Raw genomic sequence first — 71815 nt, 5'->3', positions numbered from 1 at the left:
TTCTATTCTATTCTATTCTATTCTATTCTATTCTATTCTATTCTATTCTATTCTATTCTTATTCTATTCCTATTCCTTTTTGTACTGTTCTGTTCTGTTCTGTTCTACTCTACTCTACTGTACTCTGTTCTGTTTTTATCTATTCTGTTCTGTTCTGTTCTGTTCTGTTCTATTATTCTATTCTATTCTATTCTATTCTATTCTATTCTATTCTATTCTATTCTTATTCCTATTCTACTCTACTCTACTCTACTCTACTCTACTCTACTCTACTCTACTCTATATTCTATTCTATTCCTATTCCTATTCCATTCTGAAACTTTCTAAGAAAAAGAGCTCATTGAATGTGAAATACATTGCTGCCTGCCCAGGTTGGGCTCTTCTGTACTATGTACGAGTGGTCCTCAACTTACAGAAGTTCATTTACTGACCGTTCAAAGTTATAGCGGCACTGAAAAAAGTGACTTATGTCCAATTTTCACACTTACGACCGTTGCAGCACCCCCAGGGTCACATGATCAAAAATCGGCAACTGGTTCATGTTTATGACGATTGCAGTGTCCCCGCGTCACGTCATCCCCTTTGGTGAGTAGCGAAGCCAATGGGAAAATCAGATTCCCTTAACAACCACGTTACTAACTTAACTACTGCCGAGATTCCCTTAACAACCGTGGCAAGAAAAGGCGTAAAATGGGACAAAGTTCACGTAACACTGTCTCGCTTAGCAACATAAATTTTGAGCTTAGAAAAACCAGCCGGTGATTTTGGGTCAGCCACTCTCTCTCTCTCTCTCTCTCAAAATCCAACCTACTTTACAGCAGTGGTGGGTTGCTACCGGTTCTCCCTGCTTCTTGCAAACCGGTAGTGGAAATTTTGAGTAGTTTGGAGAACCGGTAAATACCATCTCTGCCTGGCCCCGCCCCCATCTATTCACTGCCTCCCGAGTCCCAGCTGATCGGCTGGAAGGAAAAAATCAGGGCTCACTTGACAGTGAGAGAGAGAGAGAAAAAACAAGACACTGTAGCTTTAAATTGAGAAGCCAAGAAGCCTCCCAACTGATCGGCTAGAACCGATCCGCTCCTTGTAAACCGCTCAATGGTGGTAGATTGGCAATTGAGGCCAAGCTGCCTGAAAGCGGTTTCCGATGCTCTTGGTGGTGGCAGAGTGGCAAAAAACTGTTTAAACTCTTGCCGCGGCACTTCAAAGGGCCACCCTACAGCTGATCAGCGGTAAAAGGCAGTGTGGTGGTAGACCAGTGCGCTCCAAAAACAAGTGGGTAGATCGGTACGGCTCTGCAAGCAGTACAGCCGTACAGTTAAAAGCCTGATAGACCAGTACCTCTGCTAAATCCTAAAGAATTGTTTGTCACATGACCATCAAACCACGCCCACAAAATAAGCCATGCCCACAGAACCAGTAGTAAAAAAATTTAGAACCCACCCCTGCTTTACGGGGTTGTTTTGTGAGAAAAAGAGGAGACGGGAACTTTATGTATGTTTTCTTGAGTTGTACGACGATGGAATATAAATATAACAGAATAAATATGTTAGACAACCATCTCTCAGATAATCGCTTATTACAGGACAAAGGGGAGCCAAAGGGTCTCCAATTGTTATTATTTTCCAACAATGAAGTGTGGATAAAGTGGCATTTCTTTGTACAGCTGCCACGGGGACAATTAAGTTAATTAATCAGATGATTAAACTAACAAGCACAAGGACTGCCACGGCAGATGAGATTAATGAATCGGCTCAAAAGCCGGTTGCAATTTAATAGGTTCAGAAAATGGGATTCTCTTGAAAGAGAGAACTGGGTGGTCTAATTAAAAGCAAGCATTTCATCGGAGATATTAAGTCAAATGCTGGGGTTTTTTTTATTCCAAAGGCATTTAAAGTCACGATGCTGATGCCGCCCTCAGAAACAAGAAATACAGGACTCCTTTCTAAACCGTAGCACACATGGGGTGTTACGTACCCGCATTTTTGCAGTTAAAAAACAAAACAATTAAGTTCTTAATGGGAAGTTTCTATAGAGAGCCCAGCTGGAGTACCCAGCATTTAATCGTAGAAGGCTCCAATGTCTTTAGCAATAGCCTGGCTGCCCTCCACCCTCAAAAAATAGTACCTTAAGCTTTTTCATTATCAGCAGCTTATTTTCACCAGTACAATCCTACAAAGAAGGCACAAGGCAGCAGTCATAAAAGTTCTCAAGGCCAGCATTTGTACTCTCCCAGTTACTGTACTTTTTAGCAGCCATCCAGTATTTTCCGAATTCCTTCTGCTTTCTTCTTGCTGGGGGATCCTGGTGAGATCCAGCAGCCGGAAAATAGAGACTATTTAGCCGTGACAAGGTCGCGTTGCCTGGGGTGTCCCATGAGGAGGCCAGTCTACATGGCACCCGCTACACGACACAGGCTTAGCCACCCCATGAGTAACTGCTCATACATAATTTAATTTTATGCGCAATTGTATCCGTCACCCATGCTGTGCGTTTCTTTTAAAAAAACCAATTCAACTGCTCTGATGTTTTATATTTTGATAGACATTTTATATGCGGGGTTTTTTTTTTGTGAATCTATGCTGTGTTGTGACGCCATACAAAATAAATAATAAATAAATAATACGTGATCCAACCGGTCAGTCCTAGAGGAGATCAACCCTGACTGCTCTTTAGAAGGCCAGATCCTGAAGAGGAAACTCAAATACTTTGGCCACCTAATGAGAAGGAAGGACTCCCTGGAGAAGAACCGAATGCTGGGAACGATAGAGGGCAAAAGAAGAAGGAGACGGCAGAGAAGGAAGTGGCTGGATGGAGTTACTGAAGCAGTCGTCGTGAGCTTAAATGGACTCCAGGGGATGGTGGAGGACAAGAAGGCCTGGAGGAATGTTGTTTGTGGGGTCGCAATGGGTCGGACACGAATTCGCAACTAACAACAACAACAAAATAAGCAAGCAGCAATCCAACACCAGCGCGCTTAACAAATGACACTGGTCCCATCACTTACCTCCCTTCTAACAAAAGATTTGTCTTTTAGGTTCCTGCATCAGAAGAACAAGGAGAGAGAAGAAGTTTAAAAAAACAAAAGCTAGCGATTTTGCCTGTGGCATGTAGGAGGTTTTACAAAGGACTGCAGGATCTCCTAGGTGGAAGGCACAAAAGAGGGATAAGTATCACCTTATCTGAATTTTCTGTCCCAATCAATCACTCTGTTTTCACTCTAAAATCCAAGGTGACATCAAAACACGTGACCTTGGAATGGACGAATTCTTATCTTTTTAAATAACTTAAATATCAAAACATAAACATTACAGTCCATAAGATCAGTTTACAGTATCCAGTCGTTTGCTGTCCTTCAGCACCATTCCAAGGTTGTCATGCAGGGGGGAAAAAAAAACCCACCAACCTTTAGGCTGTTTTTATAGGTGCAATCAGCATAATGGAAATGTTGGTTTTTACAGCAGGTAGATTGGAAGTCATATATGCAGAAAAGGAAGTTGTTGCCGACTTCCTTTCTGTTAAAATAAAAGTACAGCTGATCTCTGACATTTTGCCCTGGAAAAGGGACAATTCATTTGCCTTGAAAATGCCTTGACTTATCCAGGGGGGAAAAAAAGAAATATCAGCCTGTCAAATGGTGTCGCAGGAGGCAGTGTCTGTTTATGGATGAATTCCCAGTCTCTTGAGGCAGAAAAGAGGTGTCTGGTTGATACATGGTCTTTACCATGTATGTGGAGTTTATAAGAAGAGAAGGACTACAGTTTCTGGGAAGGGGCTATTTCCTCTTCAGCCCCATTCACTTAGGAATGTGGGGCAGCTGTCAGTGTGGGTAAATATTGGAGAGTCAATTGATCTCCAGACTCAGGAGGAAGGAACTGGAATAAGAGTCACAGTGCGGTAACACTCCCACCAGCAAATTTTAGGAGTAGCAAGCATTGAAAACACCTTAGACATACCATTGCTTAGCTGAAGAGATCAACTGCCAGGAAAATAAGACATTGGAGGGGGGGGGGAATAAATATTAGACAATTTTACAGATGAGACCAAGCTGGCAGGAATAGCCAACACTCCAGAAGATAGGCTTAAGATACAGAAGGATCTTGACAGACTTGAACATTGGGCACTATCAAACAAAATGAAATTCAATGGTGAAAAAAGTAAGGTTCTACATTTAGGCAAGAAAAACAAAATGCACAGATACAGTATATGTGGTACCTTGCTCAATAGTAGTAACTTTGAGAGGGAGTCCTAGTGGACAACCATTTAAATATGAGCCAGCCATGTGCAGCAGCTGCCAAAAAAGCCAACACAGTTCTAGGGTGCATAAACAGAGGGATAGAATCAAGATCACGTGAAGTGTTAATACCACTTCATAAGGCCTTGGTAAGGCCACACTTGGAATCCTGCATCCAGTTTTGGTTGTCACGATATAAAAAAGATGTTGAGACTCTAGAAAGAGTGCAGAGAAGAACAACAAAGAGGATTAGGGGACTGGAGGCTAAAACATAGGAAGAACGGTTGCAGGAACTGGCTATGTCTAGTTTAATGAAAAGAAGGACTATGGGACACATGAGGGCAGTGTTCCCATATCTCAGGAGCTGCCACAAAGAAGATGGAGTCAAGCTATTCTCCAAAGCACCTGAGGGCAGGACAAGAAGCAATGGGTGGAAACTAATCAAGGAGAGAAGCAACCTCGAACTAAGGAGAAATTTCCTGACAGTGAGAACAATTAATCAGTGGAACAACTTGCCTCCAGAAGTTGTGAATGCTTCAACACTGGGAGTTTTTAAGAAGATGTTGGATAACCATTTGTCTGAAGTGGTGTAGGGTTTCCTGCCTAAGCAGGAGGTTGGACTAGAAGACCTCCAAGGTCCCTTCCAACTCTGTTTATTCTATTCTATTCTATTCTATTCTATTCTATTCTATTCTATTCTATTCTATTCTATTCTATTCTATTCTATTTTCTATTCTATTCTATTCTATTCTATTCTATTCTATTCTTATTCTATTCTATTCTATTAATTTGTGCTTTGCAAAATTGATTCCTGCCAAGTATGCAACAGGGCTATTTTCCTGTAAAATATTGGTACTTAAAGCATGTGAGCACTAATACTCGTGCTTCATTTTACTCAAGCCTACCCTGTATATATTACAACCGAATCCCCTAGTCTGCTTTTTTCACAGCCACAACGTATTTGCCAGGGAAAACCTTGCACGACGAAAGTGAGCGTCGGAAAATGTAGAAATCACACTGTAGGTAAAAAGTCTTACTGTAGAAATGCTTCTATTATGCCTTATTAGGAAAACCTGGCTATGCTGGCTGGAGAATTCTGGGAGTTCAAGTCCACAAGTCTTAAAGCTGCCAAGTTTGAAGACCTCTGTTTAACACCATCAAACAACAACATTTGCCTTTTTCAGGTCTTTGAGAAAGACTCAATAGGTGGATAAAAATACTAAATCTAGTCTAAACATCTGGCTGAACCATAATAAGTGAAGTTTTTAAAAGTTAAAGGGATTTTTTTTTTAAAAAAAAGGGACGTTCAGCAGTTCTAAAGGGTAACATTTTACTTAATAGTTGAAGAACGAACATTTGTTAAGAGTCCATTTGCCCAAGCTTCATAGAGGGAAGGCATTAATAAATAAAAATCTCACTGTTGGATCAGGGTGCTTGGAGGACTTCAAGGAGTGGTAGATGTTGGTGGGACATGTGGTTTATTGAATTTGCCACCTTGCTTTTCTTTTCCAGATTCTATTTATTGTAACACAAACCACCCAGGGTGTCGCCTAATTAAAAAAAAAAAAAGCAAATATCTGAAAAGTCTCCTGAGCCTTAAAAAACAAAAAACAAAAACCAAACAAACCCTGAATTGCATCATAAGCTGTCATAGACTTTAATGCCTCCATTTCAGCCTGGGTTTATTACCTTCCCTTTAAGCAAGTGACTAAGCCCTTAACTGGGCAGGTGCATATAACTCCCTGTGTCATCATTCATGTTCAGGCTTCCTTGCAAGAGCTGGTCTCCCCCTAAAGACCCCACCCCATACAACTTACCCCAAAGATCCCATTTCATACATCAAACCAGCCCAAAGATCCTTTTCTAAAGACTCCAATATTTAAAGACTCTAAAGACTCTAAAATATCTTTTCCAAAGACTCCAACCCAAAGATCCTCCTCAAAAACTCTATGCCAAGTACTTGCTCCTGAAGAGCCCACCCCAAACATCTCTCCCCAAAGATCCTCCCCCCAAAAAAACCAGTTCAAAGATCCACCCCAAAGATTCCCCACAAACATTGTCTTTCAAGGTCCTAGACCTAGGGCAAAAATCCCACCCCAAATATATTTTCCAAAGACTCCAACCAAAAGATCCTCCCCAAAGACTCCATGCCAAGGACTGTCTCCTCAAGAGCTCACTCCAAACATCTCCCAGTATTCTTCCCCCAGGAGTGGAGAGGGAATGGGGATTTTGCAGTATCCTTCCCCTGGAGTGGGATGGGATGGGAATGGAGATTCTGCAGTATCCTTCCCCAGAAGTGGGGTGGGAATGGAGATTTTGCAGTATGCTTCCCCTGGAGTGGGTTGGGAATGGAGATTTTGCAGTATCTTTCCCCTGGAGTGGGTTGGGAATGGAGATTTTGGAGTATCCTTCCCCCTGGAGTGGGGTGGGAATGGAGATTTTGGAGTATCTTTCCCCTGGAGTGGGGTGGGAATGGAGATTTTGCAGTATCCTTCCCCTGGAGTGGGGAGGGAATGGAGATTTTGCAGTATCCTTTCCCTGCCCCTCCCACCAAGCCACGCCCACAGAACCGATAGTAACAAAATTTGAATTTCACCACTGTCCCCAGCCAGCTGGCTGGCGAATTCTGGGAGTTGAAGTCCACCAGGCTTAAAGTTGCCAAGGTTGGAGACCCCTGAACTAGGGAACCCTTAGTGGCCCAATTCACACAGCCCACCCACCACCATCCCTGGGTTTGATTCTTGCATCAGGCGACCCCATCACCCACACCCACGGGGATTCTACGCCGGTGAAAAGCCCAGCATCCCAAGAGAGAGACCCACCCATCCCCATGGTGGTTTATTCAACAAACTCAGTTTAAGCGTGCCTATGCTTCGACAGGTACTGCAGTGATCCAAGGCCCCAAAAAAGGGGGGGCTACCGCTATTTCCCCTTTTTCAGTGGAGAGCCCCCCATTTGTCCCCCAAACTTACCCCCCCTCGCTTTTGCTGCCCCCCAAAACGCGGAAGAGGGAGAAAAGAACTGTCGCCGCTTGACATTCAACCCACTTCCGGGTGCTTCTGGATGGTTTCTAGGAGACGCGGTCCGTCGCTCAAAAACGTCCGTCCGGGCGGTCCTTGCCTAATAGACTTCCGGCGACCTCCTGCGTCCGCCTATATTGAGTTCCGCCTCATCGAGCTTCCCTTTTGCGGAAAGAAAGGAGGCGTTCCCCATGGCCCTGTTTTTTTTTTAAATTGATCCAGCTGTTTATTTTAGATTTTTTTTACTACTCCTTTCTTCGCCCTCACCAGCAGTTCGACCCATTTTTATGGCAAAAATTAAAAAAAAGCTGCTCTTTTAGTTTTGCTCCTTGAGGGTTTTTTTTTCCACCCACCGTTATTGTTACTGATGGACAATATCAATAATAATAAAGTTAATAACCAATAATAAAATGTTAAACATTAACAATAAAGGCGGATCGCTATCCTGATAATGCTGAGCTTTCCACACATTGCCGCTCAGAAACACATCTACTGAAAGCAAACGAAGAAGTGGAAGTTTGTCCCTTTTGGAGACATTCAAATGCAGTGTTTCTCAAATTTGGCGGATGTGTGGGCTACAACCCGGTGAAATCCAGCAGGTTCTGACAGGTTCTGGCGAACTGGTAGCGGAAATTTTGAGTAGTTCAGAGAACCGGCAAATACTACCTCTACCTGGCCCCAAAGTGGGGAGGAAATGGGTATTTTGCAGTATCCTTTCCCTGGAGTGGGGTGGGAACGGAGATTTTGCAATATCCTTCCCCTGCCACGCCTACCAAGCCACTCCCACCAAGCCACGCACACAGAACCAGTAGTAAAAAAATTTGGATTTCACCACTGACTACAACTTCCCAAATTCCCCAGCCAGCTGGCCTGGGAATTCTGGGAGTTCAAGACCAAATGTCAAGTTTCAGAAAGACTGAAATAAAAAAAGAATATAAAAGTCACACTACATTAGTCAAATTAGTTAAAAAAATCTTTCTGAAAGTTCTCAAAAGATGTTTTCTTCCATCCTACAAATACAGAACCACCTGAACTGTTAAAATGTTTACTTTACATTTCTTACCATAGTGAAAATAAGGAAACAAACTACAGTATGACTTTATTTTTAAGCAACTTGGTTTTGGCTTGAATGACCTTTTGTAGCTTATAGCAATATAGCAATAGCAGTAGACTTATATACCTCTTTACAGTGCTTTACAGCCCTATCTAAGCAATTTACAGAGTCAGCATAATTACCCCCAACAATATTAAATTCATATGCAGATTAATTACACCCATGCGTACAACCATAGAACAGAACTTGCACATTTACCCCGGTGCAGCATATAATTTGATGCCACAATACAGACACTACAGCCACGAAAGCTCACTAACAATCTACACACGTATGAAACGTGATTTCCTTACATCAGGCATGAATTTGGCTTTTGTTTAGAATTTAGAACTCTTTATCATTTAGAATAACAGTGTTGGAAGGGATCTTGGAGGTCTTCTAGTCCAACCCCACTGCTTCGGCAAGAAACCCTACACCACTTCAGACAAATGGTTATCCAACATCTTCTTAAAAACTTCCAGTGTTGGAGCATTCACAACTTCTGGAGGCAAGTTGTTCCATTGATTTCTTTGTTCTCACTGTCAGGAAATTCCTCCTTAGTTCTAAGTTGCTTCTCTCCTTGATGAGTTTCCACCCATTGTTTCTTGCCCTGCCTCAGGTGCTTTGGAGAATAGTTTGACTCCCTCTTCTTTGTGGCAGCCCCTGAGATATTGGAACACTGCTATCATATCTCTCCTAGTCCTTCTTTTCATTAAACTAGACATACCCAATTCCAGCAACCATGTTTTAGCCTCCAGTCCCCTAATCATCTTTGTTACTTTTCCCTGCACTCTTTCTAGAGTTTCATCTACATCTTTTTTTTACATCGTGGCGACCAAAATTGGATGCAGGCTTCCAAATGTGGCCTTATAAAGTGATATTAACACTTCACGTGATCTTGATTCTATCCCTCTGTTTATGCAGCCCAAAACTGTGTTGGCTTTTTTGGCAGCTGCAGCACAGGGCTAGCTCATATCTAAATGGTTGTCCACTAGGACTCCCAAGATCCCTCTCACAGTTACAGCTACTGAGCGAGGTACCACATACACTGTACCTGTGCATTTTGGTTTTTCTTGCCTAAATGTAGAATCTTATATAGTTTCATACTGACCTGATTAAATGTGCAGTAATGAAGGAAGTGGAAGCTCTGGTAGCGGCCTTTCAGATTGCCAAATGCTCTCTCCTTACTGCCCTAAGAGCCTTTACTCTGCAAAGCGAAATTAACCGTTGCTGTCCACACCCTGGGCAGAACACATAGCTTCCTTTCAAAGCCAGGTCTGCATCTTCCAATTTCCTGATAAGCTTCATGCCATCTCAACTGTTATCTCTTTGAGGATTAGCCTTGTCTGCCTCCAAAACGTTTTGTTGGAAGCTGATAACTCTACAGAATGGCTCAGAATCTCCCCCCTACACAATTTCCCTCTTTAATATCTGTCTTTGGTACCATGACAGTGTGTCTTTTATTATAAAAGGCAGTCTTTTATTACAGAAAGTTATCCTTTAGATTTATTTATTTATTTATTTTTATTTTCAGAAACTCACTTTTGTCCTTTCTTATGATGATCATTTTACTCGACTAATGGTACAGTCTGGGCTGTAGAAATCCTTTTTAATCCTTGCTCCTTATAACTTCATAGCTTTTAAAGCTTTTTGGATATTAGAATACACATTTTTATAAAGGTTTTGCTCTTGAATTTTTCTTTGTTAAGCAAAGTTATAAACAAACATTGCTTTTATGTTTATTAAGGTGACCAATCGTCCTCGTTTAGGGAGGACAGTCCTTCTTTTGTAAATTCTGTCCTCTCTCGAAAAGTGTCCTCCTACATGTCCTCCTTTTCGATATTTGAAGACTAATCTGTAAATCTCCTTATTTGATCAATGCTGATCTGATCCGATCCGTTGCATGTGATGTGACATATTTGTATTTGACATGACGATTTGTCAAGGTTCGGTACAGTGTGGCGAGACGCAATTATGAGATGCATGCGCTCTTCACAGGAGAATTGTTTTGAGAGTGCGCCGTGCACAAGTGGCTTTGTTTACTTCTTACCGAAACACAACACGGCACACATGTACACGTTTTTCTTCAATTTATTTGTGTCCTCCTTCTCATTGTAAAAAAGTTGGTCACCTTATATTTATGTACCTCTTTCAGATTTGCTCTTTCATCAGGTCTGCCCTTACTTTTCTTTGCAAGAAAATATGCTCACTATACTTTTGGGAGAAAACAAAATGTTAACAGTGTATTTTTTTATCAAAATGTTGCTGGGGATAAGCATTAAATCTTTGGGATGAAAGGGAAAAAAACATTTTCTCTATATTGGCTAGTTTCATATGATATCAACTGTTGTTTGTGTGTTTAAGTTGAAATTTATACAGCTGCCATCTCATTTGTGAGACTCTAGGCAGTTTACAAGTTGAAAACAGCAAAAAATAAACTGGCATGAATAAAATGAAAAACAATTAAAAACAACAGATCAGCAGATAATAACACAGAAGAGTAATCTTACAAATTTACAAATAATACAGCCACTTTCAGGCTTACTATATTTATTTATGCTTCGATGCTGGCTTAGTCAAACAAGTGGCTTACAAATACAACTCTACAATATTTGTTTTAAACAACAAAATACAGGTATGATGCAAATCAGATTCATGGCTGGCTGAGGAATTCTGGGGGTTGAAGTCCACTCATCTGAAAACTGTCAAGGCTGAGAAACATTGTCCTAGGATTGCTATCCTGATCTGGGGGGTGATGGCTGAAAGGCTCATTTCAAAGAGGGGAACTCATCATCCTTGCCCAGCCAGGTTTCAAATAATACCTGGAGATTGGGATTCTCTTCTGGTCAGAAGAAGGGATGCCTTAAATTTTCAACTGCCTGTTCTATAATCTGCCAGTTCCTCCCATCATACTAGTTTACATGTCTAGTTTAATGAAAAGAAAGAGTAGGGGAGACATGATAGCAGTGTTCCAATATCTCAGGGGCTGCCCCAAAGAAGAGGGAGTCAAACTATTCTCCAAAGCACCTGAAGGCAGGACAAGAAGCAATGGGTGGAAACTCATCAAAGAGAGAAGCAATTTAGAACTAAGGGGAAATTTCCTGACAATTAGAACAATTGATCAGCGGAACAACTTGCCTGCAGAAGTTGTGAATGCTCCAAACACTGGAAGTTTTTAAGAAGAGGTTGGATAACCATTTGTCTGAAGTGTTGTAAGGTTTCCTGCCTAAGCAGGGGGTTGGACTAGAAGACCCCCAAGGTCCCTTCCAACTCTGTTATTCTATTCTATACCTCCCTTTGCCCATCACTCTCTCTTTCTAAAAATCCTCTATATACTACCATTCAGAGTACTCCCAGAGACCAAGTGCCAACATGCTGGCTGGGGACTTCTGGGAGTTGAAATCCACAGGTCTTAAGGTCTTAAGGTTGGACACCGCTGCCATAAACCTTGCTTGTTTTGTCCACATTCTCTGCAGATGCCCTGGTAGGGACACAGTCCTCAATTAGATTCACTCTTTAACCTTCTCTTGTCTCTACCTTTAAAATCAGTCTCCTTTCTCTTCCATTCCATGCTTCCTAATCACCACCTTAGAGCCATATCACCAATCACCATCATCTTCCATTCCCAGTAAGCTCCTCCTGACCAAAACCACCCTAAAAGCTAAAAATTGGGCATCGTCTCTCTTTCCAGATCAAAATACTTTCATCGGTGCCATGTTAAAAAAATAGGAAGTAAAAAAAGTCCGCTTGTCATCCAACCTCCTTCTCCCACGGTCCCAACTGACATTTTTCTCCCTACAAAAAAAGGCCATTAAGGAAGAAAAAGTTAATTATTGGACAAGCTGTCCATTTAGCACCAGTTTTAGGTTCTCTCCTTTCGGGTGTCATTTGTTGAGGTTCTTTTTTTTTCTTTGGGGTAGGTCTTCTCCATGAATCACTGAAAAATTATAGCTCCTCCCCAGAATAGGTTGACCTACTGTTGATTGAACAAGTGAATGCAGATTTGATGAGATAAAGTGGCAAAGAAATGGATGCATTTGTAAAAGTAATACAAGTACTTCTCGAACTTATAACTGTTTGTTGGTTCAAAGTTACGACGGCACTGACAAAAAGTGACACGTGGCCATTTTTCACACTTATGCCGTTTGCCACATCCCCAGGGTCACGAGATCAAAATTCGGGTGCATGTCAACTGCTTCATATTTATGACGGTTGCAGTGTCCCAGGGTCACGTAATCCCCTTTTGCGACCTTCGGACAAGCAAAGTCAGTTGGGGGAGCCAGATTCACTTCAACAACCGTGTGGCTAACTGAACGGCTGCAGTGATTCACTTAACAACGGCGGCAAGAAAGGTCGCAAAATAGGGTATAAAGCTCACTTAACAGCTCTCTTGCTTAACAACAGATATTTCGGGCTTGGTTGCGGTCGTAAGTCGAGGACTACCCCTAGAAGACGGTAGAGGATCCTACCCTGCTTTCCCTCGAGGTGAATAACTTGGATTGTCACCAGGTATAACGTCGGGATGGTAATGGGGCCTCACGCGATATTTGAAGACTTTGACATCGTTGTCCCCACTGTCGGTGACAAAAAGGGAGCCGTCAGTGGCACAGGCGACGCCGGTTGGTCTCAGGAGACCTTTAGAAACTAGACAGATTGGAGATCCGTTCCTAGGAAACAGGTGCACTTTCTGTCGCTGTTCGTCCGCCACTATAATATTGTCTTCCTTATCGGCGCAGATGCCAGTAGGGTTGCCAAAACGGTGGCCGTATTTGCTGCTGACGGAAGAGACCAGCTTGTGGCTGCTGTCGAAGAGTTTGACGTCCCCACATTCTTCGCTCACCGCAAACCCCCCATCGGGGATGTTGCAGACGTAGCGTGGGCCGCTTAAGTTGGAGACGGAATGAGCATTCTGCATCTTGAAAGCGTGGTCCAGGGCAAAGATGTGGACTTTTCCTTCGGTGTAGTCAGCCACCAGTATCCTTCCTGATGCTTCGACGGCAATCCCTCTGGGGGAGCGGAACTTCCCAATTCTGAGCCATTCCCCCTTGGAGAATTTGGAGCGGTCGTTGAAGACATGGACGGTTCCGTTCAGCATGTCTGTGACAGCCACCATCCCAGTTCTGGTGATGGCCACGTCCTCGGGTAAAAAAACCTCCTTCTTCCATTCCACGCAGGGGATGGACCGAAACACCTGGCCAGAGCGATTAAGAATGTCCACTCTGGGCGCGTTCTCCGTAGTGATGTACACCACCCCATCTGGGGAGCAGTGAATTCCACCCACTGCTCCGTAGTGGTTCCGGTTGGGATTTGAGATCCTCCGGACGAGATCATCTTGCCGATAGTAAAGGTGGTTTTTGATATTGTCGAGGTCATGGCAGATGACCCTGGCTTTCTCCATCAGTTGGTGAACTTGGTGGTCAGTCACCATGCCCATGCCTGGATGGTTGGTCAGGAGAGGGCTAGCCTTCTGAAAAGTGGAGTCTGATTTGACCTGCAGGGTATAAACCGTCTTTAAAAGCTTCTCCTTGCGTTGCGTGTCTTCCAAGGTATAATCCATCCTTTCAAAAAAAAACAACAACAGCCCATCAACATAGTGCTTATAAATCATCATACAATCTGGGAAAGGTTTCGGGGAGGTGGGGAGATAGTTCTGAAGACTACATTGGGAGTGGGTAAAGGCCACAGTTTTAGATGCAGAAGATTCCAAGTGAAATGAAATTTTCCACTCAGATGGAATGTACTTAAAACTGAGGGGTCAGAGTAGAGGAGAAAGAGTAGAAGAGAAAGAGAGGAGGAGGAGGTGGTGGAGGAGAAGGAAATGTTGGTGCTCTCTGAGCTTGGTTGTTTCCTTGCAGATCTTTCATTACCCAACTAGTTAACATCAGTGGTGGGTTCCTCCCAGTTTGGCCCGGTTCGGCCGAGCTGGTAGCAGTGATGATATGACGCCACCAAACCGGTTCCCTCCCACGCCCCCCGCGTTATTCTTACCTTTTATTTGGCCCCACCCCCAATCTATTGCTGCCTCCTGAGTCCCAGCTGATGGACTATAAGGAAAAAAACTGTTTAAACTTTTGCCGCGGGGCTTCAAAGGGCCGCCCTACAGCTGATCAGTGGTAAAAGGCAGTTTGGTGGTAGACCGGTGCCTCCAAAAACAAATGAGTAGACGGGTGCCTGCAAAAATAAATGGATAGACCAGTGCCTGCAAAAATACATGAATAGACTGGTGCCTGCAAAAATAAATGAGTAGACCAGTGCCCGCAAAAATACATGAGTAGACCAGTGCCTGCAAAAATAAATGGGTAGACCAGTGCTTGCAAAAATAAATGGGTAGACTGGTACAGCTCTGCAAGCAGTTAAAAGCCTGGTAGACCAGTACCTCTGCTAAATCCTAAAGAATTGTCACATGACCATCAAGCCACGCCCACAAAATAAGCCACGCCCACAGAACCAGTAGTAAAAAAATGTAGAACCCACCCCTGGGTAACATCATCAGTGTTAGAAAAGGGAAGGGTTTACAGAGTAGAGAAAGAGAAGAGGAGGGGGGAAATGTTGGTGCTCTCTGACCCTGATTGTGTCAGCTTTGGAAGCCATATTAACACCGGAAGCTTCCACGCTGCCAACTTCTTGCGCTTGGGAAAGTAGGAGGGGTTGATTTAGTAAAGGGATTGTAGTTAGACATAATAGCATTCTTCTTTTCAGTCAAGATCATGGTGTTCCTGCATCTGGAGGAGGAATGGTTGAAGTGGCGGCTCAAGTTGGGACGGATGGTGATTGGGCCATGTGATGGACTGATGGGTGCAATGGGCTGGATTTGGAATTTTGATTTTTCTGAGAAAAAACCTGGAACTCTCAGATTCGGGTTTTCCCACATGTGCTGGTATACTCTAATAAATGGGAACTTTGAGAAGATGCCTGTCTCGGAGTTTTTAATTGGAGTTGAGGGTTTTCTGGAACGCTGACAATCAGTGCTAGAAATTTGCTCCCTGTTTATATGCTCCCTGTTAAGGCAAGTCACTTGTATATAGAAAGAGAGCAAACCCCACTCACTTCTAGCACTTATGACATTACCTAGTTAGGTAAGAAATTTCTACAAGAAAACAACCAAGCTCAGAGACAACAGTTCAACCCTGAGCTACAAACATGGCTTAGGACCTGGTTATCTACGGGACCACCTGCTACCACCAATAGCCTCCCACCGGCCAGTACGCTTCCATAGAGAGGGGCTCCTCCGGGTGCCGTCGGCCAAACAATGTCGACTGGCGGCCCCTAGGGGGAGAGCCTTCTCTGTAGAGGCACCTACGATCTGGAACGAGCTCCCCCCGGAGATACGGAGGATCCTGGATCTGCGCACCTTCCGTCGTGCGCTTAAGACTTTTTTATTTCATCAAGCTGGCCTGGCCTAAATCTTCTCCCCTTTTTTTTAAATGTAAATTTTAATTTGTTTTTAAATTATGGGGTATTTTAAATTCAGCCAAATTATTTAATTCATTTTTATTCTATTTTAATTTTTTGTATTTATGTGTTTTATCCTCTGGCTGTTCACTGCCCTGAGTCCTTCGGGAGGAGGGCGGTATAGAAATTTAAATAAATAAAATAAAATAAAATAATTCCCCTCTATTATTACTTAAAACCAGTGGTGAAATCCTCTGCGGATCGCCACCGGTTCGTTGCCTGTCCATGCGCAGCATGTGCCAAAAGGATGCTATGCACACATGCGTAGTGCACACCAAATGCACGCTTCACGCAGAAAAAGAAGACTTCACTAGGTAAATTGAACAGTGAGGGGCAGGAACAGCTGTGCTGCACGATTTAGCTTCATTAGAAAGCAGGATTTCTTGCTTTCTAGCTAATACAAACCATGCGGCACAGCTGATCGTCAGAAATACCGGTTTTAGATGAACCGGTACTTTTTTTTAACTACTGGTTTTTTATCACTACCAATTTTCCCGAACCAGATAGAACCGGTAGCATTCCACTCCTAATTAAAATGAAACCATCATTTCCCCACCACCACCTTCCCATCCTTGATCTTTCCTTGCTAGATAGAATCTGAAGAAACCTATATTAGCATAGAGGTAGTCCTTTGACTTACAATTCTCTGTATAGCGACTGTTCAAAGTTACTATGATGCTGGGTGGGGGGGAATGACTTAAAAATGGTCTTTGCACTTATGACTGTCACACGGTCACAATTTAGGTGTTTGGCAACACTTTTACGAAAGTTGCCGCATGCAGCAATCACACGATCCCCCTTTCGGATCTACTCAGGAGACATCTGACATGCAAAACTCCGTGGGGAAGCCGGCGGGGAGGGTCACAAGTCATGATCGTGTGATGATGCTTCGCTTAATGACTGCACCACTTAACAACAAAATTCCCAGTGCTTATCTCAGTCATAAAGGCAAGGATTACCTGCCTTAAAATCTAAATGATTCTCACACTGGCAAACAGCCTTTTTTCACCACCCCTTCACCACCTGCAAAACACCTGTTTCAGGATGATTTTACACAAACGGGCTTCACACCAAACACTACAGTTGTGTATGTGATCAACCCAGCTGCCCACCTCTTCCAGCAAGAATTTCACAAAGCAAATGGCCCAATTTTAACCAAGCGAGCATTCCCGGTTTTATGTACCTGTGGTCCAAGTTGAATAAATAATGTTCTGCTCTTTACCTGAACACAACAGCAGGTTAGAAGGATCTGTTTCTTGTGATACATTGCTGAAATTAGTCACCTAGGACTTTGTTGTTAGTGACAGGAATTTCCTTTGCAAACCAATACTTGTGTCAATAGGATAGTTTCACCCTGTAAACACAAAGACACTCGTATTAAATACACGACAGAAGGATCCTTTATTGCATTGAGGCCGCGGAAAGCGAAAATTGTAAATGAAACAACATTAGCAATCGAATATCAATCTAATATTCTGTGCCAGTTCTTTGAAACTGGGTTCACACTTTATGTTTGGTCTTTTAAGCGTATTGGGTGAGCTCAGCTTTTGGGGCTCATAAATCAAGTCTTTTGCCTTAGTGTGATATAAGATCATATAGAGATGATAGACAGACAGACAGACAGACAGACGGAAGGATGGATGGATGATAGGTAGGTAGGTAGGTAGATAGATATAAGATAGAAAGATAGAAAGATAGATAGATAGATAGATAGATAGATAGATAGATAGATAGATGATAGATAGATATAGATGATAGAGATAGAGATAGAGATAGATAGATAAATAGATAGATAGATAGATAGATAGATAGATAGATAGATAATAGATAAATATAGATGATAGAGATAGAGATAGAGATAGAGATAGATAGATAGATAGATAGATAGATAGATAGATAGATAGATAGATAGATAGATAGATAGATAGATAGATAGATGATAGGTAGGTAGGTAGGTAGATAGATATAAGATAGATAGATAGATAGATAGATAGATAGATAGATAGATGATAGATAGATAGATAGATAGATAGATAGATGATAGATAGATAGATAGATAGGCAGATAGATAATAGAAAGATAGAAATAGCTGATAGATATAGAGATAGATGGATAGATAGATAGATAGATAGATAGATAGATAGATAGATATAAGATAGATAGATAGATAGATGATAGATAGATAGATAGATAGGCAGATAGATAATAGAAAGATAGAAATAGCTGATAGATATAGAGATAGATGGATAGATAGATAGATAGATAGATAGATAGATAGATATAAGATAGATAGATAGATATAAGATAGATAGATAGATAGATAAATAGATAGATAGATAGATAGATAGAAAGAAAGAAAGATAGATAGATAGGTAAGTAGGTAGATAGATAGATATAAGATAGATAGATAGATAGATAGATAGATAGAAAGATAGATAGATAGATAGATAGATAGGTAAGTAGGTAGATAGATAGATATAAGATAGATAGATGATAGATAGATAGATAGATAGATAGATGATAGATAGATAGATAGATAGGCAGATAGATAATAGAAAGATAGAAATAGCTGATAGATATAGAGATAGATGGATAGATAGATAGATAGATAGATAGATAGATAGATAGATAGATAGATAGAAAGATAGATAGATAGATAGATAGATGATAGATAGGTAATAGATATAGATGTTAGATAGAGAGATAGAGATATAGCAATCTAGAGATCTAGATCTAAATCAGGGGTGGGATTCAGACGGTTCAGATTGGTTCAGGTGAACCGGTAGTTGTGACCTGGGGTTGGGCCTGCCCACCTGACCCGGCACTATGCCATCCTATTTAGCCGCATTTTTTAGCTGCATGCATGCGTGCAAGCTGCGTGCCTGAGAGCAAAGCGCATGCGCAGAAGGCCACACCCATGCGCACAAATTCACATTTTCAGTGCTGGGCGAACCGGTTGTTAAATTATGTGAAGCCCACTTCTGATATAGATATAGCCACCCCACTCCTGGGGGAAGGATACTGCAAAATCCCCATTCCCTCCCCACTCCTGGGGGAAGGATACTGCAAAATCCCCATTCCCTCCCCACTCCAGGGGAAGGATACTGCAAAATCCCCATTCCCTCCCCACTCCAGGGGAAGGATACTGCAAAATCCCCATTCCCTCCCCACTCCAGGGGAAGGATACTGCAAAATCCCCATTCCCTCCCCACTCCAGGGGAAGGATACTGCAAAATCCCCATTCCCTCCCCACTCTGGGGCCAGCCAGAGGTGGTATTTGCCAGTTCTCCAAACTGCTCAAAATTTCCACTACCGGTTCTCCAGAACCTGTCAGAACCTGCTGGATTTCACCCCTGCCCCTTCTTCTTCGTGACAGTTTCTCAAGTTACTGGAAGACTGCTATCATATCACCTCTAGTCCTTCTCTTCATTAGACTAGACCTACCTAGTAGCTTGATGGGATCCAAGAAACTTTGATTCAAGTTCTTTCCATTATTATAAACTTCAGTAGCTGCCTTGGGCCACCTTCTCCCTTAACGTAGCTTGGCAGCAAGGGCCACGCGGTCAAGAAAAACCAGGATTGTGGTCCAGATGGATGGATGGAAACTTTAACTATGAGAAAGTGAATTAATAAGTGATAATTTGATCTCTGCTGCCTGGTAGGTCATAACTCAGGAACTGGCCGAAAGCCAAATTGGGACCTTTTGGACATTCAGAAAGAAACGGGCTTTAGAGGGGCCATTAGTGACTTTTGGTGGCTTCTAAACAGGCTGTGACAAGTCTTCATCTTTGGAAAGGTGAAGGAATGCCTGAGGCCTCCTTGATATGTTTACCTCCGTGATTAAAGCCACAACAGCTCCACAAAAGGTCGGAGTTGGTTGCCGAGTGCCATTGTTTTCATAAAACAAGGAGGAAGCAAACATAGAAACACAGCTCTCCATCTGCTTCCTGGCTCTCCAGCTGAGACTACTCAGCTTACCTGTTGGGTCGAGTTTTTGAATTCTCACAATAAAACTAGTTTCGGATGGAAGCATTCAGCTCTGTGTCCAGCGGTGAAAATCCAGTTCTGAGATAGAACTTCACACATCACTTTAAGCCATCATAATATGGTTTTGGTTGCACTGCATGAGCCCACTTTTTTTGCATCTTGCAAATCCTGGTTGATGGACTAGCGGGTATGAGAAATGAGGCTAGGAATGTTTATTAATATTAATTTATGAATATGAATGGTTCAACCAGCCATGCGTTGGCACCATGCCATCTTTTAAAGTCAGCGTCTCTCAACCTGGGCTTTCCTGTTGCCTTCGGACAGCATCTTCAATAATTTTCTGCAATTTTGGCCATGCTTGATGGGAATTCTTGGTATTGTACCCTGTTTCCCCCAAAATAAGACATCCCCTGATAATAAGCACAAATGGACTTTTGAGTGCATGCCAATAAGGCCAAGCGCTTATTTCAGGGTTCAAAAAAAATATAAGACAGGGTCTTATTTTCAGGAAAACACGGTATCTATCTATCTATCTATCAATCTATAGTTTCTATCTATCTATCTATCTATCTATCTATCTATCTATCTATCTATCTATCTATCATCTATCTATCTATCTATCTATCCATCCATCTATCATCTATCTATCTATCAATCTACAGTATCTATCTATCTATCTATCTATCTATCTATCTATCTATCTATCTATCTATCTATCTATCTATCTATCTATCTATCTATCTATCCATCCATCCATCCATCCATCCATCCATCCTGTTTTCCCCTAAAATAATACATCCCCTGATAATAAGCCCAATCGGGCTTTTGAGCACATGCCAATAAGGCCAAGCACTTATTTCAGGGTTCAAAAAAAATATAAGGCAGGATCTTATTTTTGGGGAAACACGTTAGTCCAAAACTATGTGGAAGATGCCTTTTTGAAATGTATTTATTTATTTTCAAGAATTATTTCTAATGTGTAACTGGGTGCCTTAGAGGACCTGGTTCAACAAGGCTTCAGGTGATTCATAATGCTTTACAAACTATCTGGACTGTAGCTAGACCAAACCACAAATAAACAAATCATGTTTTGGGCAAAACATACTACGCAAAGTCCAGATGCATGCTTTGTTACAGTTTCATCGGATGAGCACTAGGTGGGGCTGTCCAGCCAAACAATCAAAGAGAAATAGGTAATTGGCCTAAATATTCTTCTCCAGGATGAGTATTTCTGGAACAAAAACAACTTCTTTGTCATTTGTATTTTAAAATTAGAAAGCTTACACAAAGCTGAGTGGCTATTAAGCATGCCAGGCATGAAATAGGTTAATTTGGAAACAAGGAGGAAACAGCTGCCTCCCAAGATAGGATAATCAATAATCCAACAAATGGGTTAAAGAAGTATACCTGCTGGAGGCCATTGTTGAGAAGGACCTTAACCCTAACCCTAACCCTAATCCAATCAATCAATCAATCAATCAATCAAATACACTTGGAATACTGCAACCAATTTTGGTCACCGTACTACAAAAAAGATGTTGAGACTTTGGGAAAAGTTCAGAGAAGAGCAACTAAAATGATCAAAGACTTGGAGACTGAAGCATATGACAAATGGCTGCAGGATTTGGGTTTGGCTCATCTAGAGAAAAGAAGAATTAGGGATGACATGATAGCAGTCTTCCGATATCTCAGGGGCTGCCACAAAGAAGAGGGAGACAAACTATTCTCCAAAGCACCTGAGGGCAGGGCAAGAAGCAATGGGTGGAAACTAAGTAAAGGGAGAAGCAACCTGGAATTAAGGAGAAACTTCCTAACATGGAGGACAATTAACCAATGGAACAGCTTGCCACCAGAAGTTGTGGGCGCTCCATCACTGGAGGTTTTTCAGAAGAGACTGGACAGTCACTTGTCTGAGATGGTATAGGTTCTCCTGCTTGAGCAGCGGGCTGGACTAGAAGACCTCCAATGTCCCTTCCAAATTCTATTCTATTCTATTCTATTCTATTCTATTCTATTCTATTCTATTCTATTCTATTCTATTCCATTCCATTCCATTCCATTCCATTCCATTCCATTCCATTCCATTCCATTCCACTCTCTTTTCTCTTCTCTACTCTATTTTCTCCTCTCCTCTCCTCTCCTCTCCTCTCTAAAATTAAGCAAAAGGGTCATTTCCAAACATACACCAAATCCATCAGTCAATGTTTCTCAAACCTTGGCAAACCTTTCAGATGAATGAACTTCAACTCCCAGAGTTCCCTAGCTTGTTGGCTAGGCAATTCTGGGAGTTGAAGTCCACATACATCTTCAAGTTGTCAAAGGTTTTACAAAGCTTTTCTCACCTCCATGCTAAGTCAACACACGTTGTTAAACTGCAATGGGGTTTGCGTGAATGTCTGTTCACCATGCACAAAACATGATTGATGGGGAAGCCGGATTCATTTAATGACACGATTAACTTAATAACTATAGTGATTTGCTTAACAACCATGGCAAAAAAAAAAAAGGTTTTAAAATTAGGCATGCCTCTGAGCTGGCATCGGGTGGCTCTCTGAAGTTCTGCAGTTCTTGGTGAAGTAGGACCTGCAGAGTTTTGAAATCAGAGTTTGATTCCCTTCTTCAACACAGACTTTATGCTGGATCATATTGGCTGAAGAGCCGTGGTGGCACAGTGGATGGAATGCAGTATTGCAGGCTAATTCTGCGACTGCCAGCAGTTCAATCCTAACCGGCTCAAGGTTGACTCAGCCTTCCATCCTTCCGAGGTTGGTAAAATGAGGACCCAGATTGTTGGGGAACAAGAGGCTGACTCTGTAAACCGCTTAGAGAGGGCCGTAAAAGCACCGTGAAGTGGTATATAAGTCTAAGTGCTATTGCCATTGCTGTAGCTGATTGGATGTTGCATTAGGAGCCCTGGTGGCGCAGTGGTTAGAATGCAGTACTGCAGGCTACTTCTGCTGACTGCCGGCTGCCTGCAATTTGGCAGTTCGAATCTCACCAGGCTCAAGGTTGACTCAGCCTTCCATCCTTCCGAGGTGGGTAAAACGAGGACCCAGATTGTTGGGGGCGAGAGGCTGACTCTTGTAAACCGCTTAGAGAGGGCTGTAAAAGCACCACGAAGCGGTGTATAAGTCTCATTGCCAAGTGCTATTGCTGCAGAATCTGAGAACAAGAGTTTTCTCAGCAGCACAAGGTGGCTTCCACGGATGAAGGCCTGTGAGGTGACTTTCCTTGCTGCCTTAGGTCGGAGCAAAGCGGGCTTTCCATCTTCGCTCACCTGAGACAAACCCAGATGCCTATCAACAACCCTCCAGAAGGGCTGGCTATCAAATGCCTTTAGGTGGATCAAATCACCGTGTAATGGGCTGGCGCTGGAGAGAGCTGGGTGCCTGCGGGGCCTGATGAGAGCCAAGATAAGGCCTGCGAGTTCTTCGACCCCGATTCAATTATTGAAACGTAAAGCTAAACGCCTTTGCCTTTTGAACTTGGGAGTCAGGTTGGCCTCGTTTACTCTCCGCCCTCCACCCTCAGCCCGTAGCGTCACAAAAATTCTCTCCCTTTCGCCTCATTTTTAACTCCCTGCCAGCTATGTTCTTATTGTTCTCTGTAGCTTTTTGTGTCCTTTCGTTCCAGTTAAGAACCAGCGCGACAAACCCGGACACAATGTGCTTAAAGCCGTTGACCTTGGCTGTGTTGTCTGGAGTCGGAGTCCAGAATATAGAACAAAATATGTGGTGGCTCAGTGGCTAAGACGCTGAGCTTGTCGATCGAAAGGTCGGAAGTTCAGCGGTTCGAATCCCTAGTGCCGCATAATGGGGTGAGCTCCCGTGACTTGTCCCAGCTTCTGCCAACCTAGCAGTTTGAAAGCAGGTAAAAAATGCAAGTAGAAAAATAGGGACCACCTTTGGTGGGAAGGGAACAGCGTTCTGTGCGCCTTTGGCGTTGAGTCATGCCGGCCACATGACCACGGAGACGTCTTCAGACAGCGCTGGCTCTTCGGCTTTGAAACGGAGATGAGCATCGCCCCCTAGAGTCAGGAATGACTAGCACACATATGTGCAAGAGGAACCTTTACCTTTACCTTTTACAGGTAGTGCTCAACTTACAACAGTTCATTTAGTGACCGAAGTTACGACAGCCCTGAAAAAAGTGACTTGTCACCATTTTTTCATACTTACGACTGTGGCATCATCCCCATGGTTATGTGATCAGGATTCAAATGCTTGTAATTGTCCTGGGATCACAGGATCACCTTTTGTGACCTTCTGAGAGAGCAAAGCCAACGGGGAAGCCAGGTTCACTTCACAACTTTGTTCCTCATTTAACAACTGTCGTGATTCGCTTAATGGCAGTATTTCAGAATTTCAGGGACTGCCACAAAGAAGAGGGTGTGTGTGTGTCAAATTATTCTCCAAAGCACCAGAGGTCAGGACAAAGAAACAATGGTTGGAAACTAATCAAGGAGAGAAGCAACCTGGAATTAAGGAGAAACTTCCTAACAGTGAGGATAATTAATCAGTGGAACGACTTGCCTCCCAGAAGTTGTAGATGCTTCATCACTGGAGGGGTTTAAGAAGAGACTGGACAGTCCCTTGCCTGAGATTGTATAGGTTCTCCTGCTTGAACAGGGGGCTGGACTAGAAGACCTCCAAGTTCCCTTCCAGCTCATTCTATTCTATTCTATTCTATTCTATTCTATTCTATTCTATTCTATTCTATTCTATTCTATTCTATTCTATTCTACATTCCAATATTCTATTCTACTCTACTCTACTCTTCATTCCAATATTCTATTCTACGCTACTCTATTCTACTCGACTCTATTCTTCATTCCAATATTCTATATTATCCTATTCTATTCTATTCTATTCTATTCTATTCTATTCTATTCTATTCTATTCTACATTCCAATATTCTACTCTACTCTACTCTACTCTACTCTACTCTACTCTACTCTTCATTCCAATATTCTACTCTACTCTACTCTACTCTACTCTACTCTACTCTACTCTACTCTACTCTATTCTTCATTCCAATATTCTGTTCTGTTCTGTTCTGTTCTGTTCTGTTCTATTCTATTCTATTCTATTCTATTCTATTCTATTCGAATGACTGTGGCATGAAAGATCATGGGGCCAATGTTTATACTTGGATTAAGGACTATCAGAATATTATAGGGCGGTAGATTACATTGAGAAATCAGGACAAAGAAGACAATGGCCACAACTTCTAAATTGTTATTATTGTTAATAACAACTATTTACCCTCAACCAATGTGGCTTTGTCTGTGAAGTCATCATGATTTAGATCTTCCTGGAAGAAGATTTTAATTTAAATAGAAATGCAATTAAAGTAAAGTCATTTCTCTAAATGGGAACAAAAGTATGTATGCTCTATAAGGGTATACAGTAGTACGAAGTGGCATCCGGGGGCTTCCTGCTTTCCGTCCAAGAGTCCTTGCATGTTGGCTATTTTGAAGCTCACCCAAGCCCAGCTGAGCCTTCATCAACTCCACCCCCAGAAAAAAGAACGAGGTGTAAATTAAATAAATGCAACTTACTTGCATACAAAGCAGATCTCTTGGTCGATTGCAAAACCTCTTGCGATAAGATCGTGTGATCCAGAGAAAACCATAGCTGGAACAGTCAAGCGCTATTGCTACTGGAATTCCTCCAGGTACTTACTAATGCATGAGGAGAGAAAAGGCTGTTGCTATCACTAGTAAGCAAAATTCACCTTCGTTGGCGTTTGTCAACCTGGGTTCATTATTATGTGACTTGATCGTTTGAACTGATGCTACTTCTCCATAGCTGATTGTCAACTCATCTGGGTGGATTGGTTGAGTGACTGTTCTAGGGGATTCTAATATAGGTTGTTATGGGGTCCCTGACACTCTCTAAGTTTGATTGTTTTCTTGCAGACGTTTCATTACCCTTCTTGGTAGCATCGCTACCAAGGGAGGGAGGTTTGTTCTCTGTTTACATATAAGTGCCGGTGGGAGTGTTCTTGGTAGATCCTGAATTTGGCTGTTGTTTACTGTTAGATTGCTTGTCTGGATTGGTTGTTACCAGTAGTGGGTTTCAAATCCTGGTGTGACTTATTCGCTATCGAACTGGTAGCCTCCCGCCCCTGCCGCTACCAGTTTGCCTGAACCGGAGCAAACCGGGAGCAACCCACCACTGGTTGTTACCTAATTGGGATATTGTTTCCCGCTTGATTTCCAATGATGTGAGTTGCTATCGAGTCCTCATGAGTGCACTCCTTGCATTAAAATAAAATACTGAGGTAAATTTTCCCTTAAATTATATCAATTGGCTTTAAAGGTACTTGTGTACCATTTAAAGGGCTATAAAATACAGAGAAGATGAAAGTTCTGGGAGATTTGAGAGCAAGGATATTTAGGGCAGAGTTGGGGAACTGGAGATAAATGCAAGGCAGAACTGAAATCATAATATACACTGGAGAATGCCTTATGTGGGTGGATCTGCGCAATAAAAATAGTAGGTTTTGATGCAACAATTCCCATCACATATGCTCATCTGCTACATATGTTCAGCTTCATTAAATGTTCCCCAAATGTTCATTTCTTTTTGCTAAAGGAAATGGACATGAGGAAGATTTAGATCAAGATTCTCCAAAGACAATATATCGACCCCCAAGGACCGATGACTATCCACGATTGTTTTTGACGCTAATATTATTCGTAGTACAATTAAAGTGGTATTTATTAAATTGGTTTCATATAATGAATGTTTGGAGGTCAATGAACAATCTGAAACATCACGAAGGGGTTGATGAGCTGAAGTGTTTGGGGACCCCTGATTTAGATGAATTTGAGAAGAATAGGCACTGGTGCTCCTGTGACATTATCTTCTAATAAAACAGAATCTGTATTACATCATCACAGAACAGAACAGAAACAGAACAGAATTACAAAGTTGGAAAGGACTTTGGAGGTCTTCTAGTCCAACCCTCAAGCAGGAGACCCCGTACCATTTCAGACAAATGGTTGTCCAATCTCTTCTTAAAAACTTCCAGTGTTTGGAGCATTCACAACTTCTGGAGGCAAGTTGTTCCACTGATCAATTGTTCTCACTGTCAGGAAATTTCTCCTTAGTTCTAAATTGCTTCTCTTCTTAATTAGTTTCCATCTGTTGCTTCTTGTCCTGCCTTCAGGTGCTTTGGAGAATAATTTGACCCCTTCTTCTTTGTGGCAGCCCCTCAAATATTGGAACACTCCTAGCATGTCACCTTCAGTCCTTCTTTTCATTAAACTAGACATACACAATTCCTGCAACTCTTCTTTATTTTGAATCTCCAATCCCCTAATCATCTTGTTCGCTCTTCTCTGCACTCTTTCTGGAGACTCAACATCTTTTTTATATTGTGGTGATCAAAACTGGAATATTTCAAGTGTGATATTACCCACCCAGGCATTATAAAGTGGTACTTCACAGGAAAATCTCCCCCATTCAAAATGAGCAAAGCGGCTCGGACATTTACGTTCCAATTGTTTTTAATTGAATGGTCTATATTTTTGTACATATTTCCAACAGTGGACAATAAATAACCCGTGAATGCTGGCTCCCACCCTTTCCCTCTCTCCTCCGAACACCATTCCACATTATAAATAAATAACTTTAGGACACATGTTTTCCCCCAGTGATTGTCAGTGGTTGACACACAACAAGTGCAGTGGAAATTTGTCCCAGCATTGACTGAAGGGTTACATTTCAGAGATGGTTAGAGAGCAAGGAGCGATGGGTATATCATCGGGGCATCACATAATTCAGTCTGATGACGCTGAACCATTATGAAAGCAAAAGAATACTGCAGTGGCAAATGCTTTATTTTGTCCCTAATTTTGGTGTGCATTAGTACTCAACTTCAGAAGCGTATTACTGCATCCTCAGCAAAGGCATTGTGTTCTGTGCTGATGAAGGTTAGTTTTGGGTCCCCCCCCCCCGGTTGCTATTTAGCCGCTATTTCCACGCCGGGATAGTTTTAATAGTTTAAATATTTGAAGTTCTTTTTATTGCCTATGAGTGGCCAATCACTCACCCAGCACCAACACTCTGTCCAAATCTTTCTTCCTGCATATTGCTTGCTCCAGAGGCTCCAGCTTCATGGTGATTCACCCTGATCACCGCCCCCGCCCCCAGAGCTGGCAGCAGAGTCGGACAGTGAGGAGGTTGGGGAGGAACGTGGACCAGTCCTGGGGACTGAGGTAAGCTTGAACAAGGGCTCTGCATCAGAGGCAGAGAAGGGGCCAAGGCGATCTGATAGTCATGTGCAGCCTCTAGAGTCTGACCTCAGTGAGGCAGAAGAACAGCAGGAGCCTGTTCCCAGTGTGCGCATGCGCAGAGCTGCCAGATGACAAGAACAATTAAGAAAACAGGGTCAACTTGGGAGTAAGGCTTGGAGATGATTGGCCCCTCCCATAAGACATAAAAGCTCTCTGGCAGCGTTCCACGTGAGATAGGTGGGTATTGATAACCTTCCTCTGAAAGACTGTTTATCAAGCCTTGCCGGACTGTAAATGAAAGTAATTTACAGTGGTATAAATAAAAGAGGTTTTGTGGGACTAAGACTTTGCTTCATGCTTTCTAAGGAAGCCTAGATCAGAACAGCTTCTAGCAAGGAAATATTTTGCAATGTTTGCTATTTTGCAATATCAAAGAGCACAGGGAACCCGTGATTTCAGGAAACGGTCTTACCAGTGCCTAGCTAGAAAGCTAGCAGGTCAACCAGTTCCCCAATAGTCTCTGAGAAACCTTTGCTTCCTTTTCTGTAATCATCTTTTCTTAGAGAAGATGAAACGTGTGACGAGGTCCCATTTAATTGTCCTCTCAAACTTTTGAGAAGTCTACTCTAATTTGAGGGCAGAGGTTTTCCTTGGAATAGGTCTAACTCCACCGTGAAAAGGCCAGCACGATTGTGCCTGGAGGCAGGGATGATTAAATCAATCTGCAACGTCCAGAAGATGACCTCTCACGTAAAAAGCTTGTCAGGAAGGAGAAAAGTCTTCGTATTTGCTCAGAAGTGTGCTCCGCTAGCCTCAACAAAGCTTCAGGCAAAAAAATAAAAATGGTTTCCCCATCACTGTTCGCTACGGAGACAATTTTATACGGTGAAAATTCTGGAGGAAGGATTTCAATCAAAAGAAGAATTTAAACTCAAGCAGGAGCTAGGAAGGAGATCCCTTTAGAAGAATCTGGACAACTGTTCAGGAACGTAGTGGGTTCTGGAAAAAAAACGTGATTTCTCATGCATGTTCTTCATTTGTTTTCTGCTGAATTATCCTGCAGCTGTTTTTATTTGGGTCAGAGGGACTATCGTCGACACTGGATTCTTGGGAAAAGGAAGGCTATCCAGAAACAACTCTGCTTGATCCCAAAGAGATCAGACAATGCATCTTTCTCAAAGGGTGGTGCAGTAGCCTAGAGGTAGAGCTCTCGCCTCACAATCAGGAGGCTGTGAGTTCGATCCTAGGTGGAGGCAGATATTTTTCTCTCTGGGCACACTGAGAATATATCTGCTGAACAAAACTCCGCATTGGTGACAGGAAGAGCATCCAGCCATTCAAACACTCTGCTAGCTCTATTCAGTTGCCCAGACTGCACCCCGCCAGGGATTATGGTGTCATTAAAAGATGATGATGAATGCATCAACTGGCCAGGGAAGATTGGATTTGATCTTCTAAAATGCAAAGGCACCTGTCCTTCTGAAAAAAACAATGTCCCCTCTCCCTTACTCTCTCTTCCCACCCAGCTCACCTTGTCCTGGTCTGCAGTCTGGGGAGGCAATCAGAAATGTTAATGGAGAAACAGACATTGCCGAATTGCACGTCATTCATAAAACGGTGGATGAGAAATGCTTTACAAACCCATCTGGGTCCTCAAAGTTCCAAACACGATAGTGACAGACCAGAAGGCTTTCCAGATTTGAACTGTCTCGTTTCTTTGGGCTCAAAGGGCAAGCGTGAAGTTTTGGACTCTACACCTCACCGGTCTCACTGGTCAAATTACAGGACAAAGAACATGGAATTGCCCGACATCCTAGTGGAGTTTCTTCAGTCATGGAAAGTGGTGGGGCTTGGTTGCCACTGGACCTTCCATCGTTGCAGAGCAGGACACTGGAATCTGCCTCACATTTGGTAGTATGACTGTAGTAAGGTTCCATGACGTGCCTAAATTCTAGTGGGACGTTGAGGGGAAGCACTTCAGCTTTGATTACAGCTCCCAGGTGGGTTTCAGAAGAGGAATTTTGGATGTTCTTGGAATGGCTCATCTTGATCAGCAAGTCAATGGTTTTGTTTTGTGTCTCAAGGAAACAATCAGATACCTTTTCTAGATCAGCTTCACTCACCTCCAAACATTTTTTGGTGGAACCCAGGTCTTTGCCTTGGACTTTCTCTCCCTGGATGCCAACCTTGGACTCTTTCTTGTCTTGGTGTCCTTTCTCTGGATTCTTTGAAGATCTTTTCACCGAGAGATCCAAAGGACCTTCACTGAATTTGTTTGCCTTCTCTAATGCCTGGTGGATATGGAAAAGTTCCTGCCGGATTTTGACCAACTGGTCTCTAAGTTGCTTCTGGGCGGGAGTATCCTCTTTTGCCAAATGTGAGAGCTTCTTCTCCACCTCCTGGTACTCTTCTAAGGTTTTTGACAAATCCTCAATGAGCACTGTTGTCATCTCTTGGTCCCTTCGACCAACAGTTATGGCTTGATCATTGCTTGGCTTTAAAAAGGGCTGGTCTGAAGCTGTAATTATCTCAGAGCTCCCAGTTTTCTCCTGGCCTTCAGAGAGGTAGTCATGAAGTTCTACCTGCCAGTGGTCCATGATCTTTGAAGCTCGCATCGGTGTAACTTGCAAACCACTGCTGGGAGAAGGGAAAAAAAGCAGGAAACTATTAATAAAAATCTCCATTCCCACCCCACTTCAGGGGAAGGATACTGTAAAATCCTCATTTCTTCCCGATCAGCTGGGACTTGGGAGGCAGAGAAGAGATGAGGGCGAGGCCAATCAGAATTTTTACTATTGGTTCTTCGAACTACTCAAAATTTCTGCTACTGGTTCTCCAGAACTGGTCACAACCTGCTGAAACCCACCTCTGGACCTGAGGGACAAAGGGGGTGGGTGGGGAGGTCTTATTCTTTTGCATGGGAATAATTTAGATGTCAAGCCTGAATTTGATTGGGATGTGGGATTGTTTGTATCCTTGGGCATTTTGGCATGAATTCAGTTTGACACAGTTTGGAGCTGGAAGGGGATGGAGCCTTCAGTCAAAACATCATTCCTAGCTGATGAGTCATCCACAGTCCAATGTCTGGGTGACCGGAGGAGAGATGTCACCGAGCAACCAGCTCTCATCTCGGTTGGACAATGTGACCAATTGTTTTGAAAACTTAAGAAACTGAAACTTATATTGGAGTGAAAAGCCCGGAAACTTTAGTACTGGCTTTTCACCAGTAGTGCCAAGATGTTGTATCCAAATAAATTTGTTTTTTGAGGAAAAGCCATGCCTTGGAGTTTGATTTGTGATGGGTGCATTACTTGGAGCCTGACATTAGAGCTAGCTTCACCTTTCTAAGTGCCGATATGATGTACTCAGTAAAGGATCTCTTGAACCTAAACAAAGTGTCAGAGTCCTGGCTCCCTGAGTTCACTACTGGGAATGATGACAAAGAGAGGACTCGTTGGAGAAGATCCTCATGTTGGGGAAGATGGAAGGCAAAAGGAGAAGGGGACAGCAGTGAATGAGATGCTTAGATAGTGTCAGGGGTGGGCTGCTGGGGGTTCGCAGGGGTGAGAACCTCTAGCAAAGATTCTGTGCAGTTCGGAGAACCCCCAAATCCCACTCCTGGCTGGCCCCATCCACCTCTCCCATCCCAGGAGTCCCCATGCGGCCTGTTTTGGATGCAGGTAAGTGCAGGGTGCGTACGGAGGTTTGGGGAGGGCAAAAAACGGGTCTACCGAAAGTTCAGAAAGGTAGGAAATGGGCCTGTTTCTGGCCTCCAGAGGGCCTTCAGAACCATTTTTGCCCTCCTGGAGGCTCGAGAAAAGCCTCCAGAGCCCAGGGAGGGCAAAAACGTTGCCCCCCATGGTGCAGGAGGCCAACTAGGCCATGCCCACCATGGCCTCGCCCACCCAGCAACCAGGCAGAGAACCCCTTGCTAAAATTTTTGAAGCCCACCCCTGGATAGTGTCATCAACACAACGAACATAAGTTTGGGCAAACTTTGGGAGACAGGGGCAGACAGGTGGGCTTGGTTTGTTATGATCCATGGGGGTCATGAAAAGTCAGACACAACTCTTAGCAACTGAACAGCAACAAATGAATGGAGAAACAGGGCACCTCATACCTGGGTGGATAGGTCTCTTTTTCTGATATTGTCATATCGGGGCTTGTCAAGTCAAGGGCGCTCTTTGCAAACTTCCTCTTCAGGTTACTTGGGGTGACCCCACCATTGTCCAAACCAGCAGCTCCATGGATCTCTGTTTTTTTGAGGCTGTTGGGGAGAACAGCAGCCCCCTCTTTGATGCCCAGCAGATCTTGGTAAGCCTCAGGAGATGACTTCCTGCAGAGATGGCCAGCGGCCAGCAAGGAATAGCTTTCCCTTTCATGGATCAGCCATTTCTTCTCTTCCTCCTGCAGTAGCAATCTTTTGTGGCCCTGCTCAGGAAGAGACTCTTCACGGAAACCTTTTGCCCAAGGAAGGCCGGTCTTCAGCACCGGGACTTTCAACACACCTCCCTTTGAGGGGTCCGTGGGAGTCTGGGGCTGGAGGGGAGCAGGTACGGCCGTGGCAGGCAGTTGTTGAGTATCTGGCTTGGCAGTGGCCATCTTGTTTTCTGCTGAAGTGAAGGAATGCTCAAAAAGCAGAGGGTAGTAGAAGCGTGGGAGGAAAGTGGACCTCTCGGGGATCTGCAAGGGTTGTAAATGAGCCGAATGGGGATGCATCAGCTGGGCAGTGGAGGCCAGGAAAGGGAATTGGGCCAAGTGGGAATGGGAAGCGGCCCCACTGGTCACTGAAGGGCTGAAATAGGAGAACAGGTTGGGAGCCAGCGGGTAGTTGATCCCCAGCAGAGAGAAGTTGAGGCCTTGTGATTCATGGAAGTCCCCGTAAGCTGGAGGAGGGTAACAAGGGATGACGTTGCTGTCGGTGCATGGAGTCAGAACCCCAGTGGTGCTTCTCCGTTGCCCGTTGGCCACCAGCTTCCATTGCTCCATGAAGACCCCGCCGCTTCCTGAACATTTGGAGGGCATTTTGCAATGCTTTGGTTTGGGGTCCAACTCCATGGAGGGCATCTCCTTTCCTTTGGCCATGTGTTTCTTCAAGGAGAAAACATCCGTGATGATGAAGTCAGGAGTGGGGTCTTTAGAGGCCTTGTCCTGCTTGTTTTTCAGCTGAAAAAGAAGGGTGTTGACATTGGGTTCGGTGGTCTCCCCGGCGGAGAGGGTCCCCTTGACCATCTCCTTCTTCTCAGCTGTGTCTACCTCCTGCAAGAATCTAGATAACTCTTCTTCTTCCACCTCCTCCTCCTCCTCCTCCTCCTCTTCTTGGAACTGGTTGGTTTCGTCGCTCATACTTTCCAAAGCGGCCGTGTCTTCTGTCGTCTTGCCTTCTCCACCATCTCGGTCTGCTTCATGTTTGGAGTGAGTGGCCTCCATCCCCATCGTGTCGTAGGTCTCGGATTCCTCCTGCCTCCCCCGGATCCGAGATGTCTCTGTGGCTTGCAAGAGCCGGAGTTCTGGATGGAGGAGGCCCCCTTTCTTGTAAGGCCAATCCGATTCGATTAGCAGAGACAAGGAATTCTTACAGAGGCTGTACTTCATGTGGTTGTAGAGATGCGATTTCTCCATGCAAGTGAATGGGCACTGGAAGCACTTGTAATTATACGGTTTCCCCCAGGGACGGGGGATGTAATGGGGCTTCTTAGGTTTGCGCTCCTTGTGCTTGTAGACCGGAGCCAGCTTACAGCCTGCTTCATCCTTTGACATGGCTGCTTTCAACCGACCCAAACACCAAGGGGATCCGTTGCTGGGCACCAGGCATTCACCGCTTCTTCCCAGTTTGCTCTGATCTTTTCCACTTACTCTGAAAAGAGAGAAATCGAAAGGGTTGCATTTAAAGCAGGATAAATGCATTTGCTCCAAACTGCAGGCATCTCAAACCACATGTGCCAGTGGTATAGGGGTTTAGGTCTGCGTTTCTCAACGTTTGCGCACAATGCAATCATTTTGCTCGTGACCCAGTTTGTGTCCAGTGCAAACAGTGCCCTTCTTATGTAATTCCCCTGAAAAATGAAGTCATTTGTTCCTCAACTTTGGCCATTTAAAGATGTGTCAGGTTTCGATGCTATCTCAAAATAAATGAATTTGCAAACTGCCGATCTTTGAGGAAATTTTGTCTTTATTGAGCACAGCGATCTGATCCTGGCTCTTTCGTGGTCAGTACTGACCTTTACCCCCCAATCCCTCCCTTTCCGATCCCCAATTCTCTGCTTCTCATTGGCTATCTTCCAAATCACTTTCCCCATCTCTTCTTCGTCAGATCACAGGAATGTCTCCCCCCCTCCCATCTCCGAGGAGATAGAATCTTCAAAGGGATTTAGTAGGCAAAAGTTGAGGCTTCTCCTCTCTTTATATATGTCAGTGCTGACAAGATGTGTGTCCGGCAGCAAAAAATTTTTGGTCAAATATTAAGAAATGGATAGAACAAATAACAGAACAACAAATAGAAAAGAAGCCAGAAACATTCTTGTTAGGAATTTTTACAAAACCATATTCCAAAGAAATAAAATATTTGATGCCACACATCTTAACAGCAGCACGAATAATGTATGCAAAAAAACCTGGAAACAGGAAAGAACCCCAATGGAGGAAGAACTAATAGATAAGATCTTAAAACGCGCTGAGAGGGACAGATTAACAAAAGAAATTAAGGAAAAAGAAGAGACAGAATATTATAGAATATGGAATAAATGGTATAATTGGCTTAAGACTAACAATAAAGAACAATAACTATTAGGAGAGAAAAATAGAAGTACAAAATAGAGATGTATCATATGTGCAGAGTGGAATAAAAATGTATATAATAGGAAGGTAGAAATGTATAATAGTAAAGAGATAACTAAAATGTATAGTTCTCTATAGGGGAAAAAGGAAAAAAAGAGCGGGGGGGGGAAAGGAAAAGGGGAGGAAGAAGATGGAATAATAGATTAAGACAAAGGGGAAGAAGAATAAAGTAATAACTGGAAGACCACTATGAAACAATGCTTAAATATGAAAAGTTATTTATATGTTGTATGTTGTGTAAATGTCCAATATGTGTTCTAATAAAATTACAATTTTTTAAAAAATAAAATAAAAATAAAGATGTGTGGACTTCAACTCCCAGAATACCCTAGCCAGCAATGGAATATGGGCAGCTCATGACTGAACGTCTCTAGATATTCTCAGTCATTCAGGTAGCGATCCCCGTTGCAAACCGGTAGTAAAGGTAAGCAGAACCCACCCCTGACAGTAGTCCTCAAGTTATGGCCATGACTAAGACTAGAATTTCGGTTGCTAAGCAAGTTGGTTGTTAAGCTACGCATGCCCGATTTTATGACCTTTTGCTATGGTTGTTAAGTGAATCACTGCAACTATTAAGGAAATTACACGGCTGTTAAGCCAATCCAGCTTCCCCCATCGACTTTGCTTGTCAGATGCCAGCTGAGATCACAAACGGTGACCAGGATATGGTCCAGGAACACTGAAACCATCATAAATGGATGCTGGTTGCCAATTCCCTGAAGCTTGACATTGTGACTGTGGGGATGCTATGATGGGGTGTAAGGAGCAGTCATAAGTCACCTTTTCTGGTGCCGTTGTAACTTCTAACAGTCGCTAAACAAATGATTGTAAGTCGAGGGCTATCTCGTAAGAGCCCCCGGTGGCACTGTGGTTAGAATGCAGTATTGCAGGCTAATTCTGCCGACTGCCAGCACTTCGATCCTGAGGGGGCTCAAGGTTGACTCAACCTTCCATCCTTCCGAGGTCAGTAAAATGAGGACCCAGATGGTTGGGGGGCAATAGGTTGACTCTGTAAACCGCTTAGAGAGGGCTGTAAAGCCCTGTGAAGTACTATATAAGTGCTATTACTATTGCCCTTCCTTCCTTCCTTCCTTCCTTCCTTCCTTCCTTCCTTCCTTCCTTCCTTCCTTCCTTCCTCTCTTATTCCCTTTCTCCTTCTCCTTCACTTACTGTATGACTGTAACCTGTTGCTGACTGTTTATACTGACTGTTTCCTAATATGATTTGATTGCTTATTTGTTCCCTATGACTATCCTAAGGCATCCTTGTGCCTTAGGATTCTTGATGGATGCATCTTGTCTTTCACGTACACCGAGAGCATATGCACCAAAGACAAATTCCTTGTGTGTTTCCAATCACACTTGGCCAATAAAGAATTCTATTCTATTCTATTCTATTCTATTCTATTCTATTCTATTCTATTCTATTCTATTCTATTCTATTCTATTCTATTCTATTCTATTCTTCCTGGTGGCACAGTGGTTAGAATGCAGTATCACAGTCTAACTCTGCCGACTGCCAGAGGTTCGATCATGTCGGGCTCAAGGTTGATTCAGTCTCCCATCTTTCCAAGGTCGGTAAAACAAGGACCCAGATGGTTGGGGGTGGGGGGGTGATAGTCTGACATTGTAAACTGCCCAGAGAATTGCATAAAGCATTATGGGATGGTATATATAACGTCTAAATGCTCATTGCTATCTGTATGTGACCGTTCCTTAACCCAGCCAAACCAACGTCTTTAAGCAAGCAGCATCTGATCTTCCTCTTTCTCTCCCGCGTTCCCTTCCTTTTCTACTCCTGCAGCTCCCTTTTTATTGTAACCCCCGAAGGCAGGAGCTTGCTTGTTCTAGGGGAAGCCGCCCCGGGCATCCTTTGAATTAAACAGCAGGGTTAAAGGCCATTAAGCACAACAAAGGAATTGAAAAAAACGCCCATTAAAGGTAACAAAAGAATGAAGAATGAACTTTCCTCCACAGACAGGGAAGGTGAATAGGGCTCGCTTGGGCTTATCTCGGACACTTGCTCAATGAATGTCTGCGAGGCAAGCGCCTAGCTGGGGGAAAATCTCTCTGTCCACCATGTCAATTTCAATCAGCTTTTCCTTTGGGTAAGGCTGTTGAACTTGGTTTGTCAAAGGCAAGCATTGTGTAAAGAAAGAAAGAAAGAAAGAGAGAAAGAAAGAAAGAAGGAAAGGAAGGAAGGAAGAAAGAAAGAAAAAGAGAGAGAGAGAGAGAAAGAAAGAAAGAAAGAAAGAAAGAAAAGAAAAGAAAAAAGAAAAGAAAAGAAAAAAGAAGAGAAGAGAAAGGAAAGGAAAGGAAAAGAAAAGAAAAGAAAAGAAAAGAAAAGAAAAGAAAAGAAAAGAAAAGAAAAGAAAAGGGTATCTATCAAATTTACAGCACATTTTTCTAAACCTTTTACAGAAACTGTTCGGCTAATGTCATCTTTGCAAACGGGTTCCTGCATTCCAGATATGCTTTTCTATGAATGGACAGCTCGCGTTTCCTACCAAGGTTTGCAGCGCTAATAATAGCGGGCATTTGTCTAATGTTTGTAAAAATCTTCTTTGAGCCAAGTTCATCCCCGGTGACTTTGTGGATTTTCTTGGCAGAGCATGGAAAAGGTGCACCACCTTTTCTGGGGTGTTCTGTTCTCCCAACCCCACAACTTTTCGTCTAACCTACAATGTTGGGAGTCCCTCACAGTCTCTCCAGGCAAGTTCAGCTTTTGGTCAACCAGATGCACAATTTGCACACCACCCAATTTCAAAAGTATGGATTTCCCGTGACAATTATTTTTTTTGGTTTATGACTTGCCTGGGACCAAAAGAATTACAATAGCTAAGTTTAGTGTTGCCAGGTGTCCACTATTTGAGCGGACAGTCCGCTTTTTTCACATTATATTCACTATTTTTTTTCACAAAATAGTGGACATTTTTTTTATTCAAAAGCTTTATGATGAAATTAAAATGTAATTTAATATTTTACATATTATTATAATATATTTGATGTTTTGAATTTTAAGTAAAGTTTTGAAGTGATTATTTTAATATGTGTTAAAATGTTTGTAAGAAAATATATAATTTAATTGTAATTTTTTAAAAATTTTTTTAACTACTTAACCCCAACCCCCGCCACTTGTCCGCTATTTTTTGGAAGCAGACCTGGCAACCCTATACTCAACTCCGGAGTTCAATCCTGACTGCACTTTAGAAGGCCAGATCCTGAAGAGGAAACTCAAATCCTGTGGCCACCTAATGAGAAGGAAGGACTCCCTGGAGAAGAGCCGAATGCTGGGAACGATGGAGGGCAAAAGAAGAAGGGGACGGCAGAGAACGAGGTGGCTGGAGGGAGTCACTGAAGCAGTCGGCGTGAGCTTAAATGGACTCCAGAGGATGGTAGAGGACAGGAAGGCCTGGAGGAACGTTGTCCATGGGGTCGCGATGGGTCGGACACGACTTCGCAACTAACAACAAATACTCAACTCCAAATTAATGCACAGATGGTCCTCAACATACGACATTAATTGAGCCTGGTGATTACGGTCGTCAGTCATGATGGTTGTGTAAAGCAAGTCATCATGTGACCGACCAGATTTTATAACCTTTTTGGGGAAACATTTGTTATGCAAACACGGCACTTGTAAAGCCAAGCCCGTTGTTTGCTTAAGGGCTGGATTTTGCTGGAAAACTGGAGGCAAAAATGTCATGAATTAAATGCTGCAAATGGCTGTCAATGTAGACCGGTTGCCCAACACCCAAAATGCAGTCACATGACTGCATTGTGTGTGTGTGTTTCTGTCAGCCTTCAAAACTTCAGAATCAGATCATCAGTAGCTTCTGAAGGGTTTGTTAATTCGAACAGGCTGTTTCCGGCCTCCAGAGGGCTTCCGGAGGGGGGAGATGTTTTCGTCCTCCCCAGGCTCCTAGAAAGGCTCTGGAGCCTGGGGAGAGCAAAGAACGGGTCTTCGGGAAACAGCCCAATCGAAGTAACAGACGGGTCCAGGGGTGAAATCCAGCAGGTTCTGACAGGTTCTGGAGAACCAGTCGCAGAAATTTTGAGTAGTTCAGAGAACTGGCAAATACCACCTTTGGCTGGCCCAGAGAGTGGGGTGGGAATGGAGATTTTGCAATATCCTCCCCCCAAGGGGTGGGGTGGGAATGGAGATTTTGCAGTATCCTTCCCCTGCCACGCCCACAGAACCACGCCCACAGAACCAGTAGTAAAAAAATTTGGATTTCACCACTGGATGGGTCCCACCGGAAGTCAGCAAAAGGGCCATTTCTGGCCTCTGGAGGGCCTCCGGGGGTGGGGGAGGTCGTTTTCACCCTCCCCAGGCTCCTAGAAAACCTCTGGAGCCTGGGGAGGGTGAAAAACGGGCCTACCAGGCCCACCGTGGCATCGTGTGCCAAAAACAGGGAAAGCGTGCGGAGGGGGTACATAGAATTAAGGGTGTGGGCATGCACGCGTGCAACTCCCCTGCGCTCCCCCCACTTTTGGCACGCGATGGCAAAAAGGTTAGCCATCATGGTGTAGGGTCTCCTGTTTGGGCAGGGGGTTGGACTAGATGACCTACAAGGTCCCTTCCAACTCCAGGTGCCCCAAACTGAACCTCCCAGATTCAAAACAGGTGTCGGGAAGCTTGCTTGGTAAGTCGCTCCCCCACCAGCAGATATTCTGAGTCTGTAGCTTTTCTCCACCTGCCACAATGCGTTATTTCCGGCAGGTGAAGGAGACAAAGCATTTTGAGGACGTGTCCGGGGGGCCAATGCCACGTCGGTGCTTTTGCACCTGTGCAGGGGAATTGCAAGATCCCTTTGCCCCGAGTGGCCTTGGGATATTTTTGCAATTAGAAAGATATGAACATGAATTAAAGGTAAAGGTAAAGGTTCCCCTTGCACATATGTGCTAGTCGTTCTCAACTCTAGGGGGCGGTGCTCATCTCCGTTTCAAAGCCGAAGAGCCAGCACTGTCCGAAGAAGTCTCCATGGTCATGTGGCCGGCATGACTCAACGCCAAAGGCGCACGGAACGCTGTTACCTTCCCACCAAAGGTGGTTCCTATTTTTCTACTTGCACTTTTTTTTACGTGCTTTCGAACTGCTAGGTTGGCAGAAGCTGGGACAAGTCACGGGAGCTCACCCTGTTACGCGGCGCTAGGGATTCGAACTGCTGAACTGCCAAACTTTCAATCGACAAGCTCAGCATCTTAGCCACTGAGCCACCGCATCCCTGAACATGGTTTAGAGGAGAACTATTAATCCTATTAAATAGGAAGGATTTTTCTAACTGCTGAAAGAAGATGGTATATATAGAATTAAATGGTAATTTAATTTAATTTAATATATATAGATGGTATATATAGAATTAAAGAATCTTTAATTCTTTCTTTTTCCTTTTGCTATCTTCTGCCTTCTGCCCTTTTTTCTTTTTTCTTTTCTTTTTAAAACTTTTTTATTTTCATACTTATTTTTTTAACTCTGAAAAAAAAATCGAATTAAAAAAAAAATCCACAGGAATGCAGGTCTCCTCACATCAAGTGGCTTTGGCACTGACCGGCTGAATCCCGTAGTAGCTGCTCTTCACATGAATTTTCTTTTCTTCAGATTCTTGGTTTTCAAAGCAAGCTCAGGCTGGAGGCTCTTCAAATGAAGGATGCTTTCAAAGAGAGCCCCATCCTTTATAAAGTAGGACACGGGGCGGGCTAACCTGCAAGAGAATGTAAGAAGGTAAGAAGGTAGGTCCTGTTGGACTAAATTAACTTCTGTAGTTTCTACACAGTGTTCTTCAGGTGCTCTTCGGTATTGTAGCCAATCAATACAAAAGTTGCAATGGTGCTTATAGGCCAGAAGTGGGTTTCAGCAGGTTCTGACCAGTTTCTGGAAAACCGGTAGCGGAAATTTTGAGTAGTTCGGAGAACTGGTAGTAAAAATTCTGACTGGCCCCGCCTTCATCTCTTCTCTGCCTCCCAAGTCCCAGCTGATGGGGAGGAAATGGGGATTTTGCAGTAACCTTCCCCCGGAGTCAGGTGGGAATGGAGATTTTACAGTATCCTTCCCATGCCACGTCCACCAAGCCACGTCCACCAAGACACACCTACAGAACCGGTAGTAAAAATTTTTGAAACCCACCACTGTTATAGGCCTTCCCCATCTCCAAAACAGGAAGTTCAGAGGCCTCCTGAAGTTAGAGGAGAGCATCAAAGGAAGCCTTTGTTAGCATGGGTGCTAACACACGTCAGATGTTATTACAGGTTCCCCATCACTGGAGGTTTTAAAGGAAGAGATTTGGACGATCATTTGTCTAAAATGACAGGGTCTCCTGATTGAGAAGAGGGTTGGACTGGAAGACCTCCAAGGTCCCTTCCAACTCTGTTATTCTTTTACTTCTGTTATGTTGCTTGTATCTTTCCCAGTTATATTGCTTTTATCTGTTTCCTAGTACGATTTAATAGCTCATTAGTCACCTTGACTAAGTGCTGTATCTTTTTATTCTTGATGAATGTATTTTATTCTCCTTATGTACACTGAGAGCGTATGCACCAAAGATAAATTCCTTGTGTGTCCAATCACACTTGGCCAATAAAGAATTCTATTCTATTCTATTCTATTCTATTCTATTCTATTCTATTCTATTCTATTCTATTCTATTCTATTCTATTCTATTCCATTCCATTCCATTCCATTCCATTCCATTCCTTTTCCATATTCTATTCTATTCTATTCTATTCTATTCTATTCTATTCTATTCTATTCTATTCTATTCTATTCCATTCCATTCCATTCCCATTGCTTTTCCATATTCTATTCTATTCTATTCTATTCTATTCTATTCTATTCTATTCTATTCTATTCTATTCTATTCCATTCCATTCCATTCCATTCCATTCCCATTCCTTTTCCATATTCTATTCTATTCTATTCTATTCTATTCTATTCTATTCTATTCTATTCTATTCTATTCTATTCCCATTCCTTTTCCATATTCTATTCTATTCTATTCTATTCTATTCTATTCTATTCTATTCTATTCTATTCTATTCTATTCCATTCCATTCCATTCCATTCCATTCCATTCCATTTCATTCCAAAGCCTGGAGGGAAGGCAACATTGTGTTACGTGCATTGTCAATAAGCTAAAGGAACAGGAGCTGGTAAACAAATCTCAAAATTTAAGATTAGGTTAAAGGTTGTGGGTTCTAGTTGTGCCTGGGAAGAAAATGGGAAGATTGCGATCCACCACCTGTATAAACTGATGCAAATCCAGAAATCTTTCTCTGGCTTCAATGATTTTTGCGCCGAGGACTTGAGCGACGTTAGTTTCTAAAAACGGTGGGTTCCCCCCACCCCTTTGATGAAAAAGGGATCCATTTGATCCCTTTCTCAGAACAACTGACTTGTTGTTTTGCATTTTCCCCTCCCCTAGATTTTGAGCTGGTTTTATTGTTGGGAGGAAGACGAGATGCCTTCAAGCAGGAGTTCCCCAACCCTTGGCCGGTGGACTGGCACTTGGCTGCAGCATGCCACAAACTGGTCCACACAGACAAGATGTTTTGACCCAGCCTTAACAGAAACAAGAAACAGTCTCCTTGTCACGAAAACTCCCTCTTTATTTACCTCTTGTGAATTAATGGCATTCACCAATCTAAAAGTCCAAGCAAGAGTCCAGCAGGGAGTTAAATACAGCTCATCTGTCTGGAACCCGCACTGCATATCGGACATTAATACAATTGAGTGTGTCAAGAAATATTTCACAAGAAGAGTCCTCCACTCCTCTGCTCGTAACAAAATACCCTATGCCACCAGACTTGAAATTCTGGGTTTAGAAAATTTAAAACTACATATGAACACATGTGGTATGGATGTCGTAAAGTGAAGAATTTTTGGTTACGAATAGAAGAAGAATCTAGTAAAATAATTAAAAAGAAGGTAAAGTTGGGAGTAGATACCATCCTCATATTAAAGTTGAATGACAAGGTGTTAACAATTGATGAAAGAGAGCTTGTAAGGATATTGGTCATTATGGGACGAATTGTGATTGCAAGATACTGGAAATTGAATATTGAATACAAAATAAATGAATGGTTCAGAGAAGTTTGGAAAATTGCTCTTAATGATAGGTTAACGTGTAATATAAAATTCAAAAAAGGACTATTGAAAGAAAATATATTTTGGAGGATATGGCAACCATTTGTGGACTACGCAATCGGGGACTTGGAAGAAATAATGCCAGTGCCAATGCAAAGAGAATTTTGGAAGATCTGAAGATGAAGAAAAAATTCCTCCGCTTCTCCCTATTTTGTATTATACACTGGGTGTGGTTTTGTGTTTTGTGTTTTGTCTTTAATTAAAAACTTAATAAAAAATTTTAAAAAGAAAAAGAAAAGAAAATTTAGAACTACGCCGCCTTTGGTATGACCTAAGCATAGCTCATAAAATCATCTGCTACAATGTCCTACCTGTCGATGACTACTTCAGCTTCAACCAAAACAATACACGAGCACGCAATAGATACAAACTCAAGGTAAACCGCTCCAAACTCGATTGCAGAAAATATGACTTCAGTAACAGAGTGGTCAATGCCTGGAATGCACTACCTGACTCTGTAGTTTCTTCCCCAAACCCCCAAAACTTTAACCTTAAGACTGTCTACTGTTGACCTCACCCCCATTCTCTGCTTTCTCTCTGCTTTAATTTATATGCCGCCCTTCTCCGGAGACTCATGGCGGCTTACAATGCGTTAAGCAATAGCCTTCATGCTTTTGTATATTTATACAAAGTCAACTTATTGCCCCCACAATCTGGCTCCTCATTTCACCTACCTTTGAAAGGATTGAAGGCTGAGTCAACCTTGAGCCTGGTGAGATTTGAACTTGCAGTAATTGCAAGCAGCAGATGTTAATAACAGTGCTTAGTCCACTGTACTACAGGCTCTTATTCTCATTCCTAAGAGGTCTGTAAGGGGCGTGCATAAGAGCACCAGCGTGCCTTCCGTCCCTGTCCTAATGTTCCCTTTAATTGTATTCATTTTATGTATTCAATTCATGCTTATACTTAAGCCGAGTACATATTATCTAATATGTACTCGACAAAATAAAAATAAATAAATAAAAAATAAAAACAGACCTTATCAGTTCCTAATCTGGCTAAATCAGTTTATCAGGCGAAAACATACAAAGAACGGTTGCAGGAACTGTGTATGTCTAGTCTGATGAAAAGAAGGACTAGGGGTGACATGATAGCAGTCTTCCAATATCTCAGGGGCTGCCCCAAAGAAGAGGGAGTCAACCTATTCTCCAAAGCACCTGAGGGCAGGACAAGAAGCAATGGGTGGAAACTAATCAAGGAGAGAAGCAACCTAGAACTAAGGAGAAACTTCCTGACAGTTAGAAAAAGTAATCAGTGGAACAACTTGCTTCCAGAAGTTGTGAATGCTCCAACACTGGAAGTTTTTAAGAAGATATTGGACAACCATTTGTCTGAAGTGGTGTAGGGTTTCCTGCCTAAGCAGTTGGTTGGACTACAAGACCTCCAAGGTCCCTTCCAACTCTGTTACTGTAGTCATGTACCCTTCCAACTCTGTTATTCTATTACATCACTATCACCAACAGCAGCAGCTTAAAGAAAGGCATATTGAATATTTATTTTTAATTCTATCAATAATGTCAGGAATTAATTGCTGATGCTCTTCTCTTCCCTATAGCCGCAGAGTAGTAAAGGAAGGGATTCCTCCCCCCCTCTTGTTGACCTTCACTTGCCCAAACTGGCATTAGTGCAGCCCACCCAGGGCTGCCCCAGTAGTAACAGCTTGGTGCAATAAAAGACTTTTCAGCCAGTCCAGGAAGAAACGCTTGCTGAGCTCAACCTTTGCGCCGAACAGCTTGGGAGAAAAGATGCCCAAGGAGGAAACCAATGGGAAGATGGCCAGATGATACCATCAGGACAAGGATGGTGGCAGCTGTAGGCCTGGGGAGAAAAGGAGGAGGAGGAGGAGGAGGAGGAGGAGGAGGAGGAGGAGGAGGAGGAGGAGGAGGAGGAGAAGGAGGAGGAGGAGGAGGAGGAGGAGGAGGAGGAGGAGGAGAAACAGTGTATGCAAGGATGAAAGTTTACAACCCGTAGATCACTTAAGGGTGAAGGAGTTACACTTGGCAGGGAGTAGAAAGAACTATGGAGATGACCTTGGAGAAAGAATCTACAGGTGCAGAAGAAACATGTTTTAAGACCCGAGAGAGAGGAAACTACAGGCAATCCTTGACTTACGACACAATGGACCCCAATATTTCTGTGGCTAAGCAAGACAGTTGTTAAAGACCTTTGCCCCATTTTACGACCTCCCTTGCCACCGTTGTTAAGTGAATTGCTGCAGTTGCTAAGTTAGTCACAGGGTTGTGAAGTAACTCTGGCTTCCCCACTGAGTTTGCTGGCAAAAGGGGATCATGTGACCTAGGGGTGAAATCTACTTTCCTTCATTACCGGTTCGGAAGCGCATGCAACCACATACGTGCATGATTGCTTCGCTCGTGTGTGCGCACACATCACATGCGCACGCAGACCTTCTGCACATGTGCAAAACCTTCTGCGCATGTGCAGAAAGTAAAAAAACACATTACTTCCTGGTTAAAACCAGGAAGTAATGACACCCGCGTGGGTGGGCGGAGCTTCGCTCTACCTTCGTTACCGGATCGTCGAACCACCAGCCAAGATCACTACCGGATCAGGCGATCCGGTTTGATCTGGGAGCACTTCACCCCTGATGTGACCCGTCCCCACCCCCAGAACACTGCGACCATCATAAATATGAATCGGTTGCCTAGCATCCAAATATTGATCACGTGACCATGGGAATGTTGCAATATGTCGTGTGAAAAATGGTCAGAAGTCACACTTTTCAGCGCCATTGTAAGTTCGAATGGTCACTAAGAGACCAAGACTAGAAACATTCAGTTATCATAGCCTATTTTAATGAAGTATAAACTCATTTTTTGGAAGTCAGTTTCCTGATCTGCTGTACTTTCGGAGGTGGTATTCAGCCGGTTCGTACTGGTTCGTGCGAACTGGTAGTGGAGATCACGGGTGGGCCTGCCCACCCACCCCAGCTCTATGCCGTCTTATTTAGGCACATTTTCAAGGCTGGGAGCATGTGTGGAAGGTGCGCGAGTGAGCAAAGTGTGTGCATGGAAGGCCGGGTGCATGCGCGGAAGTTGCATGTGTGAAGCAAGCATGCACACACAGGACGAACCAGTGGTAAGAATATTGAAAACCCACCACCATGTACTTTGTAGGCTTAATACAGGGGTGAAAGGTAAAATTTGCTACTATCGGTTCTGTGGGCGTGGCTTGGTGGGGGTAATGTGACTGGGTGGGCGTGGCCAACTTTTTTTTTTTTAACTTTTAAAACCATTTTTTCTACAACCTCTTCGGCCGAAGAGGTTGTAAAAAAAATGCTTTTAAAAGCCTCTGGCGATCAGGCAACTCAGCTGGGATCGTCAGAGGCTTTTAAAAATATTTTTTCTACAGCCTCCTTGGCCGAAGAGGTTGTAAAAAAAATGCTTTTAAAAGCCTCTGACGATCCCAGCTGATCCGCACGATCATCAGAGGCTTTTTTTGTTTACTTTTAAAAGCATTTTTTCGGCCGAAGAGGTTGTAGAAAAAAATGCTCTTAAAATTAAAAAAAAGCCTCTGATGATTGTGCGGCTCAGCTGGGCATGGGAGGGGGCAGGGATTTTTGCTACTGGTTCTCTGAACCACCCATCGCCATCGCTACTGGATCGGGCGATCTGGTCCGAACCAGGAGCATTTCACCCCTGGGTTTATATCAATTCTGCAAGGGAAGAATACTGCAAAATCTCCATTCCCATTCCACTCCAGGAGAAGGATACTGCAAAATCCCCATTCCCCCCCACTCCAGGGGAAGGATACTGCAGAATCTCCATTCCCACCCCACTCCAGGGGAAGGATACTGCAAAATCCCTATTCCCTACCCAGTCCAGGAGAAGGATACTGCAGAATCTCCATTCCCACCCCACTCTGGGGCCAGCCAGAGGTGGTATTTGCCGGTTCTCTGAACTACTAAAAATTTCCCCTACCGGTTCTGTAGAACCTGTCAGAACCTGCTGGATTTCACCCCTGCACTCTTCCCCTGGGGCAAGTGTTTTCGTTCAAGGAGAAGGGCGATTATCTTGATGAAATATCAGAATTGACATTCCTCAAGTCTCAAGCTCAGCCAGGAACCTGCGCCAAGAGCTCGGTTTCCAAAATGGGTGATTTTGATCAGATAGTCATGGGTGCCCAACCTTCTACCCTGTTTTGGTAAAAGGGTTTGGGTGGAGATTTCCACTATCCTGATCCAGTTGGAAGTAAAGAACGGTTGGTTTCCGAAACACCAAGGAGAACTTTGTTGTGCTTTGAATAACCCTTGGTGGAACTCATACCTCTCCATTTCATCCTTTCCAACCCCATGGAATGCTGGGAAGAAACGATGTAATGGGAAGTCAGGATTCTCTTCGTTTCTCCATCAGCATCAGTGGTGGGTTGCTCCCGGTTCTGTCCGGTTCTTGCGAACCGGAAGTAAAAGCAGCGGGAGGCTCTGCCCACCCATCTGGACGTCATAATGGACAATCTGCATGTCAGCATCCCAGCACTGACATATATAAAGAGAGGAGAAGCTTGAACTTTTGCCTACTAAATCCCTTTGAAGATTCTGTCTCCTCGGAGATGGGAGAGGGGGGAGACATTCCTGTGATCTGACGAAGAAGGGATGAGGAAAGTGGCTTGGAAGATAGCCAATGAGAAGCAGAGAATTGGGGATTGGAAAGGGAGGGATTGGGGGGTAAAGGTCAGTACTGACCGCAAAAGAGCCAGGATCAGATCGCTGTGCTCAATAAAGACAAAATTTCCTCAAAGATCAGCAGTTTGGAAATTCATTTATTTTGAGATAGCATCGAAACCTGACACTGTGCATGCGCAGAAGCACGCATGCTCCCATTGCGAACCGCTAGTAAAGGTAGAATAGAATAGAATAGAATAGAATAGAATAGAATAGAATAGAATAGAATAGAATAGAATAGAATAACAGAGTTGGAAGGGACCTTGGAGATCTTCTAGTCCAACCCCCTGCTTAGGCAGGAAACCCTACACCACTTCAGACAAATGGTTATCCAACATCTTCTTAAAAACTTCCAGTGTTGGAGCATTCACAACTTCTGGAGACAAATTGTTCCACTGATTCATTGTTCTCACTGTCAGGAAATTCCTCCTTAGTTCTAAGTTGCTTCTCTCCTTGATTAGTTTCCACCCATCACTTCTTGTCCTGCCCTCAGGGGCTTTGGAGGATAGTTTGACTCCCTCTTCTTTGGGGCAGCCCCTGAGATAATGGAGGTAAGTAGAACCCACCCCTGGTCAGCATGACTTTAAGTTCTAACTGAACAGACTGGGATCCAATCTGGCGTAGTAGGAAAAAAAGTGGCAGAAGAAAGATTGAGTCCAAAAATGGGCTAGATGTTGCTTGTATACTCATGATCCTAAAGTGATGATGATGATGTAATCCATTGAGTCGCATCCAACTCTTGGCAATTCTATAGGGTGTATCTTCTGATCTTGCACTACTTTCAGTTGTTCTACACTCTGGCTGATGTCAGCTTTGATGACGTCCAGCCACTGTGTTCTTCAGTGGCCTGGTTTCCTTTTGCTGCTAACTCTTCCAAACATAATTGCTTTCGCCAGTGAATTCCCACGCATCATCCTCTTTTAACGACCCCATAATCCCTTGCGGGGTGGAGTCTGGGCAACTGAATGGAGCTGAATGTTTACTGGCCAGATGCCCTTCCTGTCGCCAATGCAGAGTTTTTTTTTCCAGCAAATATATTCCCATTGTGTCGAGAGAGAGAAATATCTGCCACTATCGAGGATCGAACTCACAGCCTCTTGACTATAAGGCAAGAGCTCCACCTCTAGACCACTGCACCACTGTAGTGAATTCCCCCGCATGACATGGCCAAAATTAGTGAGACATAGTTTTATGATTTTGCCGATCCTAAAGTATATGTCCCAATTACTAGCTTCTGCTGAAAACATATAAGGGCAATTAGGAACAAACCCAATTTTTCTTCAGTAACCCTGTCTACATATGTGGGTTCATATATACAGGTAGTCCTCAACTTACGACAGTTGGGACTGGGACTTCCATTGCTGAGCAAGAAGGTTGCTTAATGAGTTGCATCTAATTTTATGATTTATGATGAATGTATTATTATGATGACTATGATCATGGTTTATCACTTAGAGCTTTTATGTACAGTGAGAGCTTATGCACCGAAGACCTCTCATTTTATGTACAGTAAGAGCTTATGCACTGAAGACCTCTCATTTTTATGTACAGTGAGAGCTTATGCACCAAAGGCCTCTCATTTTATGTACAGTGAGAGCTTATGCACCGAACACCTCTCATTTTATGTACAGTGAGAGCTTATGCACCAAAGACCTCTTATTTTATGTACAGTGAGAGCTTATGCACCGATCACCTCTCATTTTATGTACAATGAGAGCTTATGCACCAAAGACCTCTCATTTTATGTACAGTGAGAGCTTATGCACCGAAGACCTCTCATTTTAAGTACAGTGAGAGCTTATACACCGAAGACAAATTCCTTGTGTGTCCAATCACACTTGCCCAATAAAGAATTCTATTTTACCACCTTAAAAAACAACCATTAGTTTCGCAGCCATTCGAAGTTACGACACAGAGAAAAGTGGCCAACACCTGGTCCTCACCCTTACGTCTGTCGCAGCATCTCCATGGTCACATGATTAAAATTCAGCTGCTTGGCAACCAGCTTGCATTTATAACCATTGCAGCATCCTGGGGCCATGTGATTTTTTTTTTTTTTGCAATCTTCCGAGCCAGCTTCCAACAAAGTCAACAAGGAAATCAACCGGGGGGAGGGAAGCTGGATTTGCTCAACAATCACAAGATTTGCTTCACAACTGCAGTGTTTCACTTAACGACCATGGGAAAATAGTTATAAAATCGGGCACAACTCCCTTAACAACCGCCTGGCTTAACAGTGGAGATTCTGGTGGCAATTTGAGGTCGTATGTCAAGGACCATCTGTAACAATACATTAAAATGTACACCAATTGTGTATGTAAGTTCCTTAACAGCTCCTGAGGATACACTGACCTCTCTTCCCCTTCCTAACTCCATGCCCCCGAAAAACCCCCATCACTGCCCGAGTCCATTTAAAAACAGCTTTATATATTTAATCTTGCATTTGAGAGCGGGTGCCATTTCAAGGATTGGGTTAATTCATAACCCATCAGCAGGTCTGTGCCAGAGATCCTGGGAGAGATTGCAAAGGCCTGTTACTTCTGGGGTGGTAGGGCGAAGGGCTCTCTTGATCGCAGGATAAGGGAATTCACTCGGCACGTTTCAAACGGAGTTTTCCTCCTGGGAAGCTTGAAAGTTTTGATCCTCTGTCCTGGGCTGGAAGATCAATTCCTCCTTTCTCCATCCCAATGTGGTTCTTTCTCCTTTGGCACAATGTTTGTTTGTTTGTTTGTTTGTTTGTTTGTTTGTTTGTTTGTTACCTGTTTCCCCGAAAATAAGACCCTGTCTTATATTTTTTTGAACCCTGAAATAAGCGCTTGGTCTTATTGCCATGTGCTCAAAAGCCCGATTGGGCTTATTATCAGGGGGTGTCTTATTTTGGAGAGAAACGGGGTAGTTTGTCAAATATGTACAAGGTAGCGGGTATGAATATGAACATGGACATGAACGAGGGAAATGAATACAAATAAATGGGGACAGTAGGACAGGGATGGTGCGCTTATGCACGCCCCCTTTACGGACCTCTTAGGAATGGGGTGAGGTCCGCGATAGACAGTTTGAGATTGAAGCTGTGGGGGTTTGAGGATGTAACAACGGAGTCGGGTAGAGAATTCCAGGCTTTGTCCACTCTGTTGCTGAAGTCGTATTTTCTGCCATCGAGTTTGGAGCGGTTTACCTTGAGTTTGTATTGATTGTTTGCCCGTGTATTATTGAGGTTGAAGCTGAAGAAGTCGTTGACAGGTAAGACGTTGTAGCAGACAATTTTGTGTACTGTGCTTAGATCAGACCGCAGGCAGCGCAGTTCCAGATTGTCCAAGCCCAAAATTTCAAGCCTGGTGGCATAAGGGATTCTGTTGTGAGTAGAGGAGTGGAGTACTCTTCTCATGAAATACCTCTGGACTCGCTCAATTGTATTAATGTCTGAAATACAGTGTGGGTTCCAGGCGGATGAGCTGTAATCGAGAATTGGTCTGGCAAAGGTTTTGTATGCCCTAGTTAGCAATACAATGTTACCGGAGAAGAAGCTTCGCAAAATTAGGTTTTTATTTATTTATTTATTTATTTATTTATTTATTAGTTCGATTTATATATGCCGCCCTTCTCCGGAGACTCAGGGCGGCTTACAATGCATTAAGCAATAGCCTTCATACTTTTGTATATACCTGCTTAGTAGGGTTTTTTGGGCCCCCCGGAGCGGTGTTCTATTTTATACAAAGTCAGCTTATTGCCCCCACAAACCGGGTCCTCATTTTACCTACTTCGAAAGGATGGAAGGCTGAGTCAACCTTGAGCCTGGTGAGAATTGAACTCGCAGTAATTGCAGGCAGCTGGCAGCTAAGTACTACTTTAACAGCAGCAGTTTAGTCCACTGCGCCACCAGGCTCAGGTTAACAATTCTTAATGCCTTTTTGGCAATGCTGTTACAGAGTTGCCGATGCATTGATCAGAGAGATGTTCCTTTCCATAGGTTCCTTAACTGGGTTGTAATTGCCTCGGCCTGCTGGCCGGGTCAAAAGTGTTCAGAGCTGTGTTCTGTGGGTGTGGCTTGGTGGGCATGGCATGGATTGGTGGGCATGGCTTGGTGGGTCTGGCAGGGGAAGGTTACTGCAAAATCCCCATTTCCTCCCGATGAGCTGGGACTCAGGAGGCAGAGAATAGATGGGGGTGGGGCCAGTCAGAGGTGGTATTTATCAATTCTCCGAACTACTCAAAATTTCCGCTACCGGTTCTCCGGAACTGGTCAGAACCTGCTGATACCCACCTCTGGTTCAGAGAGCACATTTTTGTTGTTCATGTTGTTGTTGAAAGGAAAACTCACTGGCATTGCTGTGGAGGGAAAAAAATAGAGAAAGACTAAGAGAAAATAAGAGAGTAACAGAATAGGAAGGGACCTTAGAGGTCTTCTAGTGCAAGCCCCTGCTTAGGCAGGAAACAGTATTCCATTTCAAACAAATGTTTGTCCAATCACTTCTTAAAAACTTCTAGTGTTGGAGAATTCACAACTTCTGGAGGCAAGTTGTTCCACTGATTCATTGTTCTCACTGTCAGGAAATTTCTCCTTAGTTCTAGGTTGCTTCTCTCCTTGATGAGTTTCCACCCATTGCTTCTTGTCCTGCCCTCAGGTGCTTTAGAGAATAGCTTGACTCCTTCTTCTTTGTGGCAGCCCCTGAGGTATTGGAAGACTGCTATCATGTCTCCCCTAGTCCTTCTTTTCATCAAACTAGCCATATCCAATTCCTGCAATTTCTAGAGTCTCAACATTTTTTTTATATTGTGATGACCAAAACTGGATACTGGAAATGCTGGAAATGAAGGTGGAAAGGAATGATCAAGGATGGAAAATTCAGTACAGAAGGAAGCCAAGAAGGAAAAGGAAGGAAGGAAAAAGAGAAAAAGGAGGAAAGGAAAAGGAAGTTGGCTTCTCAAAGCGATTTAAACCTAGCATGGGAAGACTTGGAGCTCCTGAAATTAACAAGTTGCCTAGTCTCGTTGCATCCTCAGCTGCTTCTGAAAGCCATGAGTTCCCTGGTCCACACAGGTGATATTATATTAATATGGTCTGAAGCTCTAAGCCGATTGGGGGAAGCTTTTACAAATCCCCACAAACACCCACACCCACACAGCACACTCCGAGCTAGAGTGATGTGGCTTCTTTGTTCATATAGCAAAGGAATTCCCAGCTTGGAATTTATAGATTGGCCCCTTTAACTAAAACAACCTCGGGGGCCTCCGGGAAACAAAGCAAGCTTTGGTGGGCCATGCCTTTTAAAAAAAAAAAAAAACACACACACACACAGAAAATAATAATAATTCTGAGACAAGACAGCCTTTGCCTGGGAGGGGTGAGCCATGAAAAATGTATGGGAGGATCCGGAGAAGGGGAAGATGCTCGGAACAAGCTATCGATCAAAAAAAACCCCTCCGAAAGCACATACAGCTGTGCCGGCTGCTACATCCTGATATCAAACCTGTTTTAAAGTTGGCTTGGAAGTGGGGGGGTTCTTGAAGAGCGTGCATGCATCCCATGGACTTCAATCCCTGAAGACCACACAAAGAGAGAGAAGGGGGGGGGAGGAAGCTGACACAGTGAACGGACAAAGGGAGACAAATGGGGTTTTGCACCCTTTTCTGTATTACATTTTGTTATGTCCTCCGTCTCCCCTGTTAGGTGACTCTGGGCGAGGCAGCCCAGCCCAGCCACATAGGAATAGGACAGACGAGACTCTAAAAAGAGGCAGCTTGCAGGTTCCCCCAGCCAGCTGCCTCTGCTTCGTCCCTCCAAAGTCAGGTAGGGTGAGATTGACGGCCACACCTTTGAACGAAGCTGCAATCTTGAGCTTTGGAGGCCTCCAGGTTTTTCTAAATATCTATATCTTTATCGGTATCTATATCTGTATCCATCTAATGTATGTAATGTATCTCTCTCTCTCTCTCTCTCTATCTAATCTAGCTATCTATCTAATCTAGCTATCTTCCATCATCTATCTAATCTATCAATTATCTATCTATCTATCTATCTATCTATCTATCTATCTATCTATCTATCTATCTATCTATCATCTATCAATCATCTATCTATCATCTATCTATCATCTCTATCTAGCAATGTTTTTCATCTCTCTAATCTAGCTATCATCTAATCTAGCTATCTTCCATCATCTATCTAATCTATCAATCATCTATCTATCTATCATCCATCTATTTATCATCTATCTGTCATCTATCTGTCATCTATCTATCTATCATCTATCTATATCTATCAATCAATCATCTATCAATCATCTATCATCTATCAACGATCTATCTATCATCTATCTATATCTATCTATCATCTATCAATCAATCAATCAATCATCTATCTATCTATCATCTGTCTATCTATCTATCTATCTCTATCTCTATCTACATTTTTCATCTATCTAATCTAGCTATCATCTAATCTAGCTATCTTCCATCATCTATCTAATCTATCAATCATCTATCTATCTAATTATCTATCTATCTATCATCGATCTATCTATCATCTATCTGTCATCTATCTATCAATCATCTATCAATCATTTATCAATCACCTATCTATCATCTATCTATCTATCTATCTATCTATCTATCTATCTATCTATCTATCTATCTATCTATCTATCTATCTTGACATGAACAAAAATGAAATTCTAGATTTCTAATTGCAATCTCAGGACAGCTTTGGCGATAATACTGCCTTCCTGCAAGATTCATCATTTTCAAATCAAATTGTCTATGTTTGGTAGGTTTTTTAAAAAACAAATAGTTGGACATTTATTCTTTGGGGGCATTTTTTTTTTTAAAAAAAGGACCCAGTGCTCTTGCAAAATGCTAGGTAGGAACTAAAAAAAAAGAAAGTCTAATGCCTTGAATATTTACTTAGTTATTCATATCCCACCCTTATTTTTTTTTTTTTTACAAATAACTCAAGGTGAGGAACCTATTCAGTGCATACCTTCCTCCTCCTATTTTCAGAACAACAACAACCTTGTGAAGTGGGTTGGGCTGAGAGAAAGAGTGACTGGCTCAAAATCACCCACCTGACTTTCATGGGTAACATGGGACTTGAACTCACAGCCTCCCCTTTTTGCTGGCCTGGTGCCTTCACCACTAGACCAAACTGGCTCTACATAAAATAAGAGGTTGAATGCCTCTACTTGCCTCTCCCCCATTCCCCCCTGCCAATTTATAGATGGAGGTACAGGGGAATATGCTCCAGCAGCTGCCCGAATGACACTTTGAAAAACTCACCCGAAGTCAATTCTCCTCCCAGGTTATTACAATGGCAGCGGATGGATGCCATTCCAGCAAATTACAGACTGCAGAAAAGGACAATTGTGCATTAGTCCTTTTCAGCAAAACTGCAGGGGCGTTTTGGGCTGATCGCAGCCTGCAAACACGTGAGGGTTTAATGAAAAGAACGTGTTCCATGAAAGGGTCTGCATTGTTACACATCATTTGCCACTCACTCCAGTTTTTTACAGGAACCCCTATGAAAGCAGCATAGTTCTGAAAAAGCAGAATATGGATAAAAGTCCCAAAAGAACATGGAATAAAAAAGGGAAGCTAAACGGCACGGTAATTTACCAAAAGCAAGAGAAGGGGATAAAAATCCCCTACATATCAAATCTCGAGATCCCACAGTCTCTTGTCATCTTCAAATATGCCACCATCGAATTTTATTTCATTTGCAATGCTGTGAAATCAAATGCAGCTAGTAAAATTGGAATTTCTTGGAAAACACTGGCTCCCATTTCAAAATTGCTCTTAACAATCAGGGTTTTATGTTTCCATCTGAAATACATTTCTCCCCCCCCACTCCAGTTTTGGATTTCTGCAAAACCTGGGAGCCTCCCCTCCCCCCCCCCAACACCTGCCCTGTCCTGCTAAAATGTCTGTTTCTTTTCTCTGCTCTTTGGATGGTGCTAATAAATATTAGAGCAGGGGTCAGCAACCCGCGGCTCTGGAGCCGCATGTGGCTCTTTCATCCCACTGCTGCGGCTTCCTGTCACCGGTCGGTGCCACAATTGATAGGACGTTCGGTTAGGACAGGTAGAGGTAAAAGGATGCCGCACTTGGAGGAGACACTATGATGGGGGAACTGGACTTCCGGTCGGCTCAGAATTGAACGGGGGGCTTCCATTTAGGACCTTTGTGGCTCTTTGAGTGATTAGGGTTGCCGACCCCTGCATTAGAGGCTAAATATTTAATTAGAGCTAAGGACGGCTCTATTTGGAAGACAAATCTCATTCGGAAGTCTTGGAAATGTCTCTTTCAAAGCGGAGACATTTATTCCATCATCCACTTTTATGGATTATGCATATTTCACTAGCTGTTTACTCACTGACACTCTGCAATCGGCACAAAGGATTGTTTGTTGGGCATTTTAGCTGCAAACAAATCATACTGAAGGGCGCTTTTCTAGAACCTGTAACTTACTGGAATAGCATCAATCCATTCACTGCCCGTCGTGATGGACTTTTCTGGACTTCTTAAAAAGTGTATATTCCCGTAACCAGAATATTGGGAAAAGGACACAATTTATGTGGCTGTTCACAAGGATACTCCATAGAGGAGTGTGGATACCCTGTTTCCCCCAAAATAAGACATCCCCTGATAATAAGCCCAATCAGACTTTTGAGCGCATGACGATAAAGCTAAGCGCTTATTTCAGGGTTCAAAAAAATATAAGACAGGGTCTTATTTTTGGGAAAACATGGTATCTTTCTATCTATCTATCTATCTATCTATCTATCTATCTATCTATCTATCTATCATCTATCTACCTATCTACCTACCTACCTACCTGCCTACCTGCCTATCTGCCTATCTGCCTATCTATCTATCTATCTATCTATCTATCTATCTATCTATCTATCTATCTATCTATCATCTATCTATCTACAGTATCTATCTACCCTGTTTTCCCCAAAATAATACATCCCCTGATAATAAGCCCAATTTGGCTTTTGAGCGCATGGCAATAAGGCCAAGCGCTTATTTCAGGGTTCAAAAAAATATAAGGCAGGGTCTTATTTTCGGGGAAACACGGTAGATGTGACCTCTCTAACTTCAGCTCAGAAGCTTGTTATTATTAAAGTAAAATGCTGAGTTTAAAAACTAAATCCTAGCACAGTAATCACAATATGTGTGCATGTGATACACACACATACACACATCCTCAATACACATACTCTCTCACACAAATACATATATATTAAAACATTTAAAAGAGAAGACAAATAGTCATAAAAGCTACTATAAAATAAGGAAGAAAGGAAAAGAAAAAAGTCAAAGAGAAAGCAAAAAGGGCAAAAAAAAAGGAAAAAAACTTAAAAATAGAAAAGGAAAAAAAGATAGAAGTGGCTTTCAATATTCTTCATTGTCGTTACAAATAGTTTAACCTCTCTTTCTCTAAAGTTATATCATGATTCTCTTCTTTCTATCGTCTATCCTAAACTAATCATCCAAGTCATAAATCACAAGGTTTTTTTTTCCTCATTTTTATACCAAAAAAATCTGACAGTACCAACAAATGTGATTTAGGAACCAAGAGGAGGTAAGTAAAACCACTTCTGAATCAAGGATCCAACTCCTGGTGACTTCACTGAAAGGTCCATGGTTTTGCTATTTTGGGGGGACAGTTTAATTTTCCAGTTTAATCTAGAACTCTAAGACATCCTTGGTTGTCTCTCAACTTCATACCGACCAACGCCGAACCTGATCAGCCTTCTGAGTCAATTTCATTGAAGTGCTGCCAGGGATTTTTTAAAATCAGAAGCATTTTCCTTTCGAGTGTAAAAGCTCAGTTAAAGATTTGTTTGGAATGATTTCTTAGTGTTGTCTGCTCGAAACAAAAAGAAATGGCTTTGTGTTACAGCGTGGTATTTCTTTTTGTCATTGAATGAGTTTCTAAGCTATTTTAGTTACTTCTCAAAAGGGCAGAACACTAAAAAAAATTTTTAAATACTTTATTAACATACTTTATAACCTTTTTGAACCAAATGTAATGTTAACATTTCTTGCAATGTTAAGCCCAAAAAGAGAATAATAACATTTTTCAAAGTGGAAAAAATATAGTGGATACAATTTTGATTTTTTTAAAAAATAATAATAATTATACAAATATCTATTTTGGAAAGTAGTATGGTTTTGCTACAATGTGGTAAAAAAAAACCCTGACAACATTATTAAATACTGTATATCTAATAGAGCTAATCTTGCTAAACACCTAAACTATTACCGGTATTAATCGGAATTCTCTAGGTAATGTACACATGATTTAAAAGAATACAAAATATTTAAAACGTGCAAACTATAACAACACAATAATTGAGATAAAATTGTTACCAGCATACAATCATAAATATATAAATTATTTGAATGTGTACCCTTTTTATTTTCTGTAGTAAAGGAGAAATTGTAGCTGATTTGATCGAAAGAAACAGCACATTGTACTAATAAATATTCCTGATTTATTTCTTTTTTGCAAGTTCTCCAAATTCAGCGCTTCTTACTATCTTTCGTATCACATAAATGTGTTTATACTGTATCACATTCTAAATCAGCTTGATTTGCTTGGTTCTGGATAGGCAAACATACTTTAATTTTTCTATTCTTGGCAAGATTCAAACCCTCGTAAAGAAATCTGGAGGAAGGGCTTAAGTGTGGAGGAATCGAAATTCAGAGGGAAAAAAATGAAAATTGTTCCTGTAAAGCAGACTTTCAGTTGACCCCAAATTATGATTAGTGATAGGCAAGGAACACCAAGTACTGTTTTTCTCAATCAATCTTTTATCACTGTCACAGATCAGAATTAAACCTTCTTTTTCTAAAACAGTAGCGTAACAATCTTTGACAACAAATATCCCTGCATTCACGCACAGACTTTTAACTTTTCATCTGCCCTGGCAGTTCAGTTTCCGTTTTAACATCATTTCAGTAACTGATCTTAAGTTTCCATCTCTCTCTCCTTTAGCAGATCTGCCTTTTGCATTCTCTTTAGTATTTTCCAACCTTTATTTTTTTATTTTTTTGCAAATCACACGATTGTCCAAGATTAACGACCATCTTTCATGTCCTAGATGAAAAGATTAATCTGAAATGAAGAGATTACTTTAAAATTTCTTAGATTACTCTTTTAGAGATGAAAAGATTAATCTGAGATTTTTTAGATTTCTTCTAAGATCTTAGAGCATTTCTTTCCTTGATGCTATCCTGCAAACTTGGTTAGTTCTCTAAACGGCAAAAAAAAAAAAAAAAAAAAAGGAAGCTCCTTGGTGTCTGGCTAGGCAAGACTGAAATGACCTTGCCTATTGGCTAACAAAAGAAAAAAAAAAGCAGTTTGGAGCAACGGTTAAGGCATCGGTCAAAAAATTGGGAAGTCTGGGTTCTAGTCCCACCATAAGCACAAAACAAGCCTTGGGCCAGTCACTCTCTCTCAGCCCTAGGAAGGAGACAATGGCAACCAAATTCCAAATAAATCTCTTTCTTTCTTTCTTTCTTTTTCTTTCTTTCTTTCTTTCTTTCTTTCTTCTTTCTTTCTTCTTTCTTTCTTTCTTCCTTCCTTCCTTCCTTCCTTCCTTATTTTATTTTATTTTATTTTATTTTATTTTATTTTATTTTATTTTATTTTATTTATTTGTCAACAAGTAGAAGGAAACAAGTAACAGTATAGACACAGACATGGACACATGAAAAAAATTGGCACAAATAAAAGGATATAAATAGGCAAAACATAGCAATAAACACATAGAATGAGTACATATAAATGGAGACAGTAGGACAGGGACGGAAGTCACGCTGGTGCGCTTATGCACGCTCCCTTAGGGACCTCTTAAGAAACATGAAAGGTCCACGGGAGACAGTTTAAGGTCAAAGGTCTGGGGGTTAGAGAGACTAACAACAGAATCAGGTAGAGTGTTCCAGACACTTACTACTCTATTGCAGAAGTCATATTTCCTACAATCAAGATCAGAGCGAATTATATTGAGTTTGAATCTATTGATAGCCCTTGTGTTATTACGGTTGAAGTTAAAGTCCTCATTTACAGGTAGGACTTTTTGGTAAATAATCTTATGAAGTAAGTCTAGGTTAGAACGTAGACGGCATAGTTCGAAGCTATCCAGACCTAAAATTTCAAGCCTGGTGGGATAGGGTATTTTATTTCAAGCAGAGGATTTGAGTGCTCTTCTAGTAAAATATCTCTAGAACCTCTCTAGTGTATTGATGTCTGAAATACAGTGGGGGTTCCAGGCAAGTGAGCAGAACCTTGCCAAGAAAACTGCAGAGACTAATCCACCAGTTGCCAGATTCAAAACTGATGCAAAGGCACGAAAGCAACCACTTGGCTAACAGAAGAGAATCAAGAAAGAGGTACTGAATACTCTCATACCGTACTTTGCACGATGTATGTTTGCACTGATGTAATTGCCAAATAATGTTCAGTGTATTTTCTGCTCAGTGGTTCCAAAACTGTGGCTACATAGCTGGATAATTTTTTTATGACATTTGTCCTTCTGCCAGGAACTTGCTTTCTAATACCATCTTGATACACAGAGAGATTTTACGCGGGTCCTATCAAAGGGGTGCACAATTTAATCATAAGTTTATTTGTCAAGCATATATAAGATAACAGGTAAAAATATAAACATAATTTGACTACATGAAAAGAGTAAGAGTAAAAAGGAATATTAGGACAAGGACGGTAGGCACGCTGGTGCGCTTATGCACGCCCCTTACAGACCTCTTAGGAATGGGGTGAGGTCAACAGTAGACAGTTTAAGGTTAAAGTTTTGGGGGTTTGGAGAAGAAGCCACAGAGTCAGGTAGTGCATTCCAGGCATTGACCACTCTGTTGCTGAAGTCCTATTTTCTGCAATCAAGTTTGGAACGGTTTACCTTGAGTTTGTATCTATTGTGTGCTCATGTATTGTTGTGGTTGAAGCTGAAGTAGCTGTTGACAGGAAGGACATTGTGGCAGATAATTTTATGTACTATGCTTAGGTCAGACTGAAGTTGGCGTAGTTCTAAGTTGTCTAAGCCCAAAATTTGGAGTCTGATGGCATAGGATATTTTATTGCGGTTAGAGGAATGGAGGACTCTTCTCGTAAAATACCTCATATTTCACATTCTCGTAAAAATTTCCAGTATTATCTCTCCTTGCAATTATATTTTGAAGTTGTGAGGTAGAAGTGAAGGGCAAGCCACTCCAGTAAATGCAGGAGATTGCACGGAAAAGAAAAAAATCGAACTGAATTGTTCAGTGTGATTGGGCTCCAGCCACAAGAAAGGATCTTAGAGAATTTGTGTAAGAATGGCCTTTCAACCATTTTGATTCGAGGCACAAATGTCCAGGCTCAAATTATTCTACTTTGGACGTCTTAAGAAGCCTCTGGAGAAGGTTCTGATGCTGGAAAAGATGGAAAGAAAGAAAAGAAAAGGACAGCCAGAAACAAGGTGGGGGGGGTCTCATTTACAGTGGTGATGGGGAGTGGGGCACCCTCATGAAGATCTGAAGGACCAGCTTGGGAATAGATCCTCTTGAGGTCTCTAAGAGTTGAAAACAACTTGATGGCGTAGAATCAGTCAAGAATTGTTTGAACAATGAAACAACTGCCCCTTTTTGGACACTATTTCTTAATAGTAGACATTTAGAGCTTTTGGGAACCTCTCACAAACTGGATATCAAGGCAATCAACAGCCTACTGCTCTTGAACATGGAGTTTCATTTGGGTTGTCTAGGAGATTCTCATTTCGTGTGGGTGGTTTGCTGTCTAAAAGCTGTCTTGTACAGTCATTCACAACAACCGCTGCTGTTCCTGACCTCCCAATTGATAAGTCGTTTAACGCTCTGTGTACCTCTATTTATGTACACCTGTTCTCTACTTTATTTGTTCTGCAGTACGAGTTACAGTAACAGTAACAGAGTTGGAAGGGACCTTGGAGGTCATATAGTCCAACCCCCTGCTCACACAGGAGACCTATACTAGGGATTCGAACCGCCGAACTGCCGACCTTTCTAATCGACAAGCTCAGAGTCTTAGCCACTGAGCCACCTAGTCAGGCTAGGTATGAAGTTTCTTAGGAAATGCAGCAGAAACAATTCTGTAAGATCTAAGGAAAAAAAATGGAAACTTACCCTAGGAAGTCCCTTGACCCCACAAACAAATATCTTTTTAAAGTGGGATACATTTCCATTTAGCTGTTGGGCTTAGTGACTAGAGACACAGTAGTAGAGTTCAGTACTAGAAACTATGAGATCGTGAGTTCTAGTCCTGGATGAGTTTAGCAGATTACTCTGTCCAAGCTTTACCTATCTCACAGGGTTGTTGTTATGGAAGGAAAAATAGGAGACAGAATCTATAGTATATGCACCACCCTCAGTTGTACGAGAGAAAGCAGAGCTATAAAAATAATATTTTTTTTCTTTGAATAGCTTATAGCCTTCCTCAAATGGGGAGGATAGAGATCCCTCTTCCTATTTCAGCTCCTTCCTTTTTTTAAAAAAAAGTCTTTTTCTATTATTTCCTTTTCTTGTACCTGCTTGTCTTTTAAAATCCCATGTAGAGCCTGCTGCTTTTTCAAGAAGACAATTCTCCATCGGAAAAGGGAAATTAAAAAACGAAACAAAAAAACACCCTTCCAAACTGTTTTGGACTACAGCTCCCATCATCCCTGACTGGCATATTATCTGGGGTGGATGGGGAGATGTACCTCTACTCATTTGGAGAGGAGGTGTCTGGTTAAGGAAGAAAAGCCCTTTTCAATGTAAGGAACTAAAAAAGGCGTGAGAAAAACCAATTTAAATAATATTGATTTTTCAATCAGCTTTAAACGGCTGATCGCTCTCCAAGGGATACCGACTTTTCTCAGTGAATTCCTCCTCTGAAATCTTGTCCTTAGAAACTCTGAAGGTGTACCAATAATATTTAAATGGAAGGAAAGAACCCTGCTATTCTAGCCAAAGACAGTTTTTCCATTTGGGGGGGGGGACAGGGGGAGAAACCCAGAGCTGGAAACGCAGGAGAAAAACAACTTGATGACATTTGACTCTTCCCCCCCAGATGAATAAATCTAGTAAGGAAACTTTCAGAAAGGTAGATTTCAAGTCGAAAAGTCCAAAAAACAACAACAAAAACCTTGTGTAAACTTTACTCGGGGGTTGTAAACTGGAACTCCCTGGGAAGAGTTTACTAATTGTGTTTGGGAAAGAATGGGGATAAAAGAAGAAATGCACCAATGCCCTAATCCTGGTTTGAGCAAATCCAGTTGTGTAAACCCTCGCAAAACTCATGCACTGTCAGAAACCCCTATCAGAGGCTGCAAAGATCATCCTTCAACTCACTTCATGCTTTTCCAAACAGAGATTATTATTATTATTATTATTATTTTCCGGTTGCTTCTGTGCCCAACCAACCAGGTAGAATTTGACTCTTTGCACACCTGCAAACATCCTTCCCCCAAAGTTGGCTCCCTTGCAACCCTCCATGAGCCCAGCACTAAAGAGAAAAGCAAAGTCGTCCTCTTACCTCTGAAACGGGACCTCTGCCCTCCCGCTGCGCTGCCTGGTATTGTCTGTGCCGCCTGAGAAGCCTCCGAGATGAGGCAGGCAGGAGGTGTATATTGACGGGCACGGAGGTATCCTTGTCGCATGGCCTGGGTGGCTCCAGCCCCCTTTAAGGAAGGTGGTTTGGTCACATGCTACGCTACTCCCAGCCAAGGATCTGGCACAGAGGGATAAAGGAGGAGGAAAGTGAGAGAGGGAAGGAGGAGAGGAAGCGAAGGAATGGGGAAGGAGGAGGAGGAGGAGGAGGAAGAAGAGGGAGGGAGAGAAGGAGGGAGAGAGATGCAAGCCGGTGCCCAGAGAAAGAGAAGAGGTGGAGGGCGGGGGGAATCTTTACTTTAGGAAGAAGTAAAGAGAATTTCCAGGCATCCCTGACTGGCCCAAAGTTTTTTGCGTTGCTTCTCTTTTGTATCTGTGACTGCTGGCAACACGTTTCAAGTTTTTATTCAAGGAAGATGTAAAGAAAACTTGATGCTTCACCTGGTTTGGCCGTGGGGAGGTGGGTTGGAGTTTGAATGTGCTGCGATTTTTTTTTATGTTTTATTTTTTGTATTTGCACGTACACAGACTTCATCTCCAAACCACCTTTCCGCGTTCCTTTCCTTCCTAGCAAATGAAAATAATAATAATAAAAAATTCCCCGACTGTATTTGCTGTCTTGCCCGAAACCGTCTTTGTGACAGAGGTGACATGGTTCTTTATTTATTTATTTTGTTTAAAACCCTTCCAACTATGAGGATTCCAGCTTTTAGTCCCTAGAATATTATTTTGAAAGGAGGGAGAGAAATGGGCTGTAATATTAAGCAGTTAATTTCTTTTTCTCTCTCTTCTTTTGGGTCATGTATCCACAATCATGTTTATACTTTTATCTGTCATCTTATATATACTTGACAAAATAAATAAATAAAAAATAGAGGGGGGGAGCAGATCCCTAGTCTCTCTTCCCCCTTTATTTTGTGTGTGATGATGATTTTAACTTTTATAGATGAATTCCAATAAACGTGCCTCTATCTTAAATTTGGTATTCAATTTTTTAGGTTTTTTTTTAAAAAAAATATTTTTACATAGCCCAGAGTCCCTCCGTGAGGGAGATGGACTTTTTCTAAGTGTGATGAATAAATAAGTAAGATAAAGTGATGATGAAAAGGAATCTTTACTCCCAAATTTACAATCAAATTGTGTTTACAATCAAACATGAAGCCAAAAATAATGTTAAAAGGAGAAAAGGAGCTTCTCAGCTCCCAGTTTTTCAGAATGGACATAGCATATGAAGAAATTCCATAGAGTATTTGCTGACAAACCCTGATTTATTTTTCCTCAAGAAAAATATCCCTCCTTGAGGATACAATTCTCCGCCTTAGACACATAGGAAGCCTAATTAAGTTGCCCTCTTAATTTTACTGCATTCATAGAAAACAAACTAGAAACCAAATGAAATTTAGGGGTAGTGCTAATTACAGGCAAAAGGTATCTGGAGTTCAGAGCTTCAAAATTAATACAATACCACTTTATAAGGCCTTGGTAAGGCTACACTTGGAATACTACATCCACTTTTGGTTGTCATGACATAAAAAAAGATGTTGAGACTCTAGAAAGAGTGCAGAGAAGAGCAACAAAGATGATTAGGGGACTGGAGGCTAAAACATATGAAAAACGGTTGCAGGAACTGGGCATGTCTAGTCTACTGAAGAGAAGGACCAGGGGAGAAATGATAGCAGTCTTCCAATATCTCAGGGGCTGCCACAAAGAAGAGGGAGTCAAGCTATTCTCCGAAGCACCTGAGGGCAGGACAGGAAGCAACGGGTGGAAACTCATCAAGGAGAGAAGCAACCTAGAACTAAGGAGAAATTTCCTGACAGTTAGAATAAGTAATCAGTGGAACAACTTGCCTCCAGAAGTTGTGAATGCTCCAAACTGGAGGTTTTTGAATTTTAAAGTTTTATTGTTTTATTACTACACATTATGACAAACACATCACATACAACATATAAATATATCCTCTTTTTAACAAATGTTTCTTCGTGGTCTGCTTTCCACTGTGACTCCCCCCCCCCATGTCTCTCATATTGTTTCATTTTCTTCATTGTCCCCTTTTTGATTGATTACAATGTATTTTCTAATCCTAATAGCCTTAATCTTATACATTTCTATATATTTGTTTCAGATGCCTGAAAAACCCATTAATGCTTAACTTTTTTCCCTTAAAACAATTAGCTAATATCTATCTATCTATCTATCTATCTATCTATCTATCTATCTATCTATCTATCTATCTATCTATCTATCTATCTAACTATCTATCATCTATCTATCTCAGGGGTGAAATGCTCCCGGTTCGGACTGGATCGCTCGATCCTGTAGCGATGGAGGCGGGTGGTTCAGAGAACCGGTAGCAAAAATCCCTGCTCCTCCCCATGCCCAGCTGAGCCGCACAATCATCAGAGGCTTTTTTTTTTTTTACTTTTAAAAGCATTTTTTCTACAAAAAAGCTTTTTTCTACAAAATTTTTTTTCTTTTAAAAGCCTCTGACGATCCAAGCTGAGTTGCCTGATCGTCAGAGGCATTTAAAAGAAAAAAAGCCTCTGCCGATCAGGCAACTCAGCTGGGATCGTCAGAGCCTTTTGAAAGCATTTTTTTACAACCTCTTCGCCGAAGAGATTGTAGAAAAAATGCTTTTAAAAGTAAAAAAAAAATAAAATCCCAGGAGTGGGATTTGGGGGCTCTTTGAACTGCACAGAATCTTAGCTAGAGGTTCTCCCGAATCCCTGCAAACCCCCTGCTTCCAACTTTGTTATTCTATTCTATTCTGCACAAATATTGATATTTCTGCCTTTACCATGTCCACAGATAGCTAACCAGAGGCCCCGTTTAGGCTGATCCAATCCTTAATTTGGAAGAGCAGAGTCCGAAATGTACCTGTAGGATCTTTGCAAGGAAGAGCAAAAGCAAAAGTAAAATTACTCAGGTCTGCTGGAAGTTGGAAAAAGGCCATCTAGCGCAGAAAGCATATGAAATCTGACACCAGATAAAATCCTAGCTTTTCTTTTGGGCTAAACTGATATTTTCTAGCCTCAGCCTGACTTTGGCTCGATGGTATCAGGCTTCGTTTCCTGTCACCCCTAAACCGGTACTTACTAGGGCAACCTGGTTTGGCGCAGTGGTTAAAAGCACCATGAACAGAAACCAGGAACCTGGGAGTTTTGCCTTAGGCATCAAGCCTTACCAAGATGATCTAAGCCCAGTCCCTCTCTCTCAACTGTTAGAAGAAATAAATCTTCTGGGTTCAGCTCCAAGTGGGGAAAAAGACACTGGAAACATGGAGACTGCTTGGAAAGATGGTTTAATGGTGGACAGGATCACATAGTTTGAGTTCCTGAACAGAAAAGTGGGGAGATGCTGCGAGTCCCCGGGTTTTATGCCCTCTCTGGCTTTGAACTTCCTGGGGCCCAGAAAGAGTATCCTGATTGGTTGTCAGACTCCCAGAGGGTGGGGGTCTTAGCTAGCCTTGGTGGCTGATGTAATCTTCCCAGGTGCCATGTGGTGAGTTTCTGTCCTAGATGGGTCCTATTGTGTTGCAGATGATGGTCCATTGACAAAGATGGGAGGGAATTGAGTTTCTGCCTCTGGCCCATTAACAAAGGTGGGGGGGGCAAGAAGGTGGGAGCTGCTTCGTCTTTTAAAACATGCTTCTCCATTTCTCATCCAGGGAAACATAATATTCTGCCTTTTTAATATTTCCTAAAATATTTCATTCTTCTAGGAAAGGGGTGGGCGCTAACTTCCTACACAATCATACCAAGAAGACAAAGGCAAGCCACTTCCTCAAATGTTGCCCAGAAAACCACAAGGACTTATTCATGTACATCACCAGGAATCAAGTTTGATAGAGTCATTATGGGAATCAGTCTGATCTGATAAAGGAGAATATTTGTAGCTCAGGGTTGAAATGAGGAGTCCTTGGTGCTCTCTGAGCTTGCTTGGTTTCTTGCTGACGTTTCATTACCCAACTAGGGAACATCATCAGTGCTAGAAGGGAGTGGGGTTTGCTCTCCATTCTTATTCTAGTGGCTTGCCCTGTCAGTGTTGGTGAGAGTGGACTTGAAGGTTCTGTTGCCCTAACCAACCCACTGCCCTTGGGGCAGCAGAACCTCCAAGACTACCCCCCACCAACACTAACAGGTTGATTGTGAGTTCTAGTCCAACATGGGACACAGAGAAGATCTGGGTGACCTCCTTCTCTTTCAGACCTAGGAAGAAAGAAGCTGTCTGCTTTGTCATTCATGGCCATCTTCATTTTGGACTATTGCGATGTTCTCTATGTGGGGCTACCTTTGAAAGGTATCCAGAAGCGTCAACTTGTACTTATGACCATTGTAGGCCATTGGCATCTATTTATGATACTTGCAGTGTCCCCAGTCAAATGCGATTGCCTTTTGCAGAATCATTTGTAATGTTTTAAGGGCCCCGTTGCAATGTACGGCTGTGAAAGTTGGACCATAAGAAAGGCTAAGTGCCAAAGAATTGAGGGCTGATCTTTGGGGTCCTTGGTGCTCTCTGAGCTTGGTGGATTTCTTGCAGATATTTCATTACCAAACTAGGAAACCTCATCAGTGCACTTTTTAAACATCTACTCAATTTTAGTAGGGCAGCAGGACCCATCTCTTTACAACTTATTCTCATGTGTCGTTGCTTTCCTCACACCTGCTGAGAGACAGAAAAAACCATTCACACTGCTTATTTTGGGAGGTAGGGCTTATATTACGAGCATCCTGAAAAATTCCACTAGGGCTTATTTTCCAATAGATATCTCTTTAAAACATCCTCTTCCTTGGTGAAATTGCTTCATAACTCCCAGCTTGAAGGGCCAGGTTAAGTAGGAGACGGAATCTGTCGCAAGGCCAACATTTTAATTACAGTAGCAGAATTTCTCACCTCCCCAAAGCTTCCTTGGTCTTCGTCATTGTGAGCGCTATTGCTTTCATAATTAAAATAGAAATATCCATAAGCAGAAGACTCAGCAAGCTTGGGGAACCCTGAGGATGGCAGAATATATATATATATATTTAAAAAAAACTAGAATAAAAGACAGCTCTCTGGGAGGAAACCTCCGAGTTGCACAGTGAGAAACACATATGCTTAGTGGCACTGGAATAATAGTTATCTGCTGCAGGGGAAAAGAGAACATTTGATGTGAAGTGACATGGAATGGACTAACGAGAAGCAGGTCTGATATTGTGAACAGAAGAACTTCATCCTATAATGTTGCGTCGTGAGATCCATTTGTGAGTCATTGAGCACCAGCTTTCTTTCTAAACTTTCTCACCCCTTTTTTGGAAAGTTGCATTAAATTGGTGTCCAGAAAGAATAAGATTTTTGAATTGCACAAGGCTGTTTCTTCCCATTATTTGTAGATCGGTGGAAGTTCAGTGAGAAACTGAAGTCCCAGTTCTTCGAGAATCTGAGCGTGCTTCCAGATGAACGCTTCCTCATGCAATCCCTCAAGAAGCATGGCTCAGTTACTGCCTTGAGCATCATGGGAGGTCTTCTACTGAAAGACCGAAATGCTTGAATGACCCATCAAGCTCCGTAAATAGAGCAGATCTACAGCACAATAAAAGTCTTCATTTGGAAACAAGCTGGAAAACAATCAGGGTATCTAATCAACCACTCATATCCATCCAGGTACCTTCTAGAAGGCCATAAATAGGACGTGTGGGATAACCGCCTTCTCTACAATCATTCTTTTTGGCCTGAACACCCTTCTGGAGATATGGCCTTTTAGATACATGGCCATCAAGACAACAATGACTTCTACAGAGGTCCAAAGAAGGACCCTATTCAAGATTTGATGAACTACAGGTTTCATATGACCCTAACGAGTGTCCAGAAGCTTGGAATCCAGACAAGATCATGGAGAAACAACATGAAGCTCCTATACAGCATTGCTTAATGGACCGATATTCGTGTGACACAGACCAATTTGGGAAGAACTATGGAAAGAAAGATTCTTTTAATTGCTTGATGTTCCTTATGCAGATGAAAATAATGTACATGACTTAGCATGGAGAACCTGAGGTTAAGAGGTCTCCTGAGACCTGAAATGCTTCCTTTCCAAAGAGGAAAGGCCACTTCAGGCCCATAATTTATTCTCCTCACCTGTCAATGGCTCCATTTTCCTTATCATAATTCCACCACCCGCGATCTCATACCTCGGTGATGGCATGAAGAACCATCCCTCCCTCCGCCTCCCGTAGGGATGCACGCAAACAAAACACGCCAAGGTGCTCATGCTTTCTTTGAGCCTGGAGGCTGCTTGGAGGAGGGGAGGAGGAGGGGGGGAGGGAAAGGCAAAACGGCGAGCTTGCCACATTTTCTCCCCAGGTCTACCAAGAGGTGTCTGTAGGGCTCATCTCACAGAATGTCAGAGTGCATGTGCTCCACGAAATGGCCTTTCACAACTCATCTCTCCTGCTGTCACATCGGACGCTGCAAATGGGGACTGACAGCTGTCTCCGCACACACCATCCATCTGTAGCAAATGTGTCAGCTAGCTGCATATTCCCAAAGAATCCGTTATGCTGCTCGGGAAAGGAGAGGCCGAGACAGTCAAATGGAAGCAAGGTAGATTTTGGGCAGGTTGGACCATGGTTAGTTGGTCATTCCCTTTGGAGGGCCTTCCGTGTCCATCAGAGTGTCCTACGATGGTCTAACGATTACATAGTGTAAGCAATCCGTCCTATAGCCTCAAACTTATGGAACAAGTTAGTTTTCACCAGCCTAGTACCATGTAGAAGAGCAAAGGCCACAACTTCAAGAAGTTCTAGCCAGGATGGACAATGGAAAGACAGTGGCGGTAAACTTTCTCAACTGACCATCTTCGAAAGTGCCTTCATAGATCTTCCTTCCCCACAGTTGGTATAGTTTCCTAGGTCTTTCTGAATCAAAGAATATACAGGTTGTTGTGGTCCGCCAGCAGCCTGCAGAGCTGGCAGCAGAGTCGGACAGTGAGGAGGCTGGGGAGGACAATGGGCCAGTCTTGGAGTCTGGGGAAGGCCCCGACGAGGGCTCTGCATCAGAGGCAGAGAGGGGGCCAGGGCCATCTGGGAGTGATGTGCAGACTCCGGAGCCTCCAAAGGCAGATAGCAGAGAGGCAGAGGAATAGGAAGAGTCTGTTCCTAATGCACGCATGAAAAGAGCTGCCAGAAGGCAAGAGCAACTAAAGCAAAAAGGACAACTCTTCTGGTAGAACTGGCTGATGGTCATGACCTACGCAACCCACCTTCCCAGCTTGTGTCTCTATGATGTGTTGGGCTTCAACTCTCATAATTTCTCACCAACACAACCATTGATTGCTCCAAAATGGCCTGTGTCATATCACCTGTGTTATATCATCAGCATTCCATAGTAACCTTTGAAGTTCTTAAGACATTGGTTTTGTCCTATGAAAAGAATGAGGTCAGATCCAGAATTATTTGACGCTAGGAACCTACCACATCTGGGGATGCTACCAGATAAAGATTTTATTGCACAACTGTCCCACCATATTCACTGAACCCTACGAAGATCCAAACCAGAGGTGGGTTTCAGCAGGTTCTGACCAGTTCTGGAAAACCGGTAGTGGAAATTTTGAGTCGTTCGGAGAACTGCTAGTAAAAATTCTGACTGGCCCCGCCCGTATCTATTCTCTTCCTCCCAAGTCCCAACTGATTGGGAGGAAATGGGGATTTTGCAGTAACCTTCGCTTCGATTGGGGAGAAAATGGAGATTTTACAGTATCCTTCCCCTGGAGTGGGGTGGGAATGGAGATTTTACAGTATCCTTCCCCTGCCACGCCCACCAAGCCATGCCACACCCACCAAGCCATGCCACGCTCACCAAGCCACACCCACAGAATGGGTAGTAAAAAAATTTGAAACCCACCACTAATCCGAACAATATCTATTCTACACCTTTCCCATCTCCTCTGCTGTCTTTATTTAGAGGTGGGGGGAAAAGTTAAGAGAGAAGAAATTGAGCAGATGTTCATCTCTTTTGATTGGTCTTGTTCGGCATGGTAGATCTGGAAGTAACCTAGCTATCATCCCAAATTAACCTAAAATCACATGGTTGGTGGGACGGAGTAAGAAACAGGGACATACCGTGTTTCCCCAAAAATAAGACTGGGTCTTCATATTAAATTTTATGAAAGATGCATTAGGGCTTATTTTCTGGTTAGGTCTTATTTTGGGGGAAATACAGCACTAAATACATCCATCTGGCTGACAATCTTAACTGGGGCTTATTTGGGGGGTTGGGTTTATATTACGAGTATCTTGAAAAATCATGCTAGGATTATTGCACAATCTGTTGATATAGTGGACATGCAACAATCCGGAAAATTTTCGAATGTGCAGAAATGGACAAACTTACTTTAGAACTAAATAATAGGGAAGATTTGGGATACTACTTAACTTGGGAAAATTGGTATCAATGGATAGAAATTAAAAATAAGGCATGTACAGAATAAAATAAGATACAAAATGTGTTTAAATATTTCGATTAAGTA

At 42.6% G+C, this 71815-nt stretch overlaps 3 protein-coding genes across 8 annotated transcripts in view; all 3 read right to left on the bottom strand.

The window, feature by feature from the left end:
- The window catches only part of PIGQ (phosphatidylinositol glycan anchor biosynthesis class Q), a 51949-nt gene extending 42411 nt beyond the window's left edge, over nucleotides 1-9538 (bottom strand). The window contains exon 1 of one of the 3 annotated variants that reach the window (XM_034430318.3): nucleotides 9456-9538. The gene's annotated coding sequence lies outside the window, so the exon portion shown is untranslated. Of the gene's footprint in view, nucleotides 1-3004; nucleotides 3028-7203; nucleotides 7298-9455 lie in introns of those variants that run through there. The other 2 variants (XM_034430317.3, XM_034430319.3) reach the window with 2 other exon arrangements.
- A 1339-nt stretch (nucleotides 9539-10877) lies between these two features.
- On the bottom strand, nucleotides 10878-13906 carry NHLRC4 (NHL repeat containing 4). The gene has a single exon (XM_034430217.3). It carries the CDS (start codon nucleotides 13899-13901, stop codon nucleotides 12810-12812), a length of 1092 nt encoding a protein of 363 aa, XP_034286108.1. The 5' UTR covers nucleotides 13902-13906; the 3' UTR covers nucleotides 10878-12809.
- A 13375-nt stretch (nucleotides 13907-27281) lies between these two features.
- Nucleotides 27282-63463, bottom strand: PRR35 (proline rich 35). Of its 4 annotated transcripts, XM_087878815.1 has the most exons (4): nucleotides 63236-63463; nucleotides 40417-40569; nucleotides 32149-33885; nucleotides 27282-30665 (listed from the first exon to the last, which is right to left on the bottom strand). In XM_087878815.1, the coding sequence occupies exons 3-4, from the start codon at nucleotides 33786-33788 to the stop codon at nucleotides 29780-29782; spliced, it is 2526 nt and encodes an 841-aa protein (XP_087734941.1). In that variant the 5' UTR covers nucleotides 33789-33885; nucleotides 40417-40569; nucleotides 63236-63463; the 3' UTR covers nucleotides 27282-29779. The 4 variants fall into 4 exon arrangements, with proteins under 4 accessions (XP_087734941.1, XP_034286213.1, XP_087734943.1 ...); XM_034430322.3 differs by lacking the exon at nucleotides 40417-40569 and having other exon boundaries at nucleotides 29637-30665; nucleotides 63236-63403; XM_087878817.1 differs by lacking the exon at nucleotides 40417-40569 and having other exon boundaries at nucleotides 29637-30662; nucleotides 63236-63403.
- Between the last annotated feature and the right edge of the window lie 8352 nt (nucleotides 63464-71815).

Source organism: Pantherophis guttatus, chromosome 14 (assembly GCF_059756535.1).
Source record: "Pantherophis guttatus breed Tessera chromosome 14, ASM5975653v1, whole genome shotgun sequence".
In the NCBI taxonomy this organism is placed as follows: domain Eukaryota; kingdom Metazoa; phylum Chordata; class Lepidosauria; order Squamata; family Colubridae; genus Pantherophis; species Pantherophis guttatus.
Note: the sequence above shows the minus strand (reverse complement) of the source record. Positions and strands in the feature narration are given on the sequence as shown.

Bases quoted from the DNA above. Each gene is read 5' to 3' on its own strand.
- NHLRC4 (XM_034430217.3), bottom strand. From the start codon at position 13,901: ATGGATTATACCTTGGAAGACACGCAACGCAAGGAGAAGCTTTTAAAG.
- PRR35 (XM_087878815.1), bottom strand. From the start codon at position 33,788: ATGTCAAAGGATGAAGCAGGCTGTAAGCTGGCTCCGGTCTACAAGCAC. The intron at 30,666-32,148 runs GTATGAGGTGCC...CCCTTCTCCCAG, and splicing joins AAAGAGACCTATCCACCCAG to CAGTGGTTTGCAAGTTACAC.